General features: G+C 41.6%; 3 protein-coding genes across 5 annotated transcripts in view; all 3 read right to left on the reverse strand.

Moving 5' to 3' along the window:
* Window positions 1–7325, reverse strand: part of LOC140535781 (complement C3-like) — a 53743-nt gene extending 46418 nt beyond the window's left edge. The window contains exons 1-7 of the mRNA XM_072657279.1: window positions 7255–7325; window positions 5727–5925; window positions 3658–3820; window positions 3466–3536; window positions 3282–3370; window positions 714–796; window positions 391–478 (exon numbers count right to left, since the gene is read on the reverse strand). Of these exons, the coding sequence (XP_072513380.1) occupies window positions 391–478; window positions 714–796; window positions 3282–3370; window positions 3466–3536; window positions 3658–3820; window positions 5727–5925; window positions 7255–7325 (764 nt within the window). The remainder of the gene's footprint in view (window positions 1–390; window positions 479–713; window positions 797–3281; window positions 3371–3465; window positions 3537–3657; window positions 3821–5726; window positions 5926–7254) is intronic.
* A 5896-nt stretch (window positions 7326–13221) lies between these two features.
* On the reverse strand, window positions 13222–50427 carry LOC140535780 (complement C3-like). Of its 3 annotated transcripts, XM_072657276.1 has the most exons (40): window positions 50243–50427; window positions 46562–46757; window positions 43353–43521; window positions 42981–43054; window positions 41623–41711; window positions 41425–41507; window positions 41252–41339; window positions 40863–40965; window positions 39695–39815; window positions 38609–38724; window positions 38082–38228; window positions 37684–37887; window positions 36412–36606; window positions 36020–36172; window positions 35718–35847; window positions 35508–35546; window positions 34745–34859; window positions 34545–34636; window positions 33795–33934; window positions 33279–33494; window positions 33056–33119; window positions 32845–32931; window positions 30563–30766; window positions 28033–28108; window positions 27779–27938; window positions 27577–27672; window positions 24533–24683; window positions 24288–24451; window positions 22962–23120; window positions 22557–22616; window positions 20398–20485; window positions 19843–19891; window positions 19593–19683; window positions 17776–17865; window positions 17153–17264; window positions 16940–17035; window positions 16709–16786; window positions 16550–16633; window positions 15854–15989; window positions 13222–13517 (listed from the first exon to the last, which is right to left on the reverse strand). In XM_072657276.1, the coding sequence occupies exons 1-40, from the start codon at window positions 50401–50403 to the stop codon at window positions 13376–13378; spliced, it is 4818 nt and encodes a 1605-aa protein (XP_072513377.1). In that variant the 5' UTR covers window positions 50404–50427; the 3' UTR covers window positions 13222–13375. The 3 variants fall into 3 exon arrangements, with proteins under 3 accessions (XP_072513377.1, XP_072513379.1, XP_072513378.1); XM_072657277.1 differs by lacking the exons at window positions 13222–13517; window positions 15854–15989; window positions 16550–16633; ... (1 more) ...; window positions 16940–17035; window positions 17153–17264 and adding an exon at window positions 18067–18127; XM_072657278.1 differs by lacking the exons at window positions 40863–40965; window positions 41425–41507; window positions 41623–41711; ... (2 more) ...; window positions 46562–46757; window positions 50243–50427 and having other exon boundaries at window positions 41252–41322.
* Window positions 50428–54747: 4320 nt separating this feature from the next.
* The window catches only part of LOC140535549 (uncharacterized), a 74309-nt gene continuing 56967 nt past the window's right edge, over window positions 54748–72089 (reverse strand). Inside the window, exons 69-89 of the mRNA XM_072656948.1 lie at window positions 71737–71952; window positions 71210–71273; window positions 70967–71053; window positions 69769–69972; window positions 68553–68628; window positions 68292–68451; window positions 68111–68206; window positions 65641–65791; window positions 65396–65559; window positions 64675–64833; window positions 64146–64205; window positions 63037–63127; window positions 60978–61026; window positions 60748–60838; window positions 60528–60617; window positions 57743–57854; window positions 57545–57640; window positions 57145–57225; window positions 56971–57054; window positions 56216–56351; window positions 54748–54889 (exon numbers count right to left, since the gene is read on the reverse strand). Coding sequence (XP_072513049.1) covers window positions 54748–54889; window positions 56216–56351; window positions 56971–57054; window positions 57145–57225; window positions 57545–57640; window positions 57743–57854; window positions 60528–60617; window positions 60748–60838; window positions 60978–61026; window positions 63037–63127; window positions 64146–64205; window positions 64675–64833; window positions 65396–65559; window positions 65641–65791; window positions 68111–68206; window positions 68292–68451; window positions 68553–68628; window positions 69769–69972; window positions 70967–71053; window positions 71210–71273; window positions 71737–71952 — 2409 coding nt within the window. The remainder of the gene's footprint in view (window positions 54890–56215; window positions 56352–56970; window positions 57055–57144; window positions 57226–57544; window positions 57641–57742; window positions 57855–60527; window positions 60618–60747; window positions 60839–60977; window positions 61027–63036; window positions 63128–64145; window positions 64206–64674; window positions 64834–65395; window positions 65560–65640; window positions 65792–68110; window positions 68207–68291; window positions 68452–68552; window positions 68629–69768; window positions 69973–70966; window positions 71054–71209; window positions 71274–71736; window positions 71953–72089) is intronic.

Consider the following 72089-nt stretch of genomic DNA (forward strand, 5'->3'; position numbering starts at 1 on the left):
GACAACCTAGTGTTAGGAGTCTTGCCCAAGGGTCCAAGGAATCAAACCTCATATTACAGAGGAGGGACAACCTAGTGTTAGGGGTCTTGCCCAAGAGCCCAAGGAATCAAACCCCAGGTCAAATCTATGCAGATATGGCTACAAATAGCTATCAGCCTGACATCGCCCACCTTGGAAACACTGATGCAGCGAACAGCTCTTAGAGAATGTTGTACAGTCACACAGTCACACTAGGTTTTTGCCTTCCGGCATTTATCAATAGGCAATAAACAATAAAACTTTTCTATTCTTCTTCTTCTTATTATTAATGATAATAATAATAATAATAATAATAACACTGTCAAGTCATTAAAGTAACAGTAAAAGAGGTGAGTGTGTAAGCTAACTCACTTGGCTGTGATGTCAACACTGAAACTGGCATCATTTATGTGGAAAAAAGATTTCTCCGGTTCCAGTTTTACTTCAAAACTGGGCAGCACTAGAAAGTGGGGGTAATAGAATAGAAAAGTGGACCAATAGAAATGCCCCAAAATGACAGGGAATCAAATCTTTTGACATTGACTTTTTACATTTAAAAAAAGGTTTTTCAAGATACAAGGTTTTTGTTTGACAGTAACAAGATCGTAAAAACAAATTATAAAAGATTTTAGAACCAGGAAGTGAAGCATACATCTGTTAACCCATTTCTTTTCTTAGCGATGGCGATCTCTTACCGTACTCCTTGACTTCAAACTCTGCTGTGAAATTCTGGTAAGGACCATTCCTAAAGCTTGCTGCTATCTGCCAGGTACCAGTGCTTCAAAGACACAAGATCAAACACAAGATCAGGTTTTTACAAATGACTTGATAACAAATGTCCAAGCGTAAGACTACCAAGAGCCCTTTCAGCGTCCAGTACGCCTCGGCCATCATCAACCCGTCATCCATTAAAATCCACAAAAGACGAGCGTCCAGACTTTTTACTGTCCTGCACCGAAGTGGTGAAACGAACTTCCCCTGGGTGTCCGAACAGCAGAGTCCAATGCTCGCTGTCTTCAAACCCAGACTGAAGACCCTCCTCCTCTGAGAGTACTTAGTGTGCAGAGTGTAGAGTGTGTAGAGGATTGTGTCTCCAGACTGACGTTTGTATTTAGTAGAGTCTAAGCTCGTTTAGATTTTAGCCAATAGAAACTAGCGAAGGATATTTCCTAAATAAACAGTGAAGCTCTTTTGTAAGTCGCTCTGACTAAACACATCTGCTAAACACATCTGCTAAACGCCTTCAACGTAAAAGTTAATAAATTACGTAATCAGTAGAAAACCGGGTTTTTATAATTAATAATTGTGCAGCTCACTCAGATTATTTTATGGTATATGCATGTATGTGCATCAGCATCAACACTGATATATTATTTTCTCCCAAAATCTAATCATTGCAAAACTAACTTTAAAACTACTATAAAAAACTGTGAAAATAATGATTTAAATTGTTCAAATATTACTCTTTTTATTAAAGCTATTGAACATTTTCTGCAATAAGCAAAACATGTAGCGTGTACTACTTTATCTGCAGTAAAAGATGTAACACATGATGCACAAAGAAGTGAAAAATAGAGATGGCTAAACGGTAAGGTTGCTTCTCCTTTTCTAAATATATCAGAATTCTCAAAACTTTGTTGTTGGGGCCGATGTTTTTTTTCTAGACACTTATTTATTTGTTTTGTTTTTTTTAGCAAATGAAGTAGGAATTAAAATGCTGACTCCAAAAGATCTTTCTAAGCTTAGGTGCTACTAAATACAGACGTCTGTATGTACGCTGACCGCAACACTCCACATACATTACACTTCGTCCAAGTACTCTCAGAAGAGGAGGAGGGTCTTCAGTCTGGGTTTGAGGACAGCGAGCGTTGGACTCTGCTGTTCGGACATCCAGGGGAAGTTCGTTCCACCACTTCGGTGCTGGACAAAGAAAAGCCTGGACGCTCGTCTTCCCTGGATCTTAAAGGATGGCAGGTCGAGCCGATCCGTACTGGAAGCTGTATGCCTACAAGTTGTTGCTGCTGCTGCTTCTAGAGGACATACCATCTTATTAATACAGGTGGTTAGCATGGTAGGAGCGGTACAGTTTTTTAACTGCTCTTTGTTTAGTTCACTGCAGTTGTGGCTTTTGTAGCTGAACTTTATTAGAAAGCCTCAAGAACTTTATTGTAAGTGAAGGTGTGTTGCAAATGTGATCCTACCCCGCACTTTGCAGCATTATAAAAACGTTGTTATGCTGTTGATTTGAGAAATAATATGTGACAGAATGGCCCTTGCCATTATAGAGAGTTTAGAGCTTACTGATAAGTACCCTTACCCACTATCTCCTTGGTTTGTCAATAAACTGGCTAAAGAAAACTTGTCTGGGTCAATCATTACAATATGATTTAAACCCCTAAATCAATGTGATACATTCCGGAATATATTAGTTGTTAATGAAAATCATATGTTTTCAGCATGTGCTAAAGTATTTTCCTCAAGATCACCATAGCTACCACCAGCATTAGGCTGATTAGGCACTAGGCTAGCTAAAGGTGTATTGCTCACTGCTGCAGGTTAAAGGAGTGTTGCGGTAATGACATTACTTATCTCATTATCCTCGTTTGGGTGGCCAAAAGGTTAGCAAAGTGGGCTTGGGACCAGAGAGCCACCAGTTTAACTCCCTGGGCTGGCAGGAAATGAGGATGGGGGGAAAGAAGGAACAGCATTCTCAGGTGAGGTGCTCTCTAAAGGTGCTGAGATGGCTGCCCACTGATCAGAGTGTGTGTTTGATGTTTAATTGCCATAACACGTCCTTTCCTTTCCTTGTCTGTAAGTTTAAAGTTGAGTCACTGAATATAATTTTAGCCTTAAAGCAACAGTGAATACAATCAAATGATCTTGCTTATGTGGCATCTGAGGCTGTATGGCCTTTATCTATAAACATCTTCTGAAAGCTACTGTTTCGGCTACACAAAATGAATTTTGAATTTTGTAGTTTGTCATACAATCCCAGATACACACCCAGATACCACAAACTAACCCCATTAATCAAGAGTGTGCTGTATATTTCTCCACTGGGACAAAATGGCTTTGATAATCACCACTCTGGTGGATACATGCGGTTAGCGACTAATTGCACTGTGTACCAGTGTCCAAAAAAGTAGGGTAACATTTAATACAACAAGTAGTCAATTTTAGCTGAATTGATTCAAAACAAAATAAATTGGTAAATAAAACTCAAAAGCTGTCAAGGCGGTGATTTTGCCTTCTATAATACTAACCTGATGGGATTTCCCAGTTTAAAATATTTAGTTGTCAGGCCTTCGATTAGAGCGTAGTCGTTTCTTTGAATGATGATTCCTTCTGGCGTCTAAAAACATGTACAATCATATTAAAAACACTGTCAGTCATTAAGAACTATTCACTGTGTTTTATTGAATTCATAGACATCTCATTAAAGCTTACCACAATTTCCACAGCAACAGTGCTTTCTGTAGGCTTTGCATCCATGCCCAAACCAAATACTCTATACTGTACTGGAGAAGACAGATCAGAGATGCTTGAGCATGTTTAAAAACAGGAAGGGTCATATTTCTTAGTAGAGACGTAGGGGAACAGACCTTCTAACTTGTGAAACTGAAAGTAACAAAGACTTACCGATAGTGTCAGGGGTGTATATTGTCTTGTCTGTCTGTACAAACAAATAACCCAGCTGGAAGGTGACCAGGACAACTTTCTCCATAACACGTCCATCAATGGTTGCTTGGATATAAACAAATTGCTTTTTATCCATGTCAAAAACATCTTCTAGATAGGAAATCTGGAAAAAGAACACCACCTTGGGATTGGTAATCACATCCAACATCAACAGTCACAAGCCTTAATGATGAGCTATAAAGACTAAGAGGCTATAGTATGACACAGGGGAGCTGTGGCTTGAGACTGGTTGTCTGCTGGGTTTGTAACGCGGTGCTCGCCTACAGCAGGGTTTGACACAACCCGTCAGCCGCCATATTGGGAGGCTGACATGCTACTAAGTGAACTCCTACGATCATGTGACCAATGGCCCCATGTGCAGAACACTTAATCTCAAAGCAGGCAAAAAGTGAAAGTGAAAAGAAAGTCACCCGGGAATCGGGTTCAGGCCGCTGCGTCGCGAGACGAACATTATGCCGCTTCACTAATGTGCAGTAATCTGCGTGGACAACAAACGGAAACTAAAAGGGGTGGGTTTGAAAACGGGTAGAAGGAAAACAAACGCTGCGTCTAATGCAAGGAAAAAGGCGGGGAAACAAACAAAGGCTGCAAGGGAAGAAAAAGAACGAAAAAAAAGAACCTCCCAAAAGAAGTGCCTTGGAACACGACCCGGACCAATGGACAAAAATGTGGGAGGTGGTCTCCATCCAGATCAAAGTGAGCCATGCTTGGATCCATTTGCTGTATGAAAACACTTTTTTTAATGGTTTGGACTTTCAGACTGATTACAGGAAGTTGAGGTAGGCTATCGTGACCAATTAAACACCAGAAGACATAAACAAACTGTAAAACACGTAAAAATGAGTGCCGATAGAACAAGAGAAGGATTATATCTGCCATGATGATATAACTGTTGCTGGATGGGTTCAGCAGGTTCATTTGGTGGGACAGTATAACAGTAATACAGTAATCCCCATGTGCAATTAAGAGTCTTTTACTGTAAATAATATTGTTTATTGCTTTTTTAATCCTTATTTATATTGTGTATATAGTGTAAATTATTTATCCAAATTTTTTGTAACTGAGTGTCCTGCTATCCCTTTCTGCTGCTACACTGTGAATTTCCCCACTGCGGGACTAATAAAGGATTATCTTATCTTATCTTATCTTATCTTAAACTCAGCTGCTTCAAGTTTCTGTTCTGTGTCTATCTAGCACACAGCGAATAAGCTCATTCAATCATGTGCCCTGTGGGAACTCACTGATTGGTGATGCCATGCTCTGTAAACAGATGGGAAAATGGATGGGAAAAATACAAGCTCCTCCATAACTGCGAATTCAGCGACGTACTGAATTCGAGTGAAAGGGAAAGCAAGCAAACCTGGATGAACCAGTATGCAAAATGTGCCTCAAAACAGTAGACCTGAGGCTTTATTCTCTAGACATGAGCTTTTATCGTCAATGCTCGTGTCGGTTAGTCAACAGTAGCTGCCCGGAGCTGTTTAGTGGGTCTGTAGTGCTCTGTAGTGGGTCTGTAGCTAAGGCTAGCTTAGCAAGTGGGTTTTTTGTCAACCAGAAACACATTGAAGTGTTCTATGGGAACAGAAATTTACCACAATAACTAAGCTAATGCTAACCAGCATCCTTCTCATATCTGGGCCATAATGTAGATAATGATGTAATCTGTGATATATACTGTATATCTTCCAGCTTCCCCTTCGATAGGATTGCCACTCTGTAACACTACGTAGATAATGACAACGAGAGGTAGTTAAAATCAATTTCAGTTACAGGGAGATGCAGCCTACGTAGCGGATGATGATGGGACATAGGTATAATCACGGTCTAATACAGGGAGATGCAGCCTACGTAGGTGATGGCAGCCGGACATAGGTATATCATGCAAAGTTCTTTAGTATGTTCGCTAAACTGCAATATGAAACCAAGATAAACAAATAAAAAGTAACAACTTGTTTTGGACTTTAAGATGTATAAAAACACCTGGAGATATCAGAAGAGGTGAAACTCACCGTTATATCAACAAGAGCTTGATAATTGTTGTCAGAATTCAGCTGCACAGATGAAGTGCCCAGATCTCTATCCTTGCTGGGAAAGTTCTTAATTCTGATATCGGCACGTAAGGAATTGGGACCAATGTAGTCCTGCACCTCCACAAACACTTTTTCTTGTACACCCACCCTCATGATCTGGGGAGCCTGTAAGATGTACCTGGGAGGAGAAATGTAAAAGGCAATGATTTTCCCCTAAGACCCATTCTAACATTTCCTCCCGTTACAGCAGTACTATGAAAATATCACTGGGATAACTGTTCTTCGTTTAGGTCCAAAAGACACTAAAAATAAACGATCACACTTAGTGTTAGAATGTTAGCTGATTTTTTCATTATTCCTGGTCCATCAGCTAAAATTCAAATCTATTATTTGAGCAACATATAGCTAATATTAGTAGGATAGCCTTCCTGCTTTGCCAAGGCTAGATTATTGTAATGCACTACTGTCAGGGTGTTCTGACAGTAAATGGTTGCCTAGTCATCCAGCCCGACCTGCTGGAAAACTGACCGCTGGGGTACCACCAGTCCGACGACCAGTTGCAAAAAGCACTATACAATTACATTTGATTTGATTTGATACTCTACTGTCATGGAAAGGTTAATGTAGCATCCAGCCCCGCCCTCAGTGATCGATTGATTGCACTGAAAGACAATGGGTGGTCGATATTGTCCCAAAAACAACACTGATCGGTCCAACTCTAATAAATACTCATTAGTGGTCCAACAAATCACAAAATGCACAGTTTAGATCAGATCCTTTGATTTTGTATTGTGTTTATTGTTGATGTAAAAGTTTAGCATAGCTGCCAAGTGGCACACTGAGAGTGTGTACGTGCATTAGGCACGCAACTTGCTGCCAACAAATGTCTGACCGTTGACATCTGCCCAGGTTGTTTTCAGTCGCTGGCGCACCTGCCGTTTTCCTTGGCCGAGAAATTGACCTTGCACTTCAAAGGTCAAAGTTGATATTTTCGCAAGCAGCGTTGCTGTTTAAACGCCGCAGTAGACTGTTGGCGGGGTGGAAGATTTGGCGCTCCTTGCGCAGGGTGGAAGATTGGGCACTAAATAAATAAATAGCTCCAGTATTAACCTAAGCTGTGTTTTGCTTGGTGATTCAAAGGTCACCATTATTGATAGCTTTTGTATCTCTTCTTATAAAGAGGAATAAATATTTAACAGGTATTTGGACCTTTGTGAGGAATAATTTTAGTGACTTTATTTGTTAGTCCATTTAAAACAGTTAAACAGTTCTAGCGCAGACCTACACCCCCTAAATCTATTCCCTAAATCTAGGGAACCACTTCAAATGAACTCCTGACCATTGAGTTCAGTATTCAGAGAGCCACCCTGGACACTCCACCGAGCCATTCGAGTGCCTGTACAGGTCCTTAACGTAAGAGACTCTCCTGCTGTGATTAGGAAGGAGCTGTTTCTCCGGGTGAGCAGTGAGCTCTGCTGCAGCAGGCGTAGATGAGGGCTATACTCACAGTGGCTCACAGAGCGTCAGCAGTGGTGAGGACAGAAGAGCAGCAGTGATCCATAGCAGGTCCACCTGCATCCTGCCTGTCTGGTCCTGATTGTGTCTGATCAAGTGGGACTGATCAACTGAACACCACAACTTCCAATGCACACACACACACACACACACATACACACACACACACACACGTACGTACACTCTCCCTTCACTTACTGCTCGGTTCAGTGTGCCCTAGGGCGAAAGCACTAAAGCACAGCCTCCTTTTTCCTCACTCAGTGACAACACACATGTAGATTCCTCTCTACTTATAGCTTGCTTCAAAGCGGCCTAGAGCAAAGGGCGAAAACACAGCCCACCATTTATCCAGTTAGTGACGACACACTCACACACACACACATTGATCTACTCACCTCTGTTACCGTGGTTTACACGAGCTAAACGAGCTTATTAGTCTATATTAATAACTCTGATTAGATTATTAGAGACATTACAGTTAATATATTTTTTTAAAGGTTTTAAGTGAGGGAATCATCTATTACATGCTATCTTTTGGTCCAGAGCCAAATCTGACCAATCATTAATAGAGCTTTCAGTAAACGATCAATTTTTAGCTGAATTTCCCGTAAATCTCAGTATTTGAGTTGAAGTTCTGTGTTTGCACTAGAGGGAATATCACACGGATATGTATATAAGCTTTTACAGTGTGTGTGTGTGTGTGTGTGTGTGTGCAGCAGATCCATCACAAAATCTCAAAATTCAGACACTGCTTTCTGCTTTGCAAATTATGACGTATTTTGTTTATGCTTTTATTTAGTCAAAAGCAATTTATTAATGAGTTTGTTTATATACTTACAATTCACCATATAGACAAAAGTATTGGGACACCTGCACATTCCTTTTTTCTTCCAAAAATAATTCATTGTTTTCTCCTGCTTCTGTTGGAGTAACTCCGTCTACTGTCTAGCGAAGAAGGCTTTCTACTAGAGTTTGGAGGATTTGATTGCATTCAGCCACAAGAGCATTAGTGAGGGATTACTGGATGGAGCACCAACCCTCCCCTTATTCAAGAGAACACAGCTCCTCCACTGCTTCACAGCTTCTCGATGCTGGGGGGCTTTATTTATACCCCCTACTAGCCCACGCCTGGCAGCATGGTGCTGACAGGACTCCTGAGAGTCCTATTCTATTGGCAGTACTCATCAGTGTCATCCAAAAACCTTGCTGAGGTGTGATTTAGGGTAAAAAAGGTGCAGTAAAAAGGAATAAATATGTAGCCCAGCGATGACAGTTGGGTGTTGTGTGTATGCAGGTGTTCAGGTGCTCAGGTGTGCTAATGCGTCCATGTAAGAAAGACAGACGAAAAGATTTCCAGCTCCAACTGCAGGAAGCCCTGGTTTTATTTCCAAGCTGATTTCATCATTTGAAGGTAAAAAAAGGCCAGCAAAAAAGTTTCCAAAAAAATCAGACTTAGAGTTCCTGGTCCAGCAGCTAAAACTCTTGTCGACATGTTCAATTAAAATCTATCATTTGAGCAACATATAGCTAATATTAGTAGGACAGGACCTTTCTGCTTTGCCAAACCAAGACATTCCTTATCTCTACAGGATGCAGAAAAGCTAGCGCATGCTTTTATTTCCAGATTTCCAGGTTATTGTAATGCGCTACTGTCAGGGTGTTCCGGCGGTAAATGGTTGCCTAGTCATCCAGCCTGACCTGCTGGATAACTGACCGCTGGGGTCCCTTCTACCTGAGTCAGACCAGCTGCCACCTACCAGTCCGACGACCAGCACTATACAAAAAGCACTATACAAATAAATTTGATTTGATTTGATTTGATACTCTACTGTCATGGAAAGGTTAATGTAGCATCCAGCCCCGCCCTCAGTAATCACTATCAGTAATCGATTGATTGCACTGATTGCAATACAATCGGTGGTCGATATCATCCCAAAAAAAACACTGATCGGTCCAACTCTAATAAATACTCATTAGTGGTCATGAACTCTCAAAGCAATCAGTCAGTTTTGGCAGCACTAAAACTAGATGCTCCTCAAAGTAGGAGATTCCTATTGAATTTAGGCCCGACTTGGACCATAGCGTCTAACTGACTTTCCCCTGTACACTATTGCTCAGAATACCATGTTACCATTAATTAGTAAAAGAATATCAGGTTTTCACTGAATTCGGAGACTAGTACTCTTTTCAGGATGTGAAACTGTCACCCCAGTGTCTAGGACGCATATGGGGATTAGGTGGCGAGAATTCTGAGAGAGAAGAAAATGATGTTCCTATACTCCGCCTGGCCCCACTTTCAGTTAATCAAGTGGACCGAGCCTGCAACCCTCTGTTTCCAAGCCTGCTTCTTGAACCTTTAGGCCACAGCTGCCCCCTAATGAGCTATTTTACATTTGCAAGAGTGGCATACAGTACAAATTCAAGTCTGGCAGACAGAAGCCCACTTAATGAGACGAGAATGTAGATGGGTTTCCAGGCCTATGCAAAAAAAAGATATTGAGTTAGTCTTTATTTCAGACACATATTGTGGCTGTCCAGGAAAATATTTGAGTAGTCCAAGTCATTTTGGGGCAATTCTATTGGAGCCTTTCTATTTCCGTTCATCCAGAATTATTCACACAGTCTACAGAACAGCTTCAGAGTTCAAGCGAAAACAAAAACGGACAAAAATGGAGATACATGTTTTTTTTTTCAGTGACGAAACCAGACGAGACAACACAGAAATCTTTACAATATTTGAATGAAACAACTATGTATCACAGAAAGGTCTGTGTATTCAAGAAAATCTATCTTCTACAGTGAGGAGTCATACGTACGTGTCTGTCCCACTGAGACAGGGCATGTCAGTGTGTCCTTGCTGTCGTAGTGATGGTCTCTTAATCATGGGTGTGTTTTTTGAGCTTTAAAAGTGACATCATTATGTGTGTGTGTGTGTGTTTGTGTGTGTGTGTTTTGCATAGAAATATGATTCTTAAACTGTATTAAAGTCCACACCAACAGTCCCTGACTCCCCACCACCACACCAACAGCCCCTGACTCACCATCACAGTCAACAGCCCCTGACTCACCACCCTCACACCAACAGCCCCTGACTCACCACCCTCACACCAACAGTGGTGCAGTGGTGGCTCAGCGGTTAGAGCGCCGGGATATCGATAACAGGGTTGTGGGTTCGATTTCCGGGCTCGGCAAGCTGCCGCTGTTAGGCCCTTGAGCAAGGCCCTTTACCCTCTCTGCTCCCCGGGCGCTGGAGTTGGCTGCCCACCGCTCTGGGTGTGTGTGTACTCACTGCCCCTAACACATGTGTGTGTTAGGGGCAGTGAGTTCACTACCAGATGGGTTAAATGCAGAGGACACATTTCGCTGTACAGTGTACACTGTACAGTGACAAATACGTGCACCTTTACCTTTACACCAACAGCCCCCGACTCACCACCACACCAACAGTCCCTGACTCCCCACCTTGCACACAGCCCCTGACTCACCACCATCTCACAAACAGCCACTGACTTACCACCATGAAAACAGCCCCTGACTCACCACCACACCAACAGCCCCTGACTCACCACCTTGCACACAGCCCCTGACTCACCACCATCACACAAACAGCCCCTGACTCACCACCATCACACCAACAGCCCCTGACTCACCACCATCACACAAACAGCCCCTGACTCACCACCATCACACCATCAGCCCCTAACCCACCACCATCACACAAACAGCCCCTGACTTACCACCTTGCACACAGCCCCTGACTCCCCATCATCACACCAACAGCCATTGACTCACCGCCATCACGCAAACAGCCCCTGACTCACCACCACACCAACAGCCCCTGACTCACCACCTTGCACACAGCCCCTGACTCACCAACAGCCATTGACTCACCACCATCACGCAAACAGCCCCTGACTCACCACCATCACACCAACAGCCCCTGACTCACCACCATCACGCAAACAGCCCATGTCTCACCACCCTCACACCAACAGCCCCTGACTCACCATCACACCAACAGCCCCTGACTCACTACCACACCAACAGCCCCTGACTCACCACCATCACACCAACAGCCCCTGACTCACCACCATCACGCAAACAGCCCATGTCTCACCACCCTCACACCAACAGCCCCTGACTCACCATCACACCAACAGCCCCTGACTCACTACCACACCAAAAGCCCCTGACACCTTGCACACAGCCCCTGACTCACCACCATCACATCAACAATCCCCTGATTCACCACCATCACACAAACAGCCCCTAACTCACCACAATCACACCAACAGCCATTGACTCACCATCATCATGCAAACAGCCCCTGACTCACCACAATCACACCAACAGCCATTGACTCACCATCATCACGCAAACAGCCCCTGACTCACCACCATCACACCAACAGCCCCTGACTCACCACCATCACACCAACAGCCCCTGACTCACCACAATCACACCAACAGCCATTGACTCACCATCATCACGCAAACAGCCCCTGACTCACCACCATCACACCAACAGCCCCTGACTCACCACCATCACACCAACAGCCCCTGACTCACCACCACACCAACAGCCCCTGACTCACCACCATCACACAAACAGCCCCTGACTCACCATCACACCTACAGCCCCTGACTCACCACCACCACACCAACAGCCCCTGACTCACCACCATCACACAAACAGCCCCTGACTCACCATCACACCTACAGCCCCTGACTCACCACCACCACACCAACAGCCCCTGACTCACCACCACCACACCAACAGCCCCTGACTCACCACCATCACACAAACAGCCCCTGACTCACCACCACACCAACAGCCCCTGACTCACCACCACACCAGCAGCACCTGACTCACCACCATCACACCAACAGCCCCTGACTCACCACCATCAAACCAACAGCCCCTGACTCACCAACTTGCAAACAGCCCCAGGTGCCACGACAGAAAAAAGATCTTAAAGGATGGTGGGTCGAGCCGAGCTGTACTTGAAGCTGGAAGGGCTCTTGGTACTGACAGTCTTTTGACCATTGCCATCAAGTACCGAGGATTGGTCAGTTCTTTAGAATGATGGATGGCGCTCCATCCAGTATTTTGGGGAGCTGGAGTCGTGCTTATACAACATCCAACATCCTTAAAACAGGACTTAGTTACTTAAATTTCTCGGTGCTAAAACTGAAACATAAAATAAACAGCCTTTCGTAACTTTTTAAACTCCTAAAAACACTCTTTAAAATCCTTTAAAGCTAAGTGTATCTTATTGATACATATTTACATTTCTAAGACCTCTGCTACATCAGTGAAATAATGAAATAATTATCTTAAATAGTTAAAAGCAAATAATATAGATATCATAAAAAGAATATTACAAAATCAAATAAATAATTATTGATTACATAAATTTGTTTCTGGTAGATTATCTTTGCACCGCATCACCAGAAAAATACATGTAAAATTTTAAGGCATATAAGGGGTTAAACCATTTTTGTTTTAGTTTATTTTAAAAAACTGCTTTGAGCAATAAATTCCTGACATATTAAAATGATACTAAATAAAACTCACATCTGCAAAGTGTTATTTACTTTCCTTTTTTAAAAATAATTATTTATTATTTAATTCATTTATTTATTATGTATTCATTATAAATTATTTATATATAAAATACTATTTTAAATAAACTTACAGTTTAAGCAGCATTATGTGAGAATTGTTAAGTTTAGTTCCTGGGCTCCCTCTACAGCCCGGCAGAGTAATTCACTTTTACTCCACTGCAGTACATACAAATCAAGCTTTGAAGGTAGAGAAGCCTGTGGACTGAGATGGTAGAGTAATGCTACAGGTTCTCCTGCAGCTCCACCTGAGAATGTGCAACTCGGCCACATGTTAAATGTTGAGGTGCAGATTTGAAACAGTTGAGAGCAGAGTCAGTAAAAGTCCGTCTGAATTATGGTATCAAAGGTTTATTCAATGTTTTTATTCATGATCTGCTTCAGGTAAGACGTCCCAGAATTCTGTACCACTCTGAATAAATGTCTGTGTTGTGTTAGTGAGGCGAAACCATACATTTGGAGTTTATGGAACATCAAGATGAACAGTGTTTATGTGGTGCAGCCAAAGTTCGTGAGCATGTGTTCAAGGCCCCTGAGGCCCACATATTTCTCTTGGAATTCTCGAGTTTGACCATCCATCATTGTGGGCCAGAATTCAATCCACGTCTGCTCGCCCAAGATATACTGCCACCTGCCAAAGAATAGAACAGTGAGAACCCACACAGAGCCTATCACACATACTAGAAAGAATCCCTTACATGTTTATAATCACTAGTGTTAAAATATCAAGGGATATTATGGTGGGTCGATAAAGGTCTGGGCGTGAGCTAACAATTAAATCTACACACACAGCTTTATTTACAGCTATATATATATACAGTGAGTCCAAGAAGTATTTGATCCCTTGCTGATTTTCTTCGTTGGCCCACTAATAAAGACATGATCATTCTATACTTTTAATGGTAGATGTATTCTTACATGGAGAGACAGAATATTAAAAAGAAAATCCAGAAAATAAATCTAAGGAATATATATTAATTGATTTGTATTTCATGGAGTGAAATAAGTATTTGATCCCTTAGTATTCATTAGCAGTTCTGGCTTTTACAGACCAGTTAGACACTCCCAATCAACTTGTTACCTGACCTGAAGCCACCTGTTCTCACTAATCACTTGTGTGAAAAACACCTGTCCACAGAATCAGACAGATCACACAGATTTCAAGTCTCCAACATGGGTAAAACCAAAGAGCTGTCACAGGACCTCAGAGTCAGAATTGTTGACCTTCACAAAGCTGGAATGGGCTACAAAAAGATTAGTAAGGTGTTGGATGTGAAAGTAACAACTATTGGTGCAATTATCAGAAAGTTTAAAGAGTATAACATGACAATCAACAGACCTCGGCCCGGTGCTCCAAAGAAGATTTCGCCTCGTGGGGTGGCAATGATGCTGAGAACAGTCAGAAATCGTCCTGCAACCACTCGGCAGGAGTTAGCAAATGACCTGAAGGCAGCTGGGACCACAGTTTGCAAGGAAACAATTGGCAACACTTTGCGCAACAATGGATTCACATCCTGCAGTGCCCGAAAGGTACCCCTGCTGAAGAGAGCACATGTGGAGGCGCGCCTCAAGTATGCCAATGATCATTTGAAAGATGAACCAAGTTATTGGGAGAAGGTTTTGTGGTCAGACGAGACCAAAATTGAACTTTTTGGCCTCAACTCCACCCGCCATGTGTGGAGGAAGAAAAATGCTGCCTATGACCCCAAGAACACTGTGCCCACCGTCAAGCATGGAGGTGGAAGCATAATGTTTTGGGGGTGTTTCTCTGCCAAGGGTACAGGGCTACTTCACCGCATCACTGGGAAGATGGATGGAGCCATGTACCGCACAATCCTGAGGGACAACCTCCTCCCCTCTGCCAGGGATCTGAAAATGGGCAGTGGTTGGGTCTTCCAACATGATAACGACCCTAAACATACAGCAAAGGCAACAAAGGATTGGCTCAAGAAAAATCACATTAAGGTCATGGAGTGGCCCAGCCAGTCGCCAGACCTCAATCCGATCGAAAATCTATGGAGGGAGCTGAAGGTCAGAGTTGCCAAGCGACAGCCCACCAACCTTCATGATTTAGAGAGGATCTGCAAAGAAGAGTGGGCCAAAATTCCCCCTGGTGTGTGTGCTAAACTTGTGGTTAACTACAACAAACGTCTCACCGCTGTGCTTGCAAACAAAGGCTTTGCCACTAAGTATTGAGTGTGTTTGGCAAGAGGGATCAAATACTTATTTTCCTCATTGAAATACAAATTAATTAAAATATATTCTTTAAAATTATATTCTGGATTTTTGTCTTGATATTCTGTCTCTCCATGTTAGAATATATCTACCATTAAAAGTGCAGAAGGATAGTGTCTTTATTAGTGGGCAAACAAAGAAAATCAGCAAGGGATCAAATACTTCTTGGACTCACTGTATATATATATATATATATATATATATATATATATATATATATATATATATGACATGTTAAATAATGAATTATTAGATTCTTAGATTATTAGAGTATAAAGAACAACTGCCAGATTCACATTATGGTGAAATGTAAAAATTTGCCAAAATGACACAAAGTTTTAATCCTGACATCATTTGTGCTTGTAAGAAGTAAAGGAGTTGAATCTGATGCTGAATTACTGTAGTTTGTTCACGTTTGCATGTTCTCATTTATAACCATCGGAACAGCAAATGGTCAGAGTCCAGAATGTAAACCTAATCGAAGTGTTATTAATTACATTTAGGGTATATGTTGAAAGTGTCCAAATACTTTTCTTTTTAGGCGCCTGTTCTGAAATACACCAAATTCCTTGTTTAAAATAGAAGCCACTTACTCTGACATTTCAATTACTACACAATGTTTAATGGCCACCTTATGTGTAGGTAGCAAAACAGCAATTATAGCTCTCCACCTTCAATGTTTCGAAAACACAGGAAACACAGGACACAGACAAAGGAAAGCACAAGACATACTCTCCCTGTATAATTGATAGGTCAGCACTTCGGCCCATAATGAGGTACGTCTTGTCCTTCACAAACCCAAAAGACTCTCTGCAGTTAGGATGACCTATGAAGCGTCTCTCATGTCCTTCTGCATTTGTATCAGCTCCTGCAGGACAAAACACACACACATTAGTGAGGACACACTACCCTCTATCCTACATCGTAAGCAAACAGGCTTCTATGTAGCACTGTCAGCAACCCCTTTTCTGGCCAATAAAAGCATCATACGGTTAAGGACTTCACCCACCCAAGTCACTTCTTGGTCTAACAGTAGAGAAGAGGTGGAGAAGGATGAAGACCAGAACCAGTGTTTCCGAAACAGCTTGTACCCTAAAGCCATCAGGTTGCTGAACAGCCAGTAGTACAGTGCATGATACAGTGATTTGAACTGCAATGGGACTCTGTGGTGCAGATAAACATTAATCCATTGGCACTATGCAGAACATCCTGACCTCCTTAACTCTTGTTGCTGTGAATGCAATTAAATCCTCAAATGTTCCTCAAATGCTTGTATAAAACCTTCAATCCTGGGCAGTAGAGGCAGTTCTTTCAACAAAAGCAAGATAAACAATAAATGATCTGGCGTCCCAATACTTTTCGTCTGTATACTTGAAAACAAATAAATTGTTTAAATAAGAATTGATTAAACCAGTGGAGGAGTCATACCCTCTTTCAGGACCAGTTTAATCCTCATGGTGTAGACGTCTAAATGCGGGCTCTTCTCAGAACTCAGGTGTTGGACTTTGTAAACTGTTGAATGACACACATCATCTGTTTAGTTATCACAAATTATTACACTGACACATGAATGTTGTGAGTGTTTACCGTAATCTATGCCTTCACAAGCCCTGCGCTCACGTTCTCCATCGTCGATTTTCTGTTTTTTCTGGATGCTGCAGTTTTCTGTGTTAGAAGATATGGAGTGTTCAGACTTTAGAGAAAAGTACACAAGTGAAATCAGTTTGGACGACCTCAACTGATTCCTACATGATGAACAAATGAATCACCATCAGCTTCTATATAGAAGAAATACAGAAGAATAGCTGATGCACGTACCTTCAGCACACTGGCACAGGCCCTGCTGACTGTTGCACAGTCTGTTCAGGGCTCCATCTTTCTTCAGCGGGTGGTAGAACTTCACACAGCGCTCCCCTGTGCAAACACAAGTGTTTATTTCTTTCTCTCTGTGTGTGTGTGTGTGTGTGTGTGTGTGTGTGTGTTTGTTTGTGTGTGTGTGTGTGTGTGTATAAGTGCAGACTATGAACATACCTGGGTCGTAGTACTCGTACACAGTGACAGCAGCAGGTTGGAGCATAGCCACGTCAGTGATCTTGTGGACCCTGAAAACAACCCTGTCCGGATTGTTTCTGTTACGCGTGACCTGGTGGAAATCAGCAAACTCAGGGATGAGAGAGAGATCAGTAACTGGACTTGTTGATCAGCCCTATCTGAGAACTGCCTGGGTGGCGCCTAGCATTCTAATGAGCATGCTTGAGTGACATCCCTTTATCCAGCAATGCTACTCGATTAGAAGTAGAACAGTATATAAACTATTTGGGATATATCATTGGGGATATATATATATATATATATATATATATATATATATATATATATATATATATATATGAAATTTTGGCCAATAGTTTGTGGACATGAGTAGTTTCAGGTTTTTTTTTTTTTGTTTTTTTGTACAGTCTAGGCCTCTGGCATCTGCGGCCTTGTTTTATTGATTAGTTAGCTTTTCTATTGAGATGATACAAGCTGTGTTTGTGTTTGAACACCTGTGTCAGCAAGGAGTGCACCTTAATTTAGATAAATGTATGCTGGCATCCACAAACATTTCATTTTCACCAGATTTAAATATTTGTAGGCACTGTCCTCTTATGTACCTTATCTAAATAAAGGATGAGGGAGCTTCGTTCTGAAAGCTTCTCATCCACCTCAAGCTTCTGGACATATATGTCAGTCCTGGTGGTTAGCTGTTGTGAACACACAGGAAAAAAGGTTCAAACATTAATTTCGTTAATTTTAAAGGTGCAACAAAGTAGTAGAAATAGGAGTAGAATAAACTATAAAAAAGTACAGTTATAATTACAACTACACCAATGTCTCAAGACACTCATTTAAAATGTTTCACATTAAAGTTGTTAGAATCAATAAAAAAAGGTTCTGTCTTTTACCCCAGTGATGTACAAAGAGATGGGTGGTGATTCAGGGGAGTTCTAGCCCATAGACAGCATCCTTGTGGTAGTAAAGAAGGGTGGTAGTTGGTGTTTTTGTGTTGTTTACTGCAAACTAAATGCTGTGACCTATGAAGATGCTTTCAAGACTACAACAACCCTGACTAAGTCTCAGTGGTTCTCTGCCGTTGACCTGGACAATGGGCATTGGAAGGTACGAATGAGAAAAAGATCCACTGGGCCTATAGGAGTTTGATCAGATGCAGTTTTGCCTTTGCAATTCCCCAATAACTTTCCAACAAGTTGGCAGAATTCCTGAATCCCTAATATACCTAGATAATATTATAGTGTACTCACTTGGTGTTTTTTATAAACAGCATTTAGATGGAGTTTGTGCACAACTATGGAGACAAATTTGTGGTTTGTCATCAATTGCTCACTGCCCAGATTACATTAACTTGTGACTGGAGGACCAAATGTTTTTCGTACATTTAGTACAATAAGCTAAAGTTCCTATGTGTTTGTAATTCTGATTGTCCTTGGTGTAACATAAGTGTACCCAGTGCTCATTCTTGTAAATCCAGTGAAAGTCCTGACTTTATAAAGTATTTCTCTGAATCTAAAATACACTACATGCTATATTCCATTCCATCATTAGTTTTCAGAATAATAAGCTCATTGTTATAGTGCCTTTCAAAAGTATTCACCACCTTCACAGTCATCAGATACATCTGGATTACAAATTCCACTTTGATATCAGTGTACAGAGGCTGGAGTGAAGGTGTACCAGTTAATGATGCCCTGAGCTCTGAAGAAAAACATGTCAATGCACACGAGGAGTTGGCTATAAAGCACCACAGTGACCCAGGCTACATGTGTCTCTAACTCCAACAACCACTGCCTCCACAGTGAAGCACAGGTGGGAGCAACATGATGTGTTGATGCTTTTCCTCAGTGAAGACCGGGCATCTCATTAAAGCTAAAGCATGGGAGAAACATCGCCTTACAGCAGGACAATGAGCCCAAGCACATAGCCAAATAATATACAAAAACAAAAAGGTTAAATATCTACAGTGACCAAAGTCCAAGTCGTGATCTCAGTGCAATCAAGAATCCTTGGCACTGTTTGAAAATTGGCCCACAAACATCATCCAACCAATCTGAAACAGATATTCGGAAAGGATAGATGAAGATCCATCCTGAACAGTGAGCAAAGGTAAGGCCTTTTCACAAAAAAAAATCAAGCTGATATTGCAGCAAGAGGTGGTTCTACACAAGTGCTACACTAAAAGGGTTGAATACCTATGCAAGGCACTATATCATCAACTTCTATATCGTCAAATAAAAGGAGAAATTTTACAGGAGAAGGAAAGTTTCAATGGAAGATGTGACAATATAAAGAACAACTGCCAGATTCACATTATGGAGAAAAAAACCTAGCATAAATGGTGATAAGGTTTTTGCGTGACAGTGCCGAATATTATGATCCAAAAATGTTAAAATGATACCATCAGATTTTGCCTTACATGAGTGAGATCATGTTTATCCAACACAAATCCTGTCAGCAGGTCGATATCTAGAATAGACATGGTGGCATCTCTGGTTTCACTCTTATAGCTGTGCAGATAAATTGAAAATATTATTCATACATTATTATAATCCTAAACACATAACCGGTTAGAATTGTATTTAAAATATCCGATTTACTGAACCCAAATTAGAAAATAGCTGAAATGAATAGTGTACACTGCACATGCAGTTGTATGGTATACTCACGCAGTGGTGATGGTAAGCTCGTAGCTTTCTTTGGCTCCTGGATATGTTGCTAAAGAAAGGTGCAATGAACATGTGATTGTGTTACTATAGTAACAGTTATAAAAATATATATAATTTGTAAGAAAACATAATTTCACAAAAAGCAAGAAATTATGGGTAAGATTGCACTGTAATCACACTTTGTGTTGCTTGGTGGCTGCTAGGGTATTAACAGGTGTCTTTCAAGCAGTTGCTATGGAATCCCAGGTGGATTTTATGGTGTTTAAGGAGGTTGGTCAGATGTGGGCAAGAGGTTGTTGTGGTGATTTGGTGTTACTAGTGTATTTCAATTATCATGACCTTGATAATAAACTATTATGCATGGTATGTACGATATTTCTGTTAAAAAAAAGTGTGCAAACTTGAATTACAAACTTAGTCATGCTGTAATTTTCAACAACCAGCATTTCAATGTTTCTTAATTATTCTGGTAGTGTGTTTTATGAATCTGGCCCTCTGTTACTTGGTTGTGTGCCGCAACCTGAAGAGGCATGATTTGGTAATGGTGAATCTTACCTTCATGTTTTACCATTGTAACAGTAAGGTTAAACCTTTTGCAGTCACTCTCAGTGGGTAGTACTCTCGCATAATACAGTGTTACCACCTGTAAGAGGATTATTTATTAACACTCAACAAAACAGCTGTGAATACAAAAAACAACTCAAAACTTTCCCAAATGGCAACTTAACCCAAGTAAATTTTGCACATTTTCAATTGGTCCATTTCCAGATTTACATTATTGAAAACCAGCCTGTCTGTTTCCAACAATCATGAGATTACCTCATGGACATTACCTGAAGCTGCTAGAATGCAACTGCATGATTTTATACATTGCGCTGCTCACACATTATTGGCTGATTAGGTGAGTGCAATAATTATCCAAATAAAGTGTTCTGTGAATATTCAGAATAGGTGTTCAGATTTGACTAATATTTTAAAGCAATTTCATAAAGAATTTGTTGATCTCCAGAAGAGCACAATGGTTAGGTGATGCCAGGCAATCTTCACTGGTCCACTTATCCTACATTAGTTTATCTTAGAATGTTTGTTACCCCTCGTTAATGAAAGAAAAACCCACAATGGTCACAGAAATAACTTGAATCTGAGAAAAGTAATAATAAACAAATTCTATGAAAATCAACCAATGAAAGTCAGACATTGCTTTTCAACCATGCTTCAACAGAATTATTTTAAAGAATAAACTCAGGCCTGGACAGAAATGATGGTACCCTAAACATAATATATTTTGTTGCACAACCTTTTGAGGCAATTACTGCAATCAAACAATTCCTGTAACGCTCAATGAGACTTCTGCACCTCTCAGCAGGTTTTTTGGCCCACTCCTCATGAGCAAACTGCTCCAGTTGCCTGTTTGAAGGGTGCCTTTTCCAGACGGCATGTTTCAGCTCCTTCCAAAGATGCTCAATAGGATTTAGGTCAGGACTTATAGAAGGCCACTTCACAATAGTCCAATGTTCCCCTCTTAGCCATTCCTGGTGTTTTTAGCTGTGTGTTTTGGCTCATATCCTGTTGCAAGACCCATGGTCTGTGACTGAGACCAAGCTTTCTGACACTGGGCAGCACATTTCTCTCTAGAATCCTTTGATAGTCTTAAGATTTTATTGTACCCTGCACAGATTCAAGACACCCTGTGCCACATGCAGCAAAGCAGCCCCAGAACATCACAGAGCCTCCTCCATGTTTCACAGTAAGGACAGTGTTCTTTTCTTGAAATGCTTCATTTTTCCATCTGTGAACATAGAGCTAATGCGCCTTGGCTAAAAGTTTCATTTTTGTCTTATCTGTCCATAGGACATTCTCCCAGAGGCTTTGGTTTTTGTCAACATGTAGTTTGGCAAATTCCAGTCTTTTATGATTTGTTGATTATGATGAACTATGGTGTCCTCTTTGGTCGTCTCCCATGAAGTCCACTTTGGCTCAAACAGTGATGGATGGTGCGATCTGACACTGATGTTCCTTGAGCTTGAAGTTTACCTTTAATCTCTTTAGACATTTTTGTGGGCTCTTTTGTTACCACTCGCTACAGTCCCATGGATCTTAAATTTCTGAATAATATGAGCAACTGTAGTCACAGGAACATCGAGCTGCTTGGAGATGATTTTATAACCTTTACCTATAACATGCTTGTTTATCATTTCTTTCTAATCTCCTTAGACAACTCTTTCCTTCACTTCCTCTGGTCCATGTTGAGTGTGGTCCACACCATGTCACCAAACAGCACAGTGACTACCTGTAGCTCTATATATAGGCCCACTGACTAATTATGTAAGATTGTAGACACCTGTGATGCTAATTAGTGGACACATCTTAACTTAACATGTCCCTTTGGTCACATTATTTTCAGTGGTACCATCATTTTTGTCCAGGTCTGTTTAATGAGTTTACTTTTTAAAATAATTCTGTTGAAGCATGGTTCAAAATCAATGTTGGATTTTCATTTGTTCATTTTCATAGAATTTTTATTTATTATTACTTTTGTCAGATTCTAGTTATTTCTGTGATCATTGTGGGTTTTTCTTTCATTAACCGAGGGGTACCAACAACTTTGTCCACATGTGTAAGACTGAAACTACAAAAGGTTAGAAACTGCAAAAAATGAGGTACAAGGATTGTATGTAATGACAATATATGGTTAGGTATGTGTGAATACTTACTTTCAGAGATCCCATGCCAAATCCCTTTGCAGTAATATTAACCTCTCGCTTGTTCTTAACCTGTAGATGCACAGACCCAGAACCTCTTAATCAGTCTTAACCTATTTATAATAAAAAACAGGTTTATATGACAAATAACAATAGCTGCAGTCTTTCCTTAAATATACACACATGTTTGTGGACACCCACCACTAAAGGATGCATTCAACAATAGAATAGAACTCTCTGGAGCAGAATAACATGAACCTTTTGGCACCATACCTAATACCAGGTGTACAGTGTATATCCTGAATTCATAACTTTTCTCAGAACAGCGTCAGTTTGTAGTGTTATCTTGCTGCAGTGCGAACAGAACTAAACAACAATACTCAAAGACAAAAGAGGAAAAGGATCTGAATGTCTGACCATTTCTGAATGTGTGAAGTATGCGGTTTCCGCATTGAAAATCCATCTGCTGGATCTGCTCCATCCACTCACAGCCACCTCCACATCTAAGATCACATCCTCAGATTTCTTCATCTGCTTGTAGTACTCAGCCACAGCTTGGAGGACCATCATAGTTGTCTGGGTGACAAATAAAAGGGATGGGACTAAGCAAATAACACTTCACGCTTCACACTTTAGATACCAATATACAGGTCCTGTATAGGTGTTGATATGTTGAGCAAAAATCTAACCCTAACCCTGGGCCTAAACCTAGTCCAGTCCACTGATATTTTCATTTTTACATCCACTGCAGCCTCAGCTTTCTTTTCTTAGGTGACAGAAGTGGAATCTGGCATGGTCTTTTGCTGTTGCAGCCCTCAGCGTTAAACATTTTGTACATTCTGAGATGCTTTCTGATCACCACAATTGTACTACTCTTTTCAAAATAAAGGTGCCACAAAATATCCTTTATAGGTTTAAAGAGCTCACAGCTCTTTTAGAAAAAATGGTTCTTCTATGGCATCACTTTTATTTTAAAGAGTGTACACAATGGCTATCTTACATTTACATTTATGGCATTTAGCTGACGCTCTTATCCAGAGCAACTTAAAGCAAGGTTACTCGTATTACAGATGTGGGCCAATGTTGTGTTAGGAGTCTTGCCCAAGGACTTATTAGCGTAGCGCAGCATAGTCACCCAGACTGGGAATCGAACCCTCCATCTTTCCCATGGTGTAATAGCTCACTGGCAGATAGTGTTGTTATCTGTTGTGGCACACCAACCACACTTGTCACAGTGGTCATCCAATCACAAAGTAACAGCTGCCTTTCTGTCAGCTCCCACCAGCCTGACCATTCTCTTGACCTCTCTCATCAAAATGGCTTTTCCGTCTGCAGAACTGCAGAACTGCTGCTCTATATTACAGCATTCTGAATAACTCTAGAGACTGTTGTGCTAAAGATCCCTGAAGATCAGCCATTTTACGAATATTTAAACCAGCCTGTCTGGCTCCAACAATCATGAGATTACCTCATGGACATAACCTGAAGCTGCTGGACTGCAAGTGCATGATTTTATACATTGCACTGCTCACACATTATTGGCTGATTAGGTGAGTGCAATGTTCAGAATAGGTGTTCAGATTTGACCAATATTTGAAAGCAATTTCATGAAGAATTTGTTGAATCTCCAGAAGAGCAGAATAGTTAGGTGATGCTGGGCAATCTTCATTGGTCCACTTACCCTAAATTAGTTTATCTTTATTTTAGTTTTTTAGGGTATCAGGATACATGAGTGTGACCTACCTGTGTGGTGCCAATACTTCCATAAGGACTGGTCTGCCTGCTTAGCCAGTGCACGACTTTCTTTGCTGCCTCAAAGTCCTTCACCTTCACCAAGGCCAGCAGGGCATAAGCTGTGGCTTCCTGGGAGAAGTGGTGTCCTCCAGCAACTTTCCAGTGGCTACCCTCTGGTCATCAGAAAAAGAAAATAAACTCTAGAGCTCTGTTATACACGATGACTCATTCATTTGAGTGTGGGTTTCACTGACCTCCAGAGGAAAACTTCATCAGTAGATCTTTGTTAAATTTGCCAGCGTTGGCCATGGCATAGGATGTCATAGCAATGGCATAAGGATTGGTCATAGTGGGAATTCTACGGTCCAGATACTTGATGGCCTTCTCCATACTCCCTGGAAGACTCTAAAACAGAGAGACAAACATGTCCCATTGAATTTCTATAGATTAAGTATCTAAGCTGATCAGTATTCCACAACACAGTCTTGACGGCCCACAGTTTGGCTCCTTCAAAGGATGCCAAATCAATAGGAAAGAGCAAAAATGTTCTACCCCATTGGATTGGGTTAATTAGTGTCTATAGCATATAATGTTTTATGAAATAGAATAGATTTAACATTATTGTAATTGTAAGCTTTGGCTACAAAAAAATGTGCTGTACAACATTCAATAAGACACTGACATTCAGTGATAACTTACGTAATGAATACATGACAACCAAGTAAAGAGTTGGATAATTATCCAACTTACAATTGTAAGGAGAGCGATTAAATTACATGATCGTGAGTAAGCAAGTTTTAGTAGCATGGATTGTCCATAGCTGATAGCTCAGAGTTCAGTGTGTCTTTTGCTTTTAGTTCTATTTTCACACTAAACTTAAACTGTCCCTGAATCTGGAGGCATATGTTATGTCCAACCTATGATACCTAGGGCATCAGAATTTATCAGTTCAAAAGACTTTGGGTGTATTGGGTCCCTAATGAGGTTAGAAGCACTGCTAAGGTTGCTAAAGTGCGACGTGGAGGTCAGCGGGCAGCCCATAATTCTCTCTGCTGTTTTTACAACCCACTGCAGTGCCAGCCTGTCTGCAGCGGAGCAACTTGCATACCACACTGAGATGCGGAGGGTGGAATGCTCTCAATGGTGGCACTTTAAAAGGCAGAGAGCAGCTTCCTCTCCATGTTATTTCTCCTGAGGACTCTTAACACTTTTAACAATTACTGTGGTCCTGGTTGGGTTGGTACCTTTGGGATGAGGCGCCATTCTGTGCACCTCATCTTTGTAAGCTGTCTATGGACATTGCACAATCTGAGGAACTGCAGCATCCAGTGATCCAGTTAAAATCTTGTAATCAGTCATTGGGCCTATATATAGGGCTACAGGTAGTTACTGTGCTGTTTGGTGACAAGGTGTGTACCACACTCAACATGGACCAGAGGAAGCAAAGAAAAGAGTTGTCTCAGGAGATTAGAAAGAAAATTATAGACAAACATGTTAAAGTTAAAGGTTGTTAGACCATCTCCAAGCAGCTTGATGTTCCTGTGACTACAGTTGCACATATTATTCAGAAATTTAAGATCCATGGAACTGTAGTTAACCTCCCTGGATGTGGCCACAGGAGAAAAATTGATGACAAATCAAAGAGACGGATAATACGAATGGTTACATAAGAGCCCAGAAAAACTTCTAAAGAGATTTAAAGGTGAGCTTCAATCTCAAGGAACATCAGTGTGAGATCGCACCATCTGTCATTGTTTGAGCCAAAGTGGACTTCATGGGAGATGACCAAGGAGGACACCATTGTTGAAAACAAATCATAAAAACGGCAGACTGGAACTTGCCAAACTACATGTTGACAAGCCCCAAAGCTTCTGGGAGAATGTCCTATGGACAGATGAGACAAAAATTGAACTTTTTGCCAAGGCACATCAGGTCTATGTTCACAGACAGAAAAATGAAGCTTGTCAAGAGAAGAACACTGTCCCTACTGTGAAACATGGAGGAGGCTCTGTGATGTTCTGGGGCTGCTTTGCTGCATCTGGCACAGGGTGTCTTGAATCTGTGCAGGATACAATGCAATCTCAAGACTATCAAGGGATTCTAGAGAGAAATGTGCTGCCCAGTGTCAGAAAGCTTGGTCTCAGTCGCAGGTCATGGGTCATGGGCAACAGGATAATGACCCAAAACACACAACTTTAACACCCAAGAATGGCTAAGAGGGAAACATTGGACTATTCTGAAGTGGCCTTCTATGAGCCCTGATGTAAATTCTATTGAGCATCTTTGGAAGGAACTGAAACATGCCGTCTGGAAAAGGCACCCTTCAAACCTGAGACAACTGGAGCTGTTTGCTCATGAGAAGTGGGCCAAAATACCTGCTGAGAGGTGCAAAGGTCTCGTTGACAGATACAGGAATCGTTTGATTGCCTCAAAAGGTTGTGCAATAAAATATTAAGTTAAGGGTACCAAAATTTCTGTCCAGGCCTGTTTCATGAGTTTATTTTTTTTTAATAATTCTTTAAAGTAGGGACTTGGTTAATTTTCATAGCTTTTTATTTATTATTACTTTTGTCAAATTCAAGTTATTTCTGTGAACATTGTGGTTTTTTCTTTCATTAACCAAGGGGTACCAACAAATTTGTCTATGTGTGTATTAAAAGTAACATGTGGAAGCCAAAGCTGGTCCCTGATAAAGTTTAGATTACCCTCCAGAAAACAGCTCTACTGCTCTCAACTCTTCCCTTACTCAGAGACCTTTTTAGGACTGCTGATTTTGTCTTTTCAAGGAGCCTTTGAATGTAAAACTGTATTTATCCTGGTATGGTTGAACAATGAGAGTTCAGTACATGAAAGTGACAAACCGTGAACCTCAAACACTGCTGTTCCTCCTTCAAAAGAATATTCAGCAGAACCAAAACAGAGATGTAAAACAGAGATGTAAAACAAGCCACCTCCAAGTCTTGCCTTTTTACATTTACACCCCCAAAATTTACATAAACCCAAAACCACTAGCAGCAAAATAGTAAAACCTCTAATATGGTGTTGTTGATACAGCAGCTCATTACTTCACACTCCAGACCAGCTAGATATAGAAATTTACTAATATTTATGATAGAAAAAAATACTAAATTAATAAAAGAAATGTACTCAGTTTGAAAACATCCTACCTTTCTGTTTAATATTACAGTGTTTTTACAGAGTATTTCTGGCCCTCACTCCCCCCCCCCTTCCCCACACACACATTTCAATGCAAACCCCTAAGACCCCTAAGAGTATGGGCCAATAAAACATCACTTACAGGGACACATTTGGCACACAGTTCACTTCCTTCCTGCATGGCAATCAGGACAAATGCTGTCAGAGATGCATCCGCATCCCTCCCTCGCACATCTCCCTGGAAATCACATGGAAAGGTCTTTACCAACAGCTCTGAGAGTCAGCAAACAGAGTAAAGACCATAGAACAAGATCCGTCAAAGACAAAGGCGATTTTCTGCTTACAACCATCTCCCAGTGAAGCACAGGAGCGTCCTCCTGAAACATGCCGTCTGCCATTTGTGTCCTCAGGACCAGCCACTTCAGAGCGCTACAGATAACATTCAGCTCTATGGAAATTAAATTATTGGCGATGGCAAAGACTTTAGCCACGTATGCCGTCAGCCTTCACCCCAGAGGAAACCAACAAGAGAAGTCAACAGGTGAGTGGTGAGCACATGGATAGTGGTACAAGTTTGCAGACAGGAAGGTCTTTTTACCATGTGCTGCCAGGTCTGTTTTTCCATGCGGCATAAGATCCTTCCTCTTTTTGGAAAGCCAGCTCTCGCTGATAACCTGTGTGTGAGAGTGAGCGTCAATTTTAGGAGTGAAAATGGATATCTGGTATTCTATTATTATAATTCAGTTGACAGACAGCTTTACCTGGAGTTGATCTGATATTGATCTTATTAATTACCTTAAAATTTCAAATTAAGTATTTAGACGCTTTACTCAGTACTTAGTTGAAGCACCTTTGGCAGTGGTTACAGCCTCCAGTCTTCTTGGATATTATGCCACAAGGTTTGCAAACCAAGATTTGGGGATTTTCTGTCATTCTTCTCTACAGATCCTCTCAATCTCTGTCAGGTTGGATGGAGAACATCGGTGATGTTCGATTGGGTTTAACCCAAGCCATTCCTGTGTTATCTTTGCTGTTTGCTTAGTTTTTATTGTTTTGTTGGAAGACGAACCTTAGGCCCAGTCTGAGGCTCTGGATCAGGTTTTCTTTAAGAATATCCTTGTACTTTGCTCCATTTTTTATTTTTCCCTCAAACCTAAACAATCTCTGTCAGGCCACCCTACTATCATGGAGTGATATGTGAACAGCCAGGTCTAGGAAGATTCTTAGTGGTTCCAAACTTCTTCTATTTACAGATGATGGTGGCCACTCTGCTCTTTGGGACCTGTAAAGCTGCATCCTTCTGCAGATCTGTGCCTTGACACAACTCTGTTTCTGAGGTCTGCAGATAATTCCTTTAATCCCATGGCTTGAAGTTTGCTCTGAAATGCACTAGAAACCATAGGACCTAAGATAGGCAGGTGTTGGCAATCCCCAGTTATGTCCAATCAATTGAATGTACCACAGGTGGACTCCAATTAAGTTGAAGAAACCTCTTAAGCAGTATCAGTGGAAACAAAATGCACCTCGGCTCACTTTTGGTTGTCATATCAAAGGGTTTGATTTTTATCCATTCCTCATGCCAAAACTGCTCTAGTTCTTTCAAGTTAGATGGTTTCCACTAAAGAACAGCAATATTCAAGTCTGACCACAGATTCTTCATTGAATTAAGGTCTGGGTTTTGACTAGGCCATTCCAATACATTTACATGTGTTCACATAAACCACTCGAGCATTGCGTTAGCAGTATGCTCTGTCCTGTAAGATGTACATTTGGGAAGTCTACCTCAAATTTATCCCTGACTTGTATGAAGATCTCCTTGGTCTCCATTGTGTTGTTTGGTTGGTGGAGCATCTTGCTTAACAGTGTTGCAGCCTCTGGGCCTTTCAGACAAGGTGTGTATACGCACATGGACAAATGTGTTGGTACCCTTTGGTTAATGAAAGAAAAGGTGCAGAAGTCGCATTGACAGTTACAGGAATCGTTTGATTGTCTCAAAAGGTTGTGCAACAAAATATTAAGTACCATCATTTATGTCCAGGCCTGTTTCATGAGTTAAATAAATGTAAAATAATTAAAATAATTCTGTTGAAGCATGGTTGAAAAGCAATATCTGGCTTTCATTGGTTAATTTTCATAGCATTTTTATTTATTACTTTTCTCCGATTCAAAGTTATTTCTGTGACCATTGTGGGTTTTTCTTTCATTAACTGAGGGGTACCAACAATTTTGTCCATGTGTGCAAACTGACAGATCATGTGAACATAGATTGACCACAGGTAACTGGTTGCATCAGAACTTTTTAGGGGCCTCATAGCAAAGGGGTGAATACATATGCACATTTCAATTTACATTTTTTTTTTCTCCTCATTTCACTTGACAAGTTTAGACTATATTGTGCAGATAACTACTCGCATACCATTCAGATTAAAAGCTGGAAACATGCAGTGTGTGCAGGGCAGGATGGATGGACAAGTTAGGATTCCTAGGAGAAAGTTATGCCTTCTGTGAGAAAGCTAAAGCTTGGGTGGTATTGGACCTTTCAACAGTACAACTATGCCAAGCAAATCTTAAAAGCATACCTGACTTGAACCCCATAGAAAATGGCAGTGCACAAACCCAAGAGTGAATAGAGGTCAAAATTCCTCAGTAACACTATCAAATTACTCAATTGGGATTAAATAATTTTGATTGAATATATATATATATATATATATATATATATATATATATATATATATATATATATATATATATAATTTAAAGAACAGAGCCTGGTTTTTAGCTTGGTGCGTGGATGTATTTAATGAGAACTCTAAATAAAACGAAATAAACATGACTCTCATGATAAGCTTAGTAGATGTCTTAATGAACACAATGATGGAAAACCACTTTTTGTAGGTATGTTGTTAGTGTTTATTCGAATAGTAGTGTTTTACTGAGGAAATACCTTCAATTTAAATTACAGAACTGCAGCATATCTCACAGTGGATGTACTGATATCATTTTAAGAAATTACTGCATTAGGCCCTGATTTAGGGACACAAGTCAGTTTAAGGTGAGACAGAGTCAATAAGCAACTCTCAAACTCTGTATTCTTCCCATGATAAACTGGAAGTGAGTTTTCTCACCGGTCTGTATGTGTTTGATAGCTTCAGCACGGCGGTGCATTTCAATTTCCTCCCACTGCTTGGTGGTGTCCAGATAGTGCGTGGCGATGAGGGGCAGTGTCATGTAGATCATGGTCCGCTCTCCGCATCCATGAGGCTGCATAATCAAACGACCCATGGCGCCTGTACTAATGGCCTGCTCGATTGAAAGACTCCCCTTCTGACCTGAAGGAGACCACAGAGGATCATAAATGGATATCCAGAGATTAGTGGTTGGCCTCCAGCTTACATGCCTATGACCTGAAGTGTACCTATGACCAAAAGGAAACTCTTAGAATCTTAAGAAGACTTTTTTGATACTGCTTTTTATTGGATCTGTAAGAGTGGTGCTGTATCCCAGAGCCACCACAGGATTTTAAAGGCAGGACCCAAGTGCTAAGCTGGTGTACAATTAAAAGGATGAGTTCAAACTATTATGTTCTTCAAGTGGTAAGACTGACACTGCTCAAGTGCTCTATAACCATAGGAACCATGGTAAAAAGCATCAAGAGAACACAAGGCCCCTGACATTCCCAACCTTGAGGCTTGGTCCTGCCTGAAAGCCCAGATAAGCTTGGGGTCCAAGATGCAGTGAGCCAGAGCCCATAAACATTCCCAACATGCCCAAAGGCACCCAATAAATATTCATAGTGACCCCATGGGGTGATGAAAGCCATCTTGCATTCATCCCCATTCCTAACCCTCATACAGCTGTAGGTGCTGTGCAACTCCAACTTAGTGAAGATTTACACTGCAGCACCTGAAAGGCAGATGACATAACATACATGGCCATGATCTTATTGAATCCACAGTAATCAATACAGGGGTGAAGGGCCCCATCTTCCCTATGAAGAACCCTGCTCCTACCAGAAAGGTGAATGGTCTGATGATACCTAGTGCCAAGGACTCCTCGATATAGTCCTGTAGGGCCTTGCATTCAGGGGTAGACAAGGAGAACAGTTAATCCTAAGGTGGACCAGTACTAGGTAACAGGTTTATGACAATATTGGCTGATGGAGGAGTAGGGCATGGGCTTTCTTACTAAAGACCTCCAGGACATCCCATTTCTCCAAGGGCACTTGAGGCCACTTGGGGCTTGGGGACCTGCAAGCAGGAGATCAGGCACAGGGGACCCCAGGGCTCCAGACAGGGATTGTCATGCTGGAGCTAGAAATGCATGAAACCAAGGACAACCTGAGAGCCCTGGCTAGTGCAGCATTACAAGCCCACAGTCACCTACAGACTGCTGCCAACATGGCATTTTAGAACATATCAGCACTAGGCTAAAGGCCAACCCCCAGACCTCTTCTGCTGTTAAATGTCTGCTTAATGGAAAACAAAATGGACTATCTGAGACTGGATATAACCACTCAATGGCTAAATGTCATCATTGCTGATAGTGACAGTATCAATATCACTATCATCAATGGTTTCTAAATTTCTAAATTTCAGCAATGGTGATAATTGCTAAATTTCACCATTGCTGATAGTGACAGTAGTTTGGATGGGCTAACAGCATACTGTCAAAGACATTACTGTTGAGGAAGCACATACTACATACTCTACTTAAAATCCATGGCAACACTTTAGAGTCAATGAGAAGCACACAGTTTCTGGGGGTACACATCGGAGTTATATATGGACAACACACACCACCTCACCTGTGACAGATGAGGTGAGCAAACCTCCCCCTCTGTTCCTTACAACTTTCTACAGAGGCACTATAGAGACCATCCTGATCTGCAGCACCACTACAGACCCTCTAGAGAGAGAGAAATCATCAGAACTCCACTCGCAGCATACAGTGCTAGACTGCCAAATGTAAGAGATTCTTCCCATGCACCATCAGCCTACTCAACTCCTTCTAACACACACAACATGCTGGATTATAAGGACTGTTAAACTCCTTAACACGTTTATTTTTATTGGAACGCATAACTTTGTAAACGCAGTATTTTTTTTTTTTCAATAATTCAATGTTTCTCATTACCTGAGCATTTTATCTATGTACACTTTCTGTTACACAGTGCTATAACACCACCATTGTAAACAATGTGCAATATTCTATACAATGTGCAATGTTTTTTTTATTTTTATTTTTATTTTAGTTTATTTATTTATTTTTTGTGTGTGTCTTATGTGTCTTATGCTATAATTGCATATTAGAGTCTGGAAAATGCAATCATTTTCAGCTGTGCAATCCTTGTTATACAATAAAGTACACTTTGAGTTTGAATATCTGTGGAGATATATGCTCTCCTTACCAGTCACAATAATGTAGGTCATAGCAGGCGTGTTTGGTAATTGCCCTTTCAGTATTTCAGTCTTTACATACACGAATTGTACTCCACCTATTCACAGTAAGATGGAAAGAGTAAGATATACAGTCACTGACTATCATTCTGAGGGGATAATACTGAGTGTGAATTAGAAATATATAAATTCCAGAGCAGTAAAAATGACTTAAATTCTTACCAGGAACTTTAGATGGGTTGAGCTCCACACTGCTCTCCTCAATTGAAGTTAACACACCTTCAGACTGTCAAAGACAATTCACATTGCATATTTCATGATTGGTTTTGAGGTCATCTTCGTAAAGGAAATGATAATAGCTTTAAATCTGAACTTCGAGTTCCACCTTGCATTAGTTTAGGATATTAGGAGTACCTGAATACAGGAATGTTCAGCTGACACTCACCACCACCTTCAGCATTTTCCTTACTCCATCAGCATGTCCTGAATTAATTGCTGCAGCCTTCACCTCAATCCAGTGGTCCCCCAACTCCATGGGAATGATAATGTATGAGATGGATCTGGAGGACTTGGCATCGATGCTAATGGTGGTCCGGAACTTGCCCTTTTTGCTGGCTGAGCTGCAGATATGCTCTGTCTCTGTGAACTCCACACGCACTTTCTGTGGAAACCAGAAACATCTCAAGACCAGCAAAAAATGTGGAAGTGGAAGATCTGTGAAACTACACTATATGATCAAAAGTTTGTGGACACCTCTTTTAATGAATGCATTTATCTACTTTAAGCTGCACCCATTGCACACACACAGTCAATGCCAAGTCTTGCCTGGACAGTAGAGACAGTTACTCCAACATAAGCAGGATACATTCATTTTGATACCCTTGATTTTAGAGGAAAAAACGAATAGGCAGGTGTCTCAAAACCTTTGCCCATATACCTAATAAAGCTTAGTAAGACATACCTCGTGTTTCTCATTGGAGAAGTTGTGCAGAATGGCCTTGATTTCTAATTGCTCATTGCGCACTGCTGAGTACGGCAGCTTCAGGTCCACAAAGAAATCCTTCCTAACAATCATTTCAAACGGGTCAGCCACACAGATACCTAGAGAGTTGAAGATCAAGAGGAAGAGAGGGAGAGAGAAAGATCCTGGACTCTGTAACTGAAATGTTCCCATAGTTTTTTGAGTCATTTTATGATGCAAGTGCAATTTGCATCTATAACACTTAATGAGATGTATTGCGTGCAGTGTTTCCAGTTAATGTTTACAGCTGTTCATTTAAGTGTTCTTGTTAACATGTGAGAAAATACTGTTTCCCAAAGAGGAAGATCATTTTTAATTATTCAGCATTACTACATGACCAGTTTCATAATACATTTTTCAATAAAACCTTAGCAATAAAAGGTCAACTCAACCACCCTGTCTTAGAAAAATATATAAGGACAATTGTAATATACTTTTTACACTATTGCGGGCTTGGTCAGGAATTTGACAACATGCTGACTGCAGCAATATTACGATTAAGTTGACCAACCCATCACATTGTACAGCAAACAAAAATGCTAACATTGGTAGGAATTTTATACCTGGAACTTTTATGTGGATTAAAAAAAATGTTTGCTCCTGATAAAAATTTGACAACAACATGGAAATTGGCTCCTTACTTGTATAAGAGTATAATAATCAAACATGAGAACAGTATGTCACACTTACCATGGGTCTTGGACAGACTGATGGCTAGGATCTGCCAGGTTGTAATGGAGTCTTTCATGAAGTTGTTTTCCATAAAGAGGGTTGTTGAAGCACTGGAGAAGGAGAGACAGCACCAGTTAAAGATTTTGTGGATTTGCCAAGGCCTGGTGAGCACCTACACACATCACCACGAACACTACATGCAGACATATCACATGTACCATGATCCTCCTGTGCAGGCTGGCATCTCCCTCTGCTCCCACAGCCAACTCTCAGGGAACTGCGTACGTGACATAATTTCATCCGAGGGGACATACAAATCGTCATCTTCCTCACCTATGAGAACATTGACAAACACATACATGTTCTCCATTAGATGAAGGAAGGGAGCTTGGCAGAGTTCAAAGACTGGAAAATGGAAAGTATTTAGGGAAATCATCAAAACCATAAAAAAGATCCTTAGAAGGTCTTAAACTTAGATAAATATAACTGCAAATAAACAATAACACAAAACCAATTCTACCATGTCATTATTGATTCAACAAAAACTGATAAAAAAAAGCAATAACTTGAAGCTATGTTTTTCTGTATAATCAGTCTCTTGCATCACTCTGGAGGGATTCTGATCCACTCTTCTTTACAATGTTGCCTCAGTTAATTGAGGTTTGTGGGCATTTGTTTAATTTCTTTAATTTTCAGCATTTTAATTGGGTTGAAGACTGGACTTTGAACCCCTTGATTATTTTCTTTTTCAACCTTTTTCAGTAGGTTTGCTGGTGTGGTTGGGATCATTGTCCTGTTGCATGACCCAATTTTGGACCAGCTTTGCTGTGGGATAGATGACCTCACATTTGACTCTAGAATACTTAGGTATACAGAGTACTTATTTCATGGTTGACTCAATGACTGCAAGGTGCCCAGGTCGTGGCTTGACCACGACCTGGCTTTCCCACTGTGCTTGACCTGTGCTTGGTACTGTCTCACCTCTCCGATGTCTCTTTGGTGAAGTTGGACAGTTTTGTGCTGTACAAAAAAAAGAAAGTCCATTAGCCCTGCTTATACCTTACATTTTTTCACATATGTAAGCAATTTGAGTATCAATCATGATATGGTCTTATTATAATTTTGATAATGTGTAATGCATTCTTTTCTTTATTGATCTACTGGTTGAAAAAGAAAACATATCCATAGTACTTGTTCTGGGAGAGGTGCCTCCTGCTTTGTCAGACTCAAACAGGAGACCTGCATCATAGAAAACCCCCATACTGTCTCTGCCACTACCAGCTGTACAACCAGTGTCCTGCTTCTCAATTATATCCCAGATCTATTGGTGGTAAAGGGCAAAAGTAATTAGAAAGTTGAATACAAAACTATCTGGTCAATATCAATTAATATCAGATATAAATTCAGAGTGTCCATGACCTCCTTTGCTTTTTTTTAAGTAAATCTACACATGCCAACGTACTACAAGTCAACTTACCATGGCAATCACTTACCTTTTCCTGAGTGAGACGGTTCTTATTGAGAACAGAAACACCCTTATCTACAGCTACCAGGTTAACCCTGGCACCTGGATCTCCAGTAATCTTGAGAGTGAATGCCATGTCAGGCTCATAAGTTGCCTTCTTTTCCTTTGCCTCCACTTCCAGCTTTATCAAACACAAGAGGAAGACACAGGCTTGGAATACTGAAGACTTCAGTCTTAAAATAAGCCAGGTGAGAGATTCCTAGTAGGTCAGAATAGTCGTATTCTCCATTGCTTCCTCATGATCACTGGTACCTCTCCTTGACTGGGTTTGTAATTTAGGAGAACCAGTTTGGACCAGACTGAGGAGATGACTGAGGCACTTTAAAGCTGAAGTGTCTGAGAATGAAGTGGGTGGCCTACCTTTCCCATACATGTGTCCTTCACGTTGACCCAGACCGAGTCAGCCACAACCTCGTTGGCTCCGGCATGGTAATACACCACCACGCGGAAAGAAGGAAGCATGGCTTTGGTGACAAATATAGACAGGGACATCAGCACCATCTGTCCTCTCCTTGTAAATTTCTGTGCTTGGACAATCTGTCCTTTACTGAGAATCTGTGAGAAAAAGACGCACAACAGAGAGACAAACTCTAGACATATGATGACAGTCCTAAGCAACTTCATGGGTTTAAAATCAGTTGTAGGAAAATTAGGAAGCAAGCTTGGATAGTTTCAGGCACCTACCACAAGCAAGGATAGTGTACTGAAAGTGAACGTGAATGTGGGGTCTAATAGCACTGGGACTTCATAACTGAGCGTCCATGTTGCACAGGAAATGACACCAGAGCCAGTGTTTGTGAGGAAGAGCATGCCACTGGAACAGCTGTAGCAAAGGGCTAGGGCAGGTTGGGATGGGGCTGCACAGACAATAGTGCCAGATGGGGGCAGGGGAACACGATGGGGCATGGCCAGGTTCAAACATCTCCAGGCAGCTGTTGCAGAAAAAGCTCCCAAAAAAAGAAAGGGTTTGTGGGCATTTGTTTAATTTCTTAAGGCACAGCATTTTAATTGGGTTGAGGTCTGGACTTTGAACCCCTTGATTCTTTTCTTTTTCAACCTTTTTCAGTAGGTTTGCTGGTGTGGTTGGGTCTTGTTGCATGACCCAATTTTGGTCCAGCTTTGCTGTGGGATAGATGACCTCACATTTGACTCTAGAATACTTAGGTATACAGAGTACTCATTTCATGGTTGACTCAATGACTGCAAGGTGCCTATGTCCTGTGGCTGCAAAACAAGCCCAAATCATCATCTGAGAGAAAAAGCTCTCAAAAAAGCATGGTGGTTGGTTGCCTAGCAGGGACAACATATGGTTCATAAGCTCAGATCGTTTTGCCATGCCTAACCCAGGCAATGAAAGGAGCCGGCATGCACACTCAGATTCAGACAGCTGAAAAGACGTGACAAAGAAAAGGCCACGGAGATCTGGGCTAGACTATAAGCTAACGCTAGCCTATTTCTCTCCATCATCAGCTCCCCCAAAAACAAACTGGTTTACCTTGGCTGAACCAAGCTGCAGATTAAAACATATTGGAGGGGAACAGCACTTTTAATTCCCAATTTAATTAATTTTTATTAAGGTGTGTGTGTGTGTGTGTGTGTGTGTGTGTGTGTGTGTGCTGGAAGAGTACCAACCAAGTAAGTTACGTCTAGGTTCTGGACAACAGGGCTCCTGTCAACGTTCAGATTGACCTTCAGAATGTCACCAACTGCCAGTTCAGCAGCATCAGTATCAATATGAAGGTAGTTGTTGGAGCCTCCTTTAGTAGCATAAGCCTCAGCAGTCATTTGCTTCATGTCCTGTCGCTCGGCTGTTAATCCTGGGTCGTTCGTTTTCACCTGTGAGACAAACAAAGACATTACAGTAATTAATAAACCTTTCCGGATATATGAATGTCGTATACTACTGGTACACCAGATGAAGCCAACATCACCAGATGAAGCCAACATTAGGAGGATCTCCATATGCTTGGTTTAGATTTGCTCACACTGAGAACCTTTCTGAGAACATTTGGAGCTTCTGAAAGACTCACAGTGATCTGCAGACTCTTGGCTCCTCCCGGGGTGTTGACTGTGAGCTTTGCCATGCCGTTGGACCTGGTTCTACCAGCCACCTGTCCAGGAGTGACCACCACATCTACGTTTTCAGCAGGTGTCTGATCTGGATTCGTCACGTAAACCTTTCCAAAAAGTCAAACAGTGGCCAGTGAGAGGGAGTACAATTAGGTGTTTCTGATAAAGTGGCCAGTGAGTGAATTTACAGTTGAGGTGTTTCTAATAAAGTGGCCAGTGAGAGGAAGTACAATTATGTGTTTCTGATAAAGTGGCCAGTGAGTGAAATTACAAGTTTGGTGTTTCTAATAAAGTGGCCAGTGAGTGGAAGTATGAGGTGGGTGTTTCTGATAAAGTGACCAGTGAGTGAATTTACAATTTAGGTGTTTCTAATAAAGTGGCCAGTGAGTAGAAGCACAAGTTAGGTGTTTCTGATAAAGTGGCCAGTGAGTGGAAGCACAAGTTAGGTGTTTCTGATAAAGTGGCCAGTGAGTGTTGTGTTCTATACCATGACATCAAAAGGCATTCCAGGTTTGAAGAATTTCTGTGTTCTTTTGAAGTGGATGGTGTAAGGTGAGGTCACAATTTGAATGCCCCTCCTCTGAGCTTCCACCATTTCACTACCTGAAACACACACACACACACACACACACACACACACACACACACACACACACACTTAGCCTAAGGAAACTCTGCTTACAGTGCTAAGATCAGTGAAATGAGAGGTGACCCACCCTTCCCCCCCTCCACATCAACAACACTGCAGTATCAATGGTGGAGTCACTCAAGTTCCTGGGCACCACCATTTCCAGAGACTTGAAATGGGAGAAAAACACCATCTCCATCATCAAGAAAGCTCAACAAAGAATGTACTTCTTGAGACAGCTCAAGAAATTCAACCTGCCACAGACCCTGATGATCCAGTTCTACACAGCGATCATCGAGTCCATTATCACAGCCTCCATAACTATCTGGTTTGGTTCCTCCACCTCACAAGAAAGAACCAAACTCCAGCGCATCATCAGGACAGCAGAGAGGATCATAGGATGTAACCTGCCATCACTTCAGCAGATCTACTCCAGCAGGACGAGGAAGCGGGCTGGCAAGATTACATCTGACCCCTCACATCCTGGACACCTCCTCTTCCAGACACTCCCCTCGGGTAGAAGACTGCGGTCCATCAAAACCAGCACAACACGTCATGCTAACAGCTTCTTCCCCAGAGCTGTAGCGCTCCTCAATCACAGTGGACACCTCCCACTGTAAACCTCTAAACTCTCTATTTTGCACTATGACTATTTGCACACCTGTACAGATGTCCTTTTCTTTTCTGTAAATATATTTTTCAGCTCTTTATTACCTTTATTACCTTTAGTACTTTCTACTTTTTTTTAATTTATCCCCTACCCTATTTATTGTTTAGTGTCATTTTCCTTTAGTTTAAGACCGTGTTCTGTGTTTCTTTGTTACTTGTCATGCGTGTTGCTCTCACCAAGACAAATTCCTTGTATGGGTAACATACTTGGTGAAATAAAGAGATTCTGATTCTGATTCTGATTCTGAGCCGCTCTGTGCTCTATTTGACTCTTACCGGTCTCCGTTAGAACGCTGACCGATACGTACAGAGAGCTTCCAACCAGCTGCTGAATGTTTGGGAAGGTTTTCAGGATCATGTCTCTGGTCAGCTCTGCTTTTCCCTCCCCCTCAGTGATCTGCAATCAAAATAAACCAACAACCAAACACAGTTTACTTCGTCTCTCATGAATGTAACCAGGGCTGGCCTGTTCATTTACCCTGCTTACTACACTGCTATTCACCTCTCTGAAAACCCGGGAATAAAAATAAATACATTCTAGCTGCTGTAATGCATTAGAAATGAATTCCAAAGTCAACTGGACCTAACACCTAAAATTATGAATATAGAGCATTTCCAATTAACAGACAAAAGACATATTACAAAATCAATTAATAATAAAAAGCTGCGCGAAACAGGGAAGGGTGGTTAAATCATCTCAAACAGGTAAAAATCTGAGCGCTAATAAAAAATGTAAACATCAAACATTTAGTTGTGTTCATAAATGTAAAATATTATATAATTAACATTCATAAATGCTTCTTTGAGCAACACATTAAAAAGAACCAATTTTGGTCCAATATTAATTCTGTTAAAGACATTTGTGGGTGTGAAAAACCTGTTGAAGGTTTGAAGAACCTTTACATGATGGAAAGTTGCATCATCACACTAAGTACATTAGTTCTTTAGGGAAAAGTGGATCTTCTTCTATAGCAGAGATCTTGAATCCAGTTTCTGGTCATTAACTTTGAAATCACTGATGGTGAATTGAAGTTTGGCCATATAGTATCAGACCTACCAGTACTTACAAGATCCATGACCAGAAACCCAATTCTAGGTCTTGACCTCTGTTCTACGGCATCACTCAAAGAACTCTGAAGAACACTTGAAGCCCCTGGATTTTTAAGAGTGAGCTGGAGTGTATTTGATTTTTTGAACTGCAGAACATGCTTAATTTATGGGAATTAGTAAATAGGTTGAAATGCTAAAACACCAACAAGCTATTCTATTATATATATAAATATATTTTATTATATATATATATATATATATATATATATATATATATATTTATTATTTTTTTTATTATTATTATTTTTATATATAATTACCAAATATAAAAATGTGGAAAAATTATAATTTCAGTACTTCTTCTCATGGTGAAAATGTTCAATCTCAAGCTTACCGAGATTCTTCTTAAAGATGCTGCCAGACTGGTCTTGCCGTCACCTTGCATCACACCGAAGACCACAAATGCACTTCCGTACACTTTGTTCCCAAATAGATACCTTCACACAGTTAACAGCAGTTCCATGTGTGATCTTCTGGTCATCACTGTTAAAATGATTCTGATGGTTCCTGGAGGAACTTTTGGAGGTTCTTTACATTCCAAACTGTGGAGGAACCTAAAGTTAAGTTTTAGAAACATCTGAGGAACCTTTTTCTTCTCAAAACCTTTTCTTGAAGGTTCCTCAAAGCACAAATTGAATAACCTCCAAATGTTCCTCAAGGACCAGTGTGGACAGTCACAAATCTATGCTGTAGTTCTACAGTGAAGTGTCTGAAGGTGCTTACTTGGCAGTTATGTCCACTTGAAGCCTATCATCGTCCACATAGAAGAAAGACTTGGATGGTCTTAAGGTGACCTCAAAGGTTGGCAACACTGGAAATGCAGGCATTGGTCAGGACATGTGTGTGGAAATGCAACAGGTACGTTATTATTCTCTGAAGAGTCTGAAGAGCCTCACCATATTCCTTCACTTCAAATTCAGCAGTGAAGTTCTTCTGGGGCGTGTTCTTGTACCGTGTTACTACAGACCAAATCCCAGAACTTGAGAGAACAGCAGGAAACATCAATTCAGGGTATCCTCAGGAATGTCCCACAGATATTTTAAAAAGAATGGCCATGCTCGGGCAATATACCAGAAAGTATTACACGGACTAACCTGGCAACTTCAGGGATGTCATACTTCCCAGTCAGAATGCCTTGTTGAGGGAAGATTGTGTCTCTATGAATTGCGACTCCTTGAGGATTCTTAAAAAATAGAGATGGAATTATTACGGTTTATGAAACGTGACACCAGCAGATGCTTAAATACGCAAACATACTCTTATATCCTTTTATACTCCGCTATAGGTCTGGAGTGGAACTTGTGTACATACTATGAGTTGCTGCCCAGTCTAAACTATAAGGGCTTGTTTCTGAGGACAGAGATTGAGTGTAGGCACCTTTTTTTTTTTTCTCTTTTTTAGTGAAAAGGTTCTATTTAGAAGGCTGTGTAGTCCTTAAACAGGCTTAGGTCCAAAAAATGGTTCATTTACATTTTAAACCCATATGTACATCTCATACATATAATAATAAAATATTGGGCATATTGGACAAATTATTGGAGTGACATATTTTGTTTGAAGCACAACATTAAGACCACTGACAGGTAAACTGAAAACATTGTTTATGTTCAAGGGGGTGGATACAGTTAGCAGTCAGCAAGTGAAGAGTCAGTTCTTAAAGGTGATGTTTTAAATAAGCATCTGAGACATTTTGACAAGAACTATAATTGTGATGTTCTAGATGCCTGGGTCAGAGGATTCCCAAAATATCAGGCAAGTCTTATATCTCTATTGTTCCAGTTTTTCACTTTTTGATGTGATGTGAATCTGGCAGTTACTCTTTTTATTGTGCCAAGATTTCACAATTAATGGACCAACAAAACTGCTCCGAAAATACTTTTTACATTGACCTCCGTTGAAAGTTAAGGTTTAACATTTTATAGTATATTAATGTATTATATATTTATTATAATTTTACAATAATATAATTTTATGTGTGTGTTACAAATACACAGTGCAGTGGTGGCTCAGCGGTTAGAGCACCGGGATATCGATAACAGGGTTGTGGGTTCGATTCCCGGGCTCGGCAAGCTGCCACTGTTGGGCCTTGAGCAAGGCCCTTTACCCTCTCTGCTCCCCGGGCGCTGGAGTTGGCTGCCCACCGCTCTGGGTGTGTGTCTGTACTCACTGCCCCTAACACGTGTGTGTGTGTGTGTGAGTGTGTGTTCACTACCAGATGGGTTAAATGCGGAGGACACATTTCGCTGTACAGTGACAAATACGTGCACCTTTCATCTTTCACCTTATACTACCACTGAGTAAACATCAGGCAAATGTTCCAATTAAAACATCTTCTCAACCTTTCCAGGTGTATTTAAGCAATAAATAATAGTGTTGTTTGACCAAGTAAAGCATCATTTAATTGGGCTCTGAGATTCATGAATTCCTGCAGAATTGCTGTTTCAGAACTTACTATGATTTCAATGGTGATTCCATTCTGATCAAAAGGTTGCAGATCAGGCGTCACGGAGAAGAGTCTGTAATAAACTGGAGGAGAATTAAATAGGTCAAGATTCAAGTATGCATACATGCCACAACTAGAATTAATATTTTAATATAGATGAACAAATGGAAATTCAGCATATTATTTATTGTTTCATTTTTCTTTTTACAGAATTAAAATTCAGTAAATATTGAAATATTGAACAAATGTATTTTGGTGAATAAATAGAAATACTGAATAATTATAAAAACACAATGTGGATGCTATTACTGTATATACAATTATTTATTATTAATTATTATTATTGTTTATATTATTAAAGGTTCATATAGAACAGTGTACCTGTGCTTTGGGGTGTGTAGATGCTCTTGTCTGTCTGGATGAATATGTAGCCTGACTGGAAAGAGACCAGAACCACCTTTTCCAGCACACTAGTGGGAAAATGGGCCTCCAGATACACATACTGCTTCTCCAAGGGGTCCCCTCTGAAGACATTGATGTTGTCTGGGATCTGAATGAATGAAAGGAAACCAGTTTAAAAACATTTTAATTTGCTGAACAATAATGTCTATTGTAGAGATTCAACATGCTTGATGTTTAACAGCGTGTGGAGGTCAAGATGGACTCAAAGTATCTGGAAATCCTGGAAAGGTTCTGGAGGGGTCATCACAGACTAATCCCCATAGAAAATCTTTGGTGGGATTTGAAGAAGGTGGCTAAAGCAGCAAACCGAAGAACATTAGTGAACTGGAGGCCACTGCCTATGAGGAATGGGCTAAGATTCCTCAGGAACACTGCCACAAGTCTAAGTACTACAGATGCTTGTCATGAAAGGCTTAAAGAAATCTGGGGCTGCTGTCATCATTAATAGTGGCATTTTATTTCGAATGTGGAGAAATTGCTTGTTATGTCAGTTGTGTTGAGCAATTGAAACTGCTTTTGTTCAATTGTTTTTTTGTAAACAGCTAAAGTTTGTACATTTTGCTAATCAACCTAATTGCAATTGTGTTTATATACATACATATAATATTTAGTTGCTGTCCAATGAAAACCATATATCACCAAATGACGATTTTACAGGACAAGGCAAAACTGCTCTTAACTTTGAATAGAAGTCAATGTAAAATAAGCAGAAATAAGTAATTTAGGGAATTTCTTTTGGTCGATTCATTTAGAATTTGTGATACAGAACAAAATTAGTATACAGAGCAGATACAGGGTACAAACAATGAAGAAAACTAAAAATGGCCAAAATGGAGATACATGGTTTTCATTGGACAACAGCAATACACACACATTAAACTTGCACTTAGTTTTATGTTTTATTGTTGTTTTTATTTAATTATGTCCTAATTCATTAAAAAATAGGATTCAAAGAGGCTGTACTTTCTTTTTGTGAGGGGGGGGGGGGGTCTAATGTCTAATGAGTGGGTTGTGCAATTGTTTAAGAAGATCCAGTATCCAGTATCATGTAGTTATTAGTCTAGTTTAGTACACTTAACCATAACCATAGTGAAGACTGGTGACTTCACAGCTGTCCAGAAAATGATCATCAACACCCCACAGCGAGGGTAAACCACAAAGGTCATTGCTCATATCAAAGCATATTCTTGGAAGGATGTCTAGATGGGGAAAATGTGGTAGGAAAAGGTTCACAAGCAACAGGCATGACCACAGCCTTGAGAGGTTTGTCAAGAAAAGTCAACTCAAGAAATTGGACTGAGAGCCACCATGCACAGACGACTCCGGGAAAGAGCTAAAACTGAGCCCAACCAAGTACTGAGTGTGAACAGTCTTGTCAGAAGGCAGACATTTCTGTATTGTTCTTTTCTGTTTGACCTTATGAAATATTCTAATTTGAGATACTGGATTCTGGATTTTCATAAGCTATATCAGTATACGAGCAAAAGTAAAACTAGGCTTTACATGTAACAAATCAAAATGTAAGAAAGTTTTGCTTTTTGAATTAAATTATGAATAAAAATGAACATTGATATTGATGATACATGATATTCTCATGTTTAGGCTAACACACTCCTAAAACATGCAATGCTATATTTATGTAGTGTAATTCTCAATCATCTACAGTAGCACAGTAGCACAGTAGTACAGTAGCAAGCCCATATGGAAAAAAATATGATATGGTATATGTATTTTTATACAATTCAAATATATTTAATTTCATTCCAAAATGCATTTCATATACAAAAATGTATTTCAGAATATATTGCCTGTACACCAAATATCTTAAAATTATATATAAAAAAGTATAAGTATGTAATAATTACAAGTAGTATTAGCAAACATACATTTATCATGGCAAAACCAAGTTTCATAGGTACAGATACAGTAATGCAGATGCATCTGGATATATATATATATATATATATATATATATATATATATATATATATATATATATATATAGCAGTGGACGTGTGTTCTACATTTTGAACTTTTTTCAAATAGGACATTAGGTAAGGAAGTGAACTAGCTTAATCGCCATTAGAAACCAATAGCTAATATATTATACCCAATCTAACACACTAAACAAAAACAAACAAACAAACATTTGGTATATAGGCAATATATTCCAAAATACATTTTTGTGTATATAATGTTTTTTGGAATGAAATGCAATGTATTTAAAATGTATAAATGTACATACATACATACATACATACATACATACATACATACATACTTTTTTTTCCATTTGGCTGCTGTGCTACAGTTATATATATGATATTCTGCTCTACACTTTTATAGAAGATAACATTCAACTCAGTTATAGTTAATATGATATACAGCTCTACAGTTATAGGTAATATGATGTACAGCTCTACAGTTATGGATAATATGATATACAGCTCTACAGTTATGGGTAAAATGATATACAGCTCTACAGTTATGGGTAAAATGATACACAGCTCTACAGTTATAGGTTATATGATATACAGCTTTACAGCTATAGGTAATATGACATACAGCTCTACAGATATAGGTAATATGATATACAGCTCTACAGTTAAGGGTAATATGATATATAGCTCTACAGTTATAGGTAATATGATGTACAGCTCTACAGTTATGGGTAATATGATTTACAGCTATATGTAATATGATGTACAGCTCTACAGTTATGGGTAATATGATTTTCAGCTCTACAGTTATGGATAATATGATTTACAGCTCTACAGTTATGGATAATATGATTTAGAGCTCCACAGCTATATGTAATATGATATACAGCTCTACAGTTATGGATAATATGATTTACAGCTCTACAGTTATGGATAATATGATTTAGAGCTCCACAGCTATATGTAATATGATATACAGCTCTACAGTTATGGGTAATATGATATGCAGCTCTACAGTTATGGGTAATATAATGCACTGTGACATTATTTGAAACAATCTGTTGTTACATTCCTGAGGGGAGGACATTTGAAATATAGATAATGGTTAAAGTAAGCATCACCAGTTTCCCGCTGAAAAGATCTGATGGCTAAACGTTCTCTACAGGTCTACAGTCTGGCAGCACTGACCTTAATATCTACAAGACTCTGGTAGTTATTCGCAGCATTGAGGGACACCGATTTAGATGTCAGATCAACATGTTTCTCCGGATGGTTCTTCACGACAACCCTGACTTGAAGTTCTCCTCCTCTGTAATCCTGGGCCTCCACAAACACATTCTCAACACTGCCCACCCTCAGTATGTTGGGAGCAGACATCACATTGCTGGAAAGGCAAACAGAGAAGATTGAAGGTTATTAAATCTGCATTTGAAGTCAACTGCATATGTAGACCTGTAGAGAACGACCCTTCCTCTCTAGAGAGGCCATCCAGGGGCTCATTCAGTCTCTCGTCACTTCAAGACTTGACTACTGCAACTCTCTTCTAGCTGGTGTCCCTCTGCGCACCATCAGATCCCTGCAGCTTGTCTAAAATGCAGCAGCATGGGTCATCTTCAACGTTTCTAAGTTCAGCCATGTCTCTCCACTGCTGCATTCTCTCTTCACTGTAGCTTCCTGTAGCTGCTGCCCAGGTCATCAGATTCACACCCCTGACTCTGGTCTACAAAGCCAAGACTGGCCAGCCAACCCCTCCATACTTGATGGCAATGGTCAAAAGCCGATCTGCACTAAGAGCCCTTCCAGCTTCAAGTACGGCTCGGCTCGACCCGCCATCCTTTAAGATCCACGGAAGACGAGCATCCAGACTTTTTTCTGTCCTGCACCGAAGTGGTGGAACGAACTTCCCCTGGGTGTCCGAACTGACTGTCCGACTGAAAACCCTCCTCTTCCAAGAATACTTGGGAGAATAGCAGAGTGGTCACCTTACTGACTTGTGTTTAGTAATGTCTAAACTTAGAGATATCTTTGAATTTTTAGCTTATTCCACCTACAGAGCTTCACCTATCCACCTATTGTGAGATAATGCAAACATACCATATTAGAGGTGGTCAACCTACCATACAGGAACAACAAGCTATGTATTCACATAAAAATGCTTGCACATCACTACCAGTTCTACAGCAATTGCTATTCAAATAATATATAAAACAATAACTTAACATTTTTTTTAAACTTTGAGTTAAAACCCCTTTTTGTAGACAGGTTTAAAAAGACTTCTGGCATTATTTGATTTCCACTGCCATGGCGCGCTAAGCCAGACATGAAGGGATGAACAATCGCAGAGATGGAATCCAGTGCATGAGGTTTTATTTAACAAAAACAAACACAAACACCAAGAGTATGAAAAGCATGAGCAGCAATGAAAGGGCAAAACCGAAACATGACTACACAAAGGGCGAACATAACAGACCTGGGACTGGGAGGAGTTGGGAGCTGAGCGGTCACTAGAGCAGCGCTCAATACATAGACAAGGAGAGAGAGCTGGGGAACCAGCAGCTAGACCAAACGGCAAGGCCAACCTAACCTGAAATGGCAGCGTGCTGCTGCAAGTGTGGGTCGCCTTGCTGGAACGTGGGTACCCAGTGAATCCTGACAGTGAGCGAGCGAGCCTCGCTGATAGCGTGGTTAGCAGGGTGACCTGCTCCTGAACGTGGATACCAAGTTGAAGCTGACCTTAACACACCTCTATTCGTACGGGGAATCTCTTGAGTGACCTCAAGGTTCCAAACGATACAATTCTTGGCATTGAACCATGGTGTTGAGGCTCTTTAAGCACCCCCAGTCCCAGGTGAAACACATGAACCAAGGAACATGAATGGATACAAGTGAACCATGAATGAAAACGAGGCAGAAGTCCTTATTTGGGCCTGTGGGCGGCAGGGAATGGCGCAATACCGAGTGCATGACATCCACAATCCATTTCAAATCTGGCTTGTATTCAGTTGTTGGTACTCAAAACAATTATTTCACATGTATTAGTAGGAACAGAACAATAATCTTATTTTACATTTCACAGACTGACAGTAGCTTCAGAGCAGCTTGTTTTGCATTAAATTTTTTTCAAAAATCCAAGGTTCCAAAAAGTTCAATCATCTCCGCTTGAAACATAGCTTCATCTATCACTAGTGGGGGTTTCAAGTCATCTGAATCAGCAGCAAAAAAGTTAAAAAGGTTAATTTGTGGCCTTCTTAATTGTCGATCTTGGAATCTGTCCTCAAAGTTCTGTTGTAGATTGTTTAACAAGGGTCTTGTGGTGTGATGTTTTCTCTTTTAGAACCTCTGCTGCTCTTTAATATGAGCTTCAAATAGCTTGAGTTTATAAACAAGTGCAAAATCTTTTTGCACTAGTTCAGGAAGCATCTTTCTTTTCCCTTGGAGGTCTGTCCAGGAGGTCCACTAAAAAAGCCACTAGGGGTCAAGGAGACCCAAGGATATTCCTCCTGGTATTCTTCCCAAAACAACTTCACTTGGTTCAAATGTAAAAAAAACAACAACAAACAAAACAAAAGTGAGATCACCTGACAGTGAAGTGGCAAATCACTGGGAAGGTCTTCGTAAAGGTCTGCAATGAGAGGTTTGGAACTGTCTGTGATTAAGGGCTTAAATTCCCTGCACAGGCTTTATGACCTGGTCTACTTTTAGCTTTGTAGACACCAGCTGCTCTTGATGATGCAGTAAAATTTTCAGAATTCTGGAAGGCAGTCCTCAAATTTATACAGTCTGATAGGGCCATTCAGAGGTCATCATAGGCAGTGCTCAATATGTGGCTATGGCTGTAAGTTTGATAAAGGCTTCAAAACAATAGTGAACATTAAAGGGTGTTTGTGGAGAAAAAAACAATAGCACGGTTAGAGCGCTTCTCAACCAATCAGCTTGCGTGGCCAAAACTAACTGTTGTTGTATAAAAAATAACCACTTGAAAACATTTATCTGGTATATTTTCTAGGTCTTCCTATGAAGGTATGTAATGAACACCTGACCATTGAGTTCAGTATTCAGAGAGCCACCCTGGACACTCAACCGAGCACTCAAGTGCCAGTACAGCTCCTCCGTCTTTACTGTCTAGGGAAGAAGGCCTTCTACTAGAGTTTGGAGGATTTGATTGCATTCAGCCACAAGAGCATTAGTAAGGGCAGGATGCTGGATGATGATCTTCATCCCACTTCAAGTACTGGATGTAGCACCAACCCTCCCTCATTCCAGAGAACACAGTTCTTCCACTGCTCCACAGCTTCTCAATGCTGGGGGGCTTTATTTATACCCTTCTACTAGCCCACGCCTGGCAGCATGGTGCCGACAGGACTCCTGAGAGTCCTATTCTGTTGGCAGTACTCATCAGTGTCATCCAAAAACCTTGCTGAGGTGTGATTTAGGGTGAAAAGGTGCAGTAAAAAGGAATAAATATGTAGCCCAGCGATTGCAGTTGGGTGTTGTGTGTATGGAAGGTGTTCAGGTGCTCAGGTGTGTTAATGCTTCCATGTAAGAAAGACAAATGAAAAGATTAAAGACTTCCAGCTCCAACTGCAAGGAAGCTCGGGTTTTATTTCCAAGCTGATTTCATAATTTGAAAGTAAAAAAAAAACCTACACCCCCTAAATCTATTCCCTAAATCTAGGGAACCACTTCAAATGAACTCCTGACCATTGAGTTCAGTATTCCGGGAGCCACACTGGACACTCCACCGAGCCATTCGAGTGCCTGTACAGGTCCTTAACGTAAGAGACTCTCCTGCTGTGATTAGGAAAGAGCTGTTTCTCCGGGTGAGCAGTGAGCTCTGCTGCAGCAGGCGTAGATGAGGGGTATACTCACAGTGGCTCACAGAGTGTCAGCAGTGGTGAGGACAGAAGAGCAGCAGTGATCCACAGCAGGTCCACCTGCATCCTGCCTGTCTGGTCCTGACTGTGTCTGATCAAGTGGGACTGATCAACTGAACACCGCAACTTCCAATGCACACACACACACAGACACATACACACACACACACGTACGTACACTCCCCCTTCACTTACTGCTCGGTTCAGTGTGCCCTAGGGCAAAGCACGAAAGCACAGCCTCCTTTTTCCTCACTCAGTGACGACACACACACACACACACACACATACATTGATCTACTCACCCCTGCAACTTCTAACCAAATACCTTGTTTTACACTGTTTTCTGTGCATTTACTAAAAAAAGTATATTTATAGTATTTAAGAATGATTTAAAATAAAAATGAGCTTTTTAGTCTATACTAATAACTCTGATTAAATTATTATAATCATTACAGTTAATATTTTCAAATGTTTGTGAGGGAATCATCTATAACACTCTATCTTTTGGTCCACAGCCAAATCTGACCAATCATTAATAGAGCTTTAAGTAAACGATCAATTTTTTGTGGAATTTCCCATAAATCTCAGTATTTAAGTTGAAGCTGTGTTTAGCTTTAGTTGCTCTCTGTTTGCACTAGAGGAAATATCGCACGGATATGTGGAGCTTTTACAGTGACATTATTACGCATGTGTGTGTTATATAGAAGTCTGGTTCTATAACTGTATTACAGAAATAAACAGAAATTGAGCTGTGTGTGAACATACACTTGTTGAGAAACTCCAACGAGGTGAATCCATCACAGACAATACCTGAGCAAACAAATCCAGACCTTGATTCAAATTTAGAGGTGAACAAACCTGCAAAACAAATATTTGTAATAGCAGTTAATAACTGCTGCTCTTTACAATAAATGCTTTGCTCAAGAATCACAAGTTAGAATCAAGAATAGCCATTTAAATGGAATTATGCAACCCAAATCAACACCACCATGCAAACAGCCCTGAACACAACAGACCATTATTCACCTCTGAACACAACAGACCATTATTCACCACAAAACAAACATCCCCTTATTCACCTCTGAACATAACAGACTATTATTCACCACTGAGTACAGCGGCCATTATTTCACCAACAATTTCACGCCATGTTATTTTATTCGTAATGTGCAATTAAATTAAATATGTCGCTGTTCCTACAGCATGGAGCTGCAGGAAACCTCTCTCCAGAACTGCGAAACCCTGCGTAACCCAAGTCATGTTAGAATAAAATCCTGCAATATCACCCTACCACCTCATGCTTGTGCTGCCTAAGAGGACGCATTCCCTCACTGAAGTAACCATTCCCCGACAGGCCCAGGTATGTAAAGCCGATCATGTTCAGTGATATGGGGCTGCTTGAATGCGTCCTCTAGTTCCCATTGAATGTGCACCACAATCCAGGCTTTTGGGATTATGGTTGTGGCCATATCCGACAGAGGAGTGGATTCCCACTGGCAAGAGAGAGCTTGATGTTCTTCAAGCCTGGTCAGAACAATAAAACTGAATTGCACAGAGTGAAAAACAATCCCCTCTTGGCATGGCATGGATTAAGATGTTTGGCCTGTTGGATGTAAGCCAGATTCTTGTAGTCCGTTGTCATGACGAGTTAGGCCAGACACAGAGGGATGAACACTCATGAGACAAAAGATGAGACAAAATGAGACAAAATGAGACAAAAAATGCAGCAGCTAAAAGGCATAAACGGGAACACAGTGATCAACAAAACCAGAACATGGCAAACAAGAGGGCGAAAACACACAGACCTGAGACCGGGCGCATAGCTGGGTACAGCTACTTGGCAAGAGTGACTAGGCCGACCCAACCTGGAACCCATCCTGCTGCGTGGCAGAGGATCACCTAGCTGGAGCGAGAGTCATGGGTATATCTCAGCAGATAGCGAGTGAACTAATCACAACGTACTACCTCGAGAGCTACCTAGAGGTTCCAAACCATGTACTTCTCTGCCTTGAACTGAGCGTCGAAGCCCCTTAAGAACCCCCGTCCCAGGTGAAACACATCAACTAAACAAGACATGGTGAACCTGAATCAAAACACATAAACTTGGACAAAACACTGAACCGATACATTGAATCAAACTTGAACGGAAACACAACAAATGTCCTCGTGTGAGCCTGTGGGTGGAGGCTCAGAATCGCCCCGGGGGAGGGCGCGATACCGAAGGGCTAACATTCGTCCAGACCAGAAAGGAATGTTTCACTCCCTCATGGATCCAACCAGTGTCTCAACTCCTCCTCCTAGTGCAAGCTTGACTGCCAGTAATTCACAGCCACCCACAGAAGGTGGGAGAAGTAGGCATAGGGGTGCAGCTTCAGAGGCATCCACCTCTATGATGAATGAAAGTTTTGGGTCAAGCAACTGGAGAATAAGGGCTGTGGACAACCCCTGGTCCTTACAAGTGCCTATGGATGTCGAACACATCCTGGGCTTTAGTGGACCTCTCTGATGTCTTTAGGAGCCACAGAGCCAAAATTCCTCATGATCCTTTGGAAGTTGGCAAAACCTACAAAGTGCTGGATTAGGCACACAGAGGTGGCAAGATCCATATGCAGGGTGTTGTGGGACATGACAAAGCCCAAAAAAGGAGATTGTCTGTGGATAGAACTGGGACTTCTCCAGTTGATCAACAGGTGGTGCTCCAGGAGCAACTGGAAAACCCGTCGGACATGGGTGATGTGTTCATCTATGGACCTACTATAGACACCCAAATAGATGAACAAGTACCTGGAAGACAGTGGGAGCGTTCATCAACCCGAATGGCATGACGAGGTACTCGTAGTGCCAAGACAGGGTGATCAATGCCATCTTCCACTCATCCCTCTCTTTGACCCTGACCAAGTTTTAGGTAGGTCGGTGAAGATGGAGGCCTGCTGCATTACCTCAAAGGCTGAGGTCACGAGGGGTAATGGGTAGCATCCTTAACTGTTATTTTGTTCCCCATGAAGAAGAAGTCAGCCACAGGGATTAATTTGCAGCATGACAGGATGGGTGAGACATCACCCCAGGCTCCAATGACCAACTGTCTAAAGCAGCTATGGGCATGGGCTCCCTCAAGGGCTCACTGCTGCTTCGTGGTTCTGAAAATGCGGGCAGGTGGACCTCAGACAATCCCGACACTAGCATGGAATTAAGGAACAGCCCCTGGGCCCAAGGGAGAAGGGACATGTCCACCAGTGGTCTTCCATCCCTTGACAGGGGTTTGTGATTTCCCCAGAGTTCGGGACAAGCAGAGCAGAGGTGCCCAGAGACCCTGCAGTAGAGGCACCTTCCTTCGCACATGCGGGCATCACACTCCTGCATTGGGTGGGCAATGAGGAACTCTGGAGGCTCTGGCACTCCATGCCTTATGCCTCTCCTCAAAGGACAAAGGCCACCTTGGCACATTCTGATGGAAAATGGGATGGTCGCTGCTCGAAAGTCAGTGAGCACTGCAGGAGGAACCCTCTGCAGCCTCCTGGCTCTCCAGCATTGCTCTCAGGGGCCGGCAGAGAGGGCTCAGCATGATGCAACATGTGTCCTCCTGGGGAGGTTCAGGAGTCTGCTGGCTAGCAACTTGTGTTATTAGACACTGCTCATGCCTCCATACAGACAGATTTCTTAAAGCTTTACAGCTCCAGTTAATAGGCAACTCCAGCATCAATTCACCAGCCAGTCAGCAACCAGTATCATTAATGCTAGCACTAGAATCTCTCATTTCCAAAACCTGTTTGCCATAAGAAAATGGAAACATACAAGTAGCTTTTTGCTGAAATACATCTTATTCTACTTTTCGAAAAGAAAGGAAGCTAGACAAGTGGTTAGACACTATTGAACTGAGGTTTTAGCCATTTGGCTCTGCCACTCAGTAATTGAGGACTCACTCACTGACCCCCTCTGGCTTTTTGAAGTAATTTTTGATACAACAGGGGTAATAGGAAGTGGCCAAGCCATCCATAAAACGTCTCTGGTGTAATTTAGTTTTATTCCACTGGTGTAAATACAACATAATTTGAGCGCCCCCTCATGGCCAGACATACACATGCATTTCTGGACAAGCTGAGAGATCCGGAAGCAGCATCTGAATTTAGAGAAGCATGTGGACTTAGGCAGTCAGCATTATCCTGAAGCTGCTGATTGAAGGTAAGATTGATGTTGATGTTGTTGCTTTCAAATCTAAGAATGTGCAACTCGGCCACATGTGAAATGTTCAGGTGCAAATTTGAAACAGTTGAGAGCAGAGTCAGTAAAAGTCAGTCTGAATTTTGGTATGAAATGTTTATTCAATGTTTTTATTCATGATCTGCTTCAGGTAAGACATCCCAGAATTCTTTATCACTCTGAATAAATGTATGTTTTGAGATAGTGAAGCGAAACCATATATTTGGAGTAAAAGCAGAGCTGAGTTATGGAACATAAAGTAGGAAAAAGAAATTACATCAATGGCATCGTGATCAACACTGTTTATGTGGTGCAGCCAAAGGTAATAAGATTCAGAATGAGGGTTTGGAGGCCCACATATTTATCTTCAAATTCTTTCAATTGACCTTCTTCTCTTGTGGGCCAGTATTCAATCCATGTCTGCTCGCCCAAGATGTACTGCAGCCTGCCAAACAGATAAAACAGTGAGAACCCACACAGAGCCTATCACACACTCTAGAAAGTATATATGTTCATTAACATACAGTAGCAAAACCCTCTATATAACCCATATCTTCAAAATGCCAAATTATCACCTTTAAGCATGATGTTATTTGGACATAACAGCAGTTTAAGGAATGTGTTTTATTTACAGAGCTCTGCTTTACCAGGGTTTTAAACATGGGGTATAGCTGTTTAAATAATTGCTAGTGTTGTAATATCAAGGGATATTATGGTGGGTTGGTAATGGTCTGGGCTATGCACAAACAGAAATATATGATATATGGCACTACATAGGTTTTAAAAATATGAGACAGAAATAAGTTCTATGGATAAAACATTAGTCACCTTGCATTAAAGAAAGTGTCCTTCTGTTGTAAAGGCATTTTTTGTCCTGAAGGAGTTAGTACACACTTCTATTACCAAAGAATAGAACTGTTCACCAGTTTGAGCAGTTTTTAGGTCCCTGTAGTTACTGAGTAATTCACCTTAGTGTGTAATAAGCCTTGGAGTGTTAAGGGGTTAAGCAATACACTTGAAATTACATAAAAATGTATTACATTATTAATTTAAGAATCCCTTTAAAGCTCTTAAATATACTCTCTTTTTACAAGCGAACATCTGCTTTGAGACCCATTTTCCACACCAACGAGACTCTGGATTATTCTCAATACTAAGTACAACAAGTTGGGACTGGTGTACTTGGTAGAACAGACTTGGCAAGTCCGCCCCACAAGCACAAACACCCGATGACGGTTGGACGCTGTATGGTAATCAGCCACTGCATTGCCCATCACACAACCTGCAGCTATTTACAGCGCCATCTGCAGGAGCCTGAAGATACTACCACCATAAACTCGCAAGGCGACTTATTTTCTCTGTCCGGGGAGCTTACATATGCAACAAAATTCTTGTATATCCAATATATCAAGACTGTTACACAAAAAAGACTTTCTCTAAAACAGCAACTTTACAGGAAAAGAAAACAAAATTAATTATTGGTCAATTCAAATTTTAATACAATGTAATAATCAACTGCCAGATTTCTATTATTATCATAATAATAATAATAATAATAATAATAATAATAATAATAATTATTATTATTATTATTATTAATAAAAATAATAATAATAATAATAATAAGTTGCTTTTTTTCTCCACTGTACCAAAATCAAACCCGAACCATGGTATGTACCAAACTGGGACCTTTGTGTGCCGTTATGCCTCTAGTGTTTTGCAAAGCATCAGTAACCTGTGCCTTAACCTTAAAATTCACCATAAGCCATACCTTCCATCTTTTCTTGGTAGGTCAGCACTTCGGCCCATGATGAGGTAAAACTTGCCCTCCTCAAACCCAAAAGACTCTCTGCAGTTAGCATGACCCATGAAGCTTCTCACTTGTCCTTCCACACCTGTATCAGTTCCTGCAAGACAGAACACACACATTAGTGGGGGCACATTTCCCCTAATCCAATTACACTATGTGTCCAAATGTTTGCGGACACCCCTTCTAACGAATGCATCCAGCTACTTTAGGTTGCACCTGCAGCTGACACAGATGTCTAGTGCCTATAGTGAGGTACTGTGAAATGGGACTATGCCTAGAGAGGTATACACTGTGTTCTCTGGAATGATGGATGGGGCTCCGTACAGTTATTTTAGGATTTTTTGGGGAGGTTGGGGTTGAGGTGGGGTGGTGAACATCCTGATATCATAAATGCTCTTTGCATTTCTCTACTAAAGTACTGGCTGGTGTGGTGTGCTGTAGAATAGTGGCCAACAGCACTGGTTCTGGATAAGAACTTCAGCCAAATTCTGTTAATAAAACCCATTTTTTTGCCTATGCTGCCATCTGCTGTCCAGGACAACAAAGCTGACCAACGCTTGAATGTTGTTCAAATACTCGATTGACAAAACTAACTTAGTGACTATGTTCTAGCTCAGGGGTCTCCAATCAAACCCACATGAGGCTGGAACTCCTCACATAGAACTGTAGACAGAAACAAATGGATTAAACCAGTGGAACCAGTGGAGGAGTCATACCTTCTTTCAGGACCTGTTCAATCCTCATGGTGTAGTAGTCTGAGTATGGGCTCTTCTCAGAACTCAGGTGTTTGACTTTGTAAACTGTTGAATGACACGCACATCATTCGTTCAGTTATTACACATTATTACACTGACACACACACACACACACACACAGTTGTGAGTGTTTACCATAATCCATGCCAGTTTCACAAGCTTTTTCATCCCGTTCTTTCTCGTTGATTTTCTGTTTCTTCTGGATGCTGCAGTTTTCTGTGTTAGAAGATATGGAGTGTTCAGAAAAGAGTCCCACCCCCGAGTCCCTAATTGACTCACTGACTGAGTCACTGACTCATTGATTAACAGCAGCAATTAGTCCCTAATTGACTAAATCGCTGAGGCTTTGATTAACTGAATCACTTAATGATTGTTGGAGCCACTGCCTGACTAAGTGAGTCATTGACTGACCAAATCACTGAGTCACTGACTGTTTCTTCCAGGAAATTAAATATTACTATTCATCCATCCATTACATCCATGTCCATCCATCCACACTCATGTGTCATACAGCAGATGGAGGTGCAGCACGTACCTTCAGCACACTGGCACAGGCCCTGCTGACTGTTGCACAGTCTGTTCAGGGCTCCATCTTTCTTCAGCGGGTGGTAGAACTTCACACAGCGCTCCCCTGTGCAAACACAAGTGTTTATTTCTTTCTCTGTGTGTGTGTGTGTGTGTATGTGTGTGTGTGTGTGTGTGTGTATAAGTGCAGACTTATATATGAACGTACCTGGGTCGTAGTACTCGTACACAGTGACAGCAGCAGGTTGGAGCATAGCCACATCAGTGATCTTGTGGACCCTGAAAACAACCCTGTCCGGATTGTTTCTGTTACGTGTGACCTGGTGGAAATCAACAAACACAGGGATGAGAGAGAGATCAGTAACTGGACTTGCTGTACATCACTATTTAAGAACTGCCTGGGCAGGGCCTAGCATTCTAATGAGCATGCTTGAGTGACATCCCTTCATCCAGTAACTAATCTACTCGATTAGAAGTAGAACTTGTAAGGGGTAGCTCTGGGCAAGGCCTCCTCCTGCCACCAGTAATTGAGCCCAAATTACTACACCTGGGCAGTAGGCTATATAAGCACACAGATCCAGTTACCCCACTGCTTTAAGAGATAGCCAGCATTCTGCCGTGGTGCCTCATGCTGAACCCTCTCTACCAGCCCCAGAGCGCTACGCTGGTGAACCTGGAGGCTGTAGAGGGTTCCTCCCTCAGTGTTCACTGGCATTCGAGCAGCAGCCATCCCGCTTTCTGTCAGAGCATGCGAAGGTGGCATATATCATCTCTCTCCTGGTAGGGCATTAGCCTGGGCTACCCTGGTGTGGGAGTACCAACTTAACGTATGTGCCTCTGTGGCCCAGTTTGCAGCAGCGCTGTCACAAACCTTTAACCTCCCCGTCCGTGCTCCATGGAGGAAAAAAGGTTGGTGGCTGATTACGGCATCAAATTCCGCACACTATCGGCGGAGAGCGGATGGAATGTCAGCACTCTCACCTCAGCTTTCCACCATGGTCTCAGGCATGCATGCGCGAAGGTAGGTGCTTCTACTGTCGGGTCTCTAGGCACTTCCATTCTGCTTGTCCCAAACTCTCGAGAAATGCCAACGTCCGTCAGGAGAGGAAAAACCTCTGACGGACCTGACGGTTCTCCCTCGGGCCCAGGGGGTGTTGATTACAGAGGCCTCAATAGAAAAAACAAATAAGGATCGCTACCCATTACCCCTCATGACCTCAGCCTTTGAGGCACTGCAGCAGGCTTCCATCTTCACCAAGCTGGATCTGCACAATGCCTACAACTTGGTCAGGGTCAAAGAGGGTTATGACCATTCGGTTTGATGAACGCGCCTGCCGTCTTTCAGCGGTACATCAAAAGGGTGGCTTTGGACAGGTACGTGTTCGTCTATTCGGATGACATTCTCATCTATAGTAAGTCGCCCACGTTCAGCGGGTTTTCAAGTTGCTCCTGTGAACCACCTGTTAATTAAACTGGAGAAATCTGTCCCTTGACTTCATCATGGGATTGCCCTGGTCACGACACTGTGATTCTAGTCATTGTGGACAGGTTCTCCAAGGCTGGCTGCTTTGTGACTCACCCAAAGCTGCCGTCAGTTAAGAAGACAGCAGATCTAGCACTCAACCAGGTGGTTCGGGTTTACGGATTCCCCTCTGACATTTGATCAGACCCGTGGGCACCAGCCGGTTCTGGGGTGCATTTTGCTGACTGTTGGGGCGGAGCCCAGCCATACATCTGGCTTCCATCCTCAGTCTAATGGCCAGACAGAGAGGGTCAGTTAAGACCTGGAGCGTACCCTCTGCTGTCTGGCCTCCTCCTCACCCTCTACCTGGTCTGACCAACTGATTTGGGCGGAGTACGCACATAACACCCTCTGGCACTCGTCCCTGGGAATGTCACCCTTTGAGTTCCAGTATGGGTACGCTCCGCCCATGTTCCCAGAACAGGAGACAGGAACTGGGGTCCGGTCGGATGAACAGATGCACATTAACACCACCTTCCACGTGTCCCACATCAAACCCGTCTTGTGTTCTGTGGGTCCCGCCGATCCACCGGACCCACATACAGTTGACAGTGCGCCGGCCTACACTGTCAGGTGCCTTCTAGATGTCCGTTGGGTCCAGGGCGGGCTCCAGTACCTAGTGGACTGGGAGGGTTATGGCCCTGAGGAACAGTCCTGGGTGCCCTCCCGCCACATTCTGGACCCCGAGCTCATACGGGCATTTCGTTGGGACCGTGCAGCTGGGTTGGGGATGTCGGGTGCCGCCCCTCGGGGGCAGGGTCCTGTAAAGGGTAGCTCTAGGGCAAGGCCTCCTCCTGCCACCAGGGGGAGGCCCCGAGTCATGCCAGCCAGTAATTGAACCCAATTTACTACACCTGGGCAGTAGAAGGCTGAATGGGTCTCACTCTCCTTTGGGTGTTTCCCCCGAGTTTGTTTCCCTGTAACTTCTTTGTTCTCTCATTCTCTCTCATTTTCTCTTTTGGGAGATCCTTTTGCCCTTAGTTTCCATTTTTCCTTGAGCTTTAAGAGGTTCCTCTTTGTTTGTTTTCCCGCCTTTTTTCCACATTAGACATGACATCTTCTTTGTTTATTAAATCCACTCCTTTTAAGTTTTTATTTGTTGGCCACTTTTATAACTGCTGCTTTGGTGAAACGGCAGAGCGTCAGCCTCGCAATGCGGCAGCCTGGGTTCGAGTCCCGGGTGACTTTATTTCTCATTTCCGCTTTGCCTCTAAGATTAAGGACTCTGCACTTGGGGCCATTGGTCATGTGATCGGTAGCTCACTCAGTAGCACACCGGCCCGCCAACATGGCGTCCTGGGTTTAAACCCCGCTGTAGATGACCACCACATTACAGAATTAGTACACAGTATAAACTATTAGGGATATATCACTTGCAGATCAGTGGAAAAGCGTAGGGATTATTATTATTTTTTAAAAGTTTGTGGACGCCAGCAGTTTCAGTGCTCCACAGTTGTGTCTTGTTTCGTACCTTATCTAAATAAAGGATGAGAGAGCCTCGTTCTGAAAGCTGTTTATCCATCTCAAACTTCTGCACGTATCTGTCAGTCCTGGTGGTTAGCTGTTGTGAACACAGGGGAAAAAAACAAAAAAATTAATTTGTTATTTTTTAAAAGTTTTTGCATGACAGTGACGATATTATGTTCCCTGGGAAAGTATTAATATTACCAGAACAATAGAGATTTCCTTACTTCAGTGAGGTCATTTTCATCCACCACAAATCCTGTCAGCAGGCCGATATCCAGAATAGACATGGTGGCATCTCTGGTTTGACTCCTATAGCTGTAGAGATGATTCGAAAGTGTAATTCATACGTATTTAAAACCTTAAATGCGCCATAATTCATATGTTATCTATAATATTCTCTGTGCTGAACCTAACGCACAACACTGTTGTAAAAATGTGTGCACACTGCACTCACGCGGTGGTGATGGTGAGCTCATAGCTTTCTTTGGCTCCTCGATATGTTGCTGAAAAAAGGTGAAATGCACATCGCCATAGCAACAGTTATAACCATAAGTCATTTTACTTGTTAAAAAAACAAAGAAATTCTTGGCCAGATAGTTCTGTAACGATGCGATGGTATCAGGTGGTTGCTCAGGTGTTGCCAAGTGGTTGCTGTGGTACCCCATGTGGCTGGTTGGGTGTTACTAACGTAACTATTACTGTGTGCATCATCGGCACATAAGAAGGGTGCACAAACATTTGCAACCCATGCATTCTTAAGGGAAATAAATCAGTTGCTATGCAGAGACCATACACACGTGGACAGAATTGTTGGTACCCCTCGGTTAATGAAAGAAAAACCCACAATGGTCACAGAAATAACTTGAATCTGACAAAAGTAAAAATAATATTCTATGAAAATGAACAAATGAAAATTCGACATTGATTTTGAACCATGCTTCAACAGAATTACTTTAAAAGGTAAAATCATAAAACAGGCCCTAGACAAAAATATTTGGTAAAGGGACATGTTAAGTTAAGATGTGTCCACTAATTAGCATCACAGGTGTTTACAATCTTGTAATCAGTCAGTGGGCCTATATATAGGGCTACAGATAGTCTCTGTGCTGTTTGGTGACATGGTGTGTACCACACTCAACATGGACCAGAGGAAGCAAATGAAAAGTGTCTCAGGAGATTAGAAAGAAAATTATAGACAAGCATGTTAAAGGTAAAGGTTATAAGACCATCTCCAAGCAGCTTGATGTTCCTGTGACTATAGTTGCACATATTATTCAGAACTTTAAGATCCATGGGACTGTAGCCAACCTCCCTGAACATGGCCGCAGGAGGAAAATTGATGACAAATCAAAGAGACGGAGAATACAAATGGTAACAAAAGAGCCCAGAAAAACTTCTAAAGAGATTAAAGGTGAACTTCAAGCTCAAGGAACATCAGTGTCAGATCGCGCTCTCAGTCATTGTTTGATCCAAAGTGGACTTCATGGGAGACGACCAAGAAGGAAACTGTTACATGTTGACAAGCCCCAAAGCTTCTGGGAGAATGTCCTATGGACAGATGAGACAAGAATTGAACTTTTTACCAAGGCACATCAGCTCTATGTTAAGAGATGGAAAAATGAAGCATATCAAGAAAAGAACACTGTCCCTACTGTGAAACATGGAGGAGGCTCTGTTATGTTCTGGGGCTGCTTTGGTGCATCTGGCACAGGGTGTCTGGCATCTGTGCAGAGTACAATGAAATCTCAAAACTATCAAGGGATTCTAAAGAGAAATGTGCTGCCCAGTATCAGAAAGCTTGGTCTCAGTCGCAGGTCATGGGTCTTGCAACAGGATAATGACCCAAAACACAGCTAAAAACACCCAAGAATGGCTAAGAGGAAAACATTGGACTATTATGAAGTGGCCTTGTATGAGCCCTGACCTAAATCCTATTGGTTATCTTTGGAAGGAGCTGAAACATGCCGTCTGGAAAAGGCACCCTTCAAACCTGAGACAGCTGGAGCTGTTTGCTCATGAGAAGTGGGCCAAAATACCTGCTGAGAGGTGTAGAATTCTTATTGACAGTTACAGGAATCGTTTGATTGCCTCAAAAGGTTGTGCAACAAAATATTAAAGGTTAGGAGTACCATCATTTCTCTTACAATAATTCTGTTGAAGCATGGTTGAATCAGATTCAGGTTATTTCTGTGACCGGTTCTTTCATTAACCGAGGGGTACCAACAATTTTGTCCAAGTGTGTATGTCCAATCAAGACTCTGTATACAAGCCCGAATCACCCCAGCAGACCCAACAATTCAGAGTTGGAATGATGTTGATTTTACATCATTCCATTTACATCATTAACTTAGGGATAAGATACACTGTGAAAAATCTGGCAGAAAAATACGAAGAAAGGCGGTAGTTCCAGATTTTAACCGCCAGCAATCTTAACTTCACTGAATCGGGCCCTCTGTTACTTGGTCTTGTGCCATAACCCTGAAGAGGTATGATTGGGTAATGGTGAATCTTACCATCACGCTGTCGTACCATCGTAACAGTAAGATCAAACAGTTTGCAGTCATTCTCCTTCTCAGTGGGTCTCGCATAGTACAGAGTCAGTACCTGTAAGAGGGATATTTATTATTTATTTAAACCAACAAAAAATGCTCAAGATTTTCAATTAAGAATGATAAATAATGAAAATCCATACAATCCAATGCACTGTACTGTTGTCCTTGTTGATGGAGCTGTACTGCTCTCTGTTCACAGGTTCCTGATCAGCAATGCAGTCTCTATAATCTACTCCCTTTACAGGTCATACCTCCGTCTATTCAAACTCCTAAACACATCATGATTTTCTCCATTCTTTTCCCTCCCCCCTGTGCTTAGCTGCCCTCTGCTGTCTGGCTGCTTGCTGCTGATATGAGCCTGTCCTGTCCTGCTGTATAACCTCCCTGTGGTCCTCCACTACTGCTGAATGTGTTGGCAGTAGCCAGTTAGTTTTAAGTATTGTTGCTTTTTGGCTGCTAAGCGGTTGCTATGGTATCAGGTGGTTGCTGTGGTACCCCATGTGGCTGGTTAGGTGTTACTAATGTAACTATTACTGTGTGTATATCATCGGGTGTACAAACGTTTGCAGCCCATCCATTGTTAAGGGAAATAATCCTGTAAAAATCAGTTGCTATGCAGAAACCGTACATCCATTCAAGACGCTGTATACAAGCCTGAATCACACCAGCAGACCCAACAAGTCAGAGTTGGAATGGTATGCAGAATCCATAAGGGAGCTTTCTGCCATCAAACGCAGCATCTCTTTTTTCCCCGATTTATAAAGGCCCAAAAACATCTTCCCAGATGGGGAAACAAATGAGCGAAGAGTCAAGACGTCGTATAGAACAGCCAAATACAAGATATTTACAGCCCTTTTTCTTACCAGCTATAACAGCTATAATACAAAAACCATCTCCAAAACAGCCGTTTTACAGGAGGAGAAAAAAGACCTTCTTAATGTTCAATGGAAGTCAATGTAAAATGATTGTACTACTGGTCTATTCATGCAAACCCAAAAACTGATTAAATGAAATACAGATAATGCAAAAAACCCAAAACACACTGGAGTATAGGCTGTGTGAATACTCACTTTCAGAGATCCCACGCCAGATCCCTTTGCAGTAACACTGAACTCCTGCTTGAGCTGAACCTGTAGATGTACAGACCCAGAACCTCTTAACCAGTCTTAGCATATTAATGATTACATGATTAAAAAGGTTCATATAATATAATATAATAGGGATGCAGAATTGCTAATGTACACACACATCTTGTCTAGACCCTATAGAAAAGCACCACCAATAGAATAGGACTCTCTAGGGCAGGTAGTAAAGATCATGAACCTATCGGCACCATGCTGCCTAATGCTGCCAGGTGTGGGCTAGAGGGGTATAAAGCCCCCCAGCATTGAGGAGCTGTGGAGCAGTGGAAGAACTGTGTTCTCTGGAATGATGGATGGTGGTGCTCCATCCAGTACTTTTGGATGGTTGGGGATGATGAGGTGGGGTGGTGATCATCATCATTATCCAACATCCTGACCTCACTAACATTCTTGTTACTGAATGCAATCAAATCCTCACTGCAGTGCTCCTCCAGAATCTAGCAGAAATCATTCTAACCTTGTCTGAACGAGTGAGGTGTGAGGAATCCCTTCTGAAAATCCATCTGCTGGGTCTTTTCCGTCCACTCACAGCCACCTCCACGTCCAAGTCTGCATCCTGAAGTTTCCTCACCTGCTTGTAGTACTCAGCCACAGCTTGGAAGACCATGATAGTTGCCTGGGTGATAAATATAGACCAAGAGAGATGTTTCATATGTCGACACAAAACCTAACCCTATCCCTACCCTACCCTTAACCCTGGGCCTTAGTTTAACCCTGGGCCTTAGCTTAACCCTGGGCCTTAGCTTCACCAGATTTCCAATTTCCTACTAATTAAAACATCAAGGACTGTGTTTTATTTTAACCTGTGAAGCTTTAAAACAGGTAAACCAGGTTAAACCAGGCCAAATTTCTCCAGTCTTCAACTGTCCAGTGTTGGTGAGCCTGTGCGAAACCACTGCAGCCTCAGATTTCTGTTCTTGGCAGACAGAAGTGGAACCTAGTGTGGTCTTCTGCTGCTGTAGCCTATCCTCTCTAGGGTTGGACATGTTGTAGTTCATTGTGAGATGCTTTTCCTCTCACCACAATCATACAGAGTGGTTATCTGAGCTACTGTAGACTTTCTGTCAGCTCCAACCAGTCATCAAGGTGCTTACCTTTACAGAACTGTTCTCCTATGTTGATTCTGCCAATTAACCCACCTGTTCGTAGCCCGTACAGGGTACATGAGTATGACCTACCTGTGTGGTGCCACTACTTCCATAAGGACTGGTCTGCCTGTTCAGCCAGTTCACGACTTTCCCTGCTGCCTCAAAGTCCTTCGCTCTCACCAAAGCCAGCAGGGCATAAGCTGTGGCTTCCAGGGAGAAGTAGTGTCCTCCGGCAGCTTTCCAGTGGCTACCCTCTGGTCATCAGAGAAAGAAAATAAATTCTAGAGCTCTGTTATACATGATGACTCATTCATTTGAGTGTGGGTTTCACTGACCTCCAGAGGAAAACTTCATCAGGAGATCTCGGTTAAATTTGCCAGCGTTGGCCATGGCATAGGATGTCATAGCAATAGCATAAGGATTGGTCATAGTGGGAATTCTACGGTCCAGATACTCAGTGGCCTTCGTCATACTCTCTGGAAGACTCTAAAACAGAGAGACACACATGTCCCATTCTTTAGCATGATTTCTTAACATGGTCTTAGGGCCTACCTGATGGTTTTGGCTCAATCAAAGAATGCCAAAACATTAGGTTAGAGCACAAAGAAAGGGTTTATTGGGTATGCCCAAATGATTGGGATGACTGGTGCAGTAAAGGGAAAATAAATTGTTAGTGTGGTAAGTGTGGTGAGTAATGGAAGAAAGGGAGGAGACAGGTGGTGGTTTGAAGGTGTAGAGTTTTTTCAACATGGAGTTAAATAGAGAAGCTGGGGTATATTTTACTATATATATGATCATGAGAGGTTAAAAATCAGCCAAGAGCTACATGGGAGGAGCTGGTTAATGATCTCAAGGCAGCTGGGATCACAGTCTCCAAAAAAACATTGGTAATAGACTGAGACATAATGGTTTAAAATCCTGCAGTGCACGCAAGGTTCCTCTGATCAAGAAGGCTCATGTCCAGGCCTGCCTCAAGTTCGCCAATGAACATATTAATGACTGGGAAAAAGACTGGGCGAAGGTGCTATGGTCAGATGAGACCAAAATTGAGCTCTTTGGCCTCAACTCAACTTTATTTTCTGTATTTATACTTATGTATTCAGAAAAATACAGAATATGACCCTAAGAACACCATCCCCACCGTCAAGCATGGTGGTGGCAGTATTATGTTTTGGGGGTGTTTTTCTTCTAAGGGCACAGGCCAACTTCACCGCATCGACGGGAAGACGAACGGGGCCATGTGTCGCAAAATCCTGGGTGACCACCTCCTTGCCTCTGCCAGGGTAATGAAAATGGGTTGTGGATGGGTCTTCCAGCATGACAACGACCCAAAACATATAGCCAAGGAAACAAAGAAGTGGCTCCATAAGAAGCATATCAAGGTCATGGAATGGCCTTGCCCATAGAGAGCTGAATCTTCGCGTTTCCAAATGCTTTCCTAAATGTTTTCCTAAAAACCTTAAGGATTTAGGGATGATCTGCAGAGAGGAGTGGGCCAAAATTACTCCTGAAGTGTGCAAACTACAAGAAACGTCTGACTGCTGTGCTTGCCAACAAGGATTTTGCCACCAAGTATTAAATGATGTTTTACTAGGGGGTCAAATACTTATTTCCTTCAATGAAAATCAAGTTAATTTTTTTATGTAATTTTCTCATTTTTTCTTTTGATATTCTATGTGTCACTGTTAAAATAAAGCTGACAAAAATTATGAGACGTTTCATTTATTTTTTTGTATTAAAACTTTTAAAGTCAGTGGGGGGTACTTATTTCCTCCACTGTATATATACAGTGTATCACACAAGTGAGTACACCCCTCACATTTCTGCAGATATTTAAGTATATCTTTTCATGGGACAACACTGATAAAATGAGTCTGTGTGCAGCTTATATAACACTGTAAATGTATCCTTCTCTCAAAAAAACTTAATATTCAGCCATTATTGTATAAAAACCAGCAACAAAAGTGAGTAGTGAAAGTTCCTGAAGTGTCAATATTTTGTGTGGCCACCATTATTTTCACCATTATTTGCCTTCTGGGCATGGAGTTTACCAGAGCTTCTCAGGTTGCCACTGGAATGCTTTTCCACTCCTTCATGACGACGTCACGGAGCTGGCGGATATTCAAGGCTTTGCGCTCCTCCACCTTCCGCTTGAGGATACCCCAAAGATGTTCTATTGGATTTAGGTCTGGAGACATGCTTGGCCAGTCCATCACCTTTACCCTCAGCCTCTTCAACAAAGCAGTGGTTGTCTTAGAGGTGTGTTTGAGGTCATTTTCCTGCTGGAACGCTGATCTGCGACCCAGTTTCCGGAGGGAGGGGATCATGCTCTGCTTCAGTATTTCACAGTACATATTGGAGTTCATGTGTCCCTCAATGAAATGTAACTCCCCAACACCTGCTGCACTCATGCAGCTCCAGATCATGGCATTCCCACCACCATGCTTGACTGTAGGCATGACCCACTTATCTTTGTACTCCTCATCTAATCGCTTCCACACATGCTTGAGACCATCTGAACCAAACAAATTAATCTCATCAGACCATAGGACATGGTTCCAGTAATCCATGTCCTTTGTTGACATGTCTTCAGCAAACTGTTTGCGGGCTTTCTTGTGTACAGACTTCAGAAGACTCTTCCTTCTGGGCTGACAGCCATGCAGACCAATTTGATGTATATATATATATATATATATATATATATATATATATATATATATATATATTCTATGGCAACTCATTACATTTCACATTTACCAACAATGTTCAACTAATGTAAAATATTGCACATCATATTTGACTTACAGGGACTAATTTGGCACAGAGTTTACTTCCTTCCTGCATGGCAATCAGGACAAATGCTGTCAGAGATGCATCTGCGTCCTTCCCTCGCACGTCACCCTGGAATCAAATGAAGAAGTCTTTACCAACAGCTCTGAGATTTAGCAAAAAGGTCGGTCAAAAGCGAAGGCCGGTTATAACTTACGACCATCTCCCCTTGAATCACAGGAGCGCTCTCCTTGAACATGCCGTCTGGCATCTGTGTCCTCAGGACCAGCCACCTCAGAGCGCTACAGAGAACATTCGGCTCTATGGAAATTAAATCATTGGCGATGGCAAAGACTTTAGCCACGTATGCCGTCAGCCTTCACCCCAAAGGAAACCAACAAGAGAAGTCAACAGGTGAGTGGTGAGCACATGGATAGTGGTAGAAGAGTAGAAGAGTCAGACAGGAGGGTTTTTTTACCAAGTGCTGCCAGCTCTGTTTCTATATGCAGCATAAGATCCTTCCTCTTTACGGTAAGTCAGCTCTCGCTGATAACCTGTGAGAGAGTGAGAAAGAGAGAGAGAGAGATCCATGAAGATCATATTACTGAATCCAGGTGTCTGATTCAGTCCCACTACCACCCTAAGTGTATAAATTATAGCCCTACTCTAGCCCTGCCTTTCTTCCACACATCAGTGAAAGAGTGGAGACCTCACTGAACTCCAGCGTGGTTCTGTATGTAATAGGATACACCGCTGCACCAACAACAAGAAGTCAACTGGTGAAATTTCCTCCCTCCTAGGTCTTCCTCCATCAGCTGTGAGAGGTATTATTATTGAACAGTGGAAGTGTTTAGGTGTTCTGTAGAATGAGGAATCATGCTTCTCTATCTGACAGTCTAATGGATGAGTCTGAGTTTGGCAAATGCCAAGAGAACATTACTTGCCTGACTGCAATGTACCAACTGTAAAGTTTGGAGGAGGAGGGATCATGCTTTGGGTTGTTTTTTAGGGGTTGGCCTATAGGCCCCTTAGTTCCAGTAAAGGGAATAAGCAGTAAGACAGTTTTTACAGTAGAAGCTCCAGATCTCATCAGAACATAAATCCAGTAAAAAGGAGAAACAAGAGCTTCTCATTTTGAAGAAAGAAAGTAGTGAGATCTTGTCTGTGAGCTAGTCTGAAGAACAGAGCTCAGTTCCTCCAGGTTTCTCCTGGACGCCCCCCAGTCCAGCCAGCACAGCGTGGAGGATCTGTTCAACTCCATCAGCAGCAGCAGCATCTCACCTGATTTACCATCATTAAGCCCTGTTTTACCACCAAACCAGGTGTTGATATGAGGAGAACTCTAAATAATACTAGACTCTATGAGGAGAACTTAGGAGATGTTCTAATGATGAACACTGTGATGGACAATCATGATTATTTACTGTGGTAATAAGCTCTTACTGCCCACATAAGCAGCTTTTACTTCAGATTTTAACAGACATTAACTAAAACATTTGGATGTTAATTCAGTTATTAAGCAATGAGAATAATTTACTGCATTAGGATCCTAATTTAATCTGTTTAATTCCTGTTTTATTCAAGATGGACCTTAAATCTCGAGTCATTTAATAAGCCACTTGAGTCTGACTACAGTCTGCATCTCTGTTTTACCCATGTTTTACCCATGAAGAACTGGAAGTGAGTTTTCTCACCGGTCTGGATGTGTTTGACAGCTTCGGCACGGCGGTGCATTCCAACTCCCTCCCACTGCTTAGTGGTGTCCAGGTAGTGCGTGGCAATGAGGGGCAGAGTCATGCGTATCATGACTTGCTCTCCACATCCATAAGGCTGCACGATCAGACGCCCCATGAAGTTTCCACTGATGGCCTGCTCGATTGTCTGACTCACCTCCTGACCTGAAGGAGACGAGGTGGTGAAGATGAGTGGTTAGTTGGACGTGTAGGACATTAATGTGTTGTCAATACTGCAGTCTGTTTAGAGAGAAATAGGGTCATGATCTCTCCAGCGCCATTTTTTTCTGATGTTTTGTTGGATTGTCGCATCTACTTGCACAGCTGTTTGCTGCCGCAGATGTTACTAGTCAGTTTTTGGGTTTAAAAAGACCCTCTAGATTGTTGATTTGCTGTATTCAACCACTCTTTTGTGATCATTGATCTCAAGCCTTGATCTCAATGCTTTCCAACAAGCTGCTTGAAATAGATTAGAGTTGCTGTCCATCTCAGTGGATCATGAAGTCAGTCTATTTCTTAAACACTGTCTTTCTGAGATTAGGAAGCGTCTTCAAATTGAGCATATCCAACTATCCATCCATCCGTCCACCTATTCAATCATCCATGCATCCTTCCATTGATCCATCCATCTATCCATCCAACCAACCATCCTTCCATTCCTAAATCCATCCCCTCATCCAACTATCCATGCATCCTTTCCTGCATCTGTCCAACCATCTATGCATCCATCCATCCCCGCATCTATCCAATCATCCAAACAACCATGCATGCCTTTCTACACCTGTCCAACCATCCATGCATCCATTCATCCATCCAACCATCCAACCATGCATTCATCCATCCAGTAATCCAACCAACCATCTATCCATGTATCCATTCATCCAACCATCCATCCAACCATCCATCCATCCATCCATCCAACCAACCATCCATCCATGCATCCCTCCCTGCATCTATTCAATCATCCATCCATCCAATCAACCAACCATCCTTCCATTCCTTCATCCAACTGTCCATATCTAACACAGACCTGAGTGGCGGATGGTGTGTATTGAATTGAGAGGTTTTGGCTGAGATGGGATTTGTGTTTCTAGCTAAACTAGATCACAACAAAGGGGCCAATGAATAGAATATCTGTAGAGATACATGCTCTCCTTACCAGCCACAGAAATGTAGGTATGAGCAGGTGTGTTTGGTATCTGCCTGTTTGGTATTTCACTCCTTACATGCACGACTTGTACTCCACCTTTTCACAGCAAGACAGAAAGACAAAGATTGGGATACACAGCAGTGTACTCCTATACCTGAACACTGACAATCATTCTGATAGGATAGCAGATAGGATAACAAATTAGAAATAGTATGGAACAGCCAGAGCAGTAAAAGTGACTTCAATACCCACCAGGAACTTTAGAGGGGTTCAGCTCAACATTTTTCTCCTCAACTGTAGTTAACACACCTTCAGACTGTGAAAGAGACAATTCAGATCTGTTACAGAAAGCTTCATGATTATTTCTGAAGTCATCGTCATCGTCTCAACAGAAATGGTAAGAGCTTCAAATCTGAACTCTGAGCTCAACATTGCAGAACCTTCAGAGCCTCCAGAGATCTTCTAACTTTTTTGTAATCCTTGGAAGGTATGACACTACAGTATGTAGTCAAACAGCTGTTTATATCAGCTGTTCCCTTAACTTCCAGCAGAAACAAATTCCAGAACTGGAAACTGGATTCGGGGTCCAGATTTGAAGACCTCTGGCTTAGGCTATTTGTTGTTTCGAGAGTGAGTATCTCTGGCTTTTCTGGGCCACCGATTCACCTACACTCAGGCAATAACATCAGTTCAACAGAAATGCTGCCCTGGCTCTTACTGGCTCTTGCGTTCCTTAGCTCTAGAGTACCTGAATACAGGAATGTTCAGCTGACACTCACCACCACCTTCAATGGCTTCCTTACTCCATCAGCATGTCCTGAATTAATTGCTGCAGCCTTCACCTCAATCCAGTGGTTCCCCAACTCCATGGGAATGATAATGTACGAGATGGATCTGGAGGACTTGGCATCAATGCTAACGGTGGTCCGGAACTTGCCCTTTTTGCTGGCTGAGCTGCAGATATGCTCTGTCTCTGTGAACTCCACACGCACTTTCTGTGGAAACCAGAAACAGCTCAACACCAGCAAAAAATGTGGAATTGGAAGATCTGTGAAACTACACTATATGATCAAAAGTTTGTGGACAACTCTTTTAATGAATGCATTTATCTACTTTAAGCTGCACCCATTGA

Source organism: Salminus brasiliensis, chromosome 15, assembly GCF_030463535.1.
Source record: "Salminus brasiliensis chromosome 15, fSalBra1.hap2, whole genome shotgun sequence".
NCBI classification, from domain to species: Eukaryota; Metazoa; Chordata; class Actinopteri; order Characiformes; family Bryconidae; genus Salminus; species Salminus brasiliensis.

Coding starts and splice junctions, on each gene's coding strand:
- LOC140535780 (XM_072657276.1), bottom strand. CDS start 50,403: ATGTGTCTGTGTGTGTGTGTGCATTGGAAGTTGCGGTGTTCAGTTGAT. Junction 35,547..35,717: donor AGGCACCTCTCCCAGAACAA/GTACTATGGATA, acceptor TTTTTTGTACAG/CACAAAACTGTCCAACTTCA. Junction 19,684..19,842: donor GAGCTTACCATCACCACTGC/GTGAGTATACCA, acceptor TTATCTGCACAG/CTATAAGAGTGAAACCAGAG.